The sequence below is a fragment of the Tursiops truncatus genome, chromosome 15 (genome assembly GCF_011762595.2).
Source record: "Tursiops truncatus isolate mTurTru1 chromosome 15, mTurTru1.mat.Y, whole genome shotgun sequence".
Lineage (NCBI taxonomy): Eukaryota > Metazoa > Chordata > Mammalia > Artiodactyla > Delphinidae > Tursiops > Tursiops truncatus.
This window is the reverse complement of record NC_047048.1, coordinates 58773385-58837207: the sequence shown is the minus strand read 5'-3', so window position 1 is coordinate 58837207 and position 63823 is coordinate 58773385. Positions and strand designations below refer to the sequence as shown.

At 50.5% G+C, this 63823-nt stretch overlaps 1 protein-coding gene across 1 annotated transcript; it reads right to left on the bottom strand.

Annotated features, from left to right (window-relative positions):
* Nucleotides 1-23516: 23516 nt before the first annotated feature.
* RSPO4 (R-spondin 4) lies at nt 23517-63025 on the bottom strand. Its single transcript, XM_033840996.1, has 5 exons — nt 62947-63025; nt 30617-30805; nt 29775-29915; nt 26983-27168; nt 23517-23620 (listed from the first exon to the last, which is right to left on the bottom strand). Exons 1-5 carry the CDS (start codon nt 63023-63025, stop codon nt 23517-23519), a joined length of 699 nt encoding a protein of 232 aa, XP_033696887.1.
* Between the last annotated feature and the right edge of the window lie 798 nt (nt 63026-63823).

Genomic DNA, 63823 nt, shown 5'->3' with positions numbered 1-63823 from the left:
AAGTCCTAACCCCAGTACCTCAAAATGTGACCTTATTTGGAAAAAGGGGCATTGCAGAGGTAATTAGTTAAGATGAGGTCATACTGGAGTAGGGTGGGCCCTTAATCCAATATGCCTGGTGTCCTCATAAGAAGATGATGTGAAGATACTGTTACCAAATGGAATTCAGGTCCGCTAGCCCCTGGGCAGCAAAGTCAATCTATTGACACTGGGTTGTGGTGAAGGAAAGTACAGTGTTTACTGCAGGGCGCAAAGCAAGGAGAATGGGCAGTGCATGCTCAAAAGATCCGAACTCCCCACTGGCTTTTAGGGAAGGGTTTTTAAAGGCAACATTTGGGGTGAGGGTTGCAGGAATCTGAATCATCAACCTTCTGTTTCCAACCAGTCTGGGGTCAGCATGTAGTCACCATCTTCCACCTGGGTGGGGGTCTTCAGATTGTTATGTACATCCCTTGAGGAGGAACTAGGACTCTGTTTTATCACTGAACCATTGTTTGAGCTATCATCACTTTTCTTGCTTGCCTTGTTTGTTTCTGCACTCCCTCTCTTCCCTAATTATTAACCGAATGTGTCTGCTCTTTGGAACTCAGGGAAGGCCTAGGAGACTAAAGCCTTTTTTCCACAAATAAGAAACGGGGAACACAGAGGGGCTTTTGTACTTGCAAAGGCCCCACACAGGGTCCTTCTCAGCTTCAATACCAGGGCAGAACACCACGTGGAGGTGGAGACAGAGATTGTAGTGAGGCAGATGCCAGCCAAGGAATGCCAAGGATTGATGGCCATCACTGGAAACCAGAGGCTAGGAAGGATCTACCCAGAGTCTCTGAGGAAACATGGCCCTGCTGATACCTTGATTTCTAGCTTCCAGAGCTGTGAGAAAATCCATTTCTGTTGTTTGAAGCCACCAGGTTTGCTGTCCTTTGTTATGGCAGCCCCAGGAAATGAATTCACCAACTTACACTATCTAATACAACAGTCAATGAAGGTTCCCTCTTGCAGTCATCACAGTGTCTGTTTAGTGAGATTTTCTGTACACCAGGCACATTGCTCAGTGCTCCACATATTATTTATTTTCCTATTTATTTTATTTACCACATGCTTACTGTATGCCCAGCACTTCTCTCTAGGCAACAAGGAAGGACTGTGAACAAAACGGCCCCTCCTCACAGAGCTGGCTGACTAGGGGGATGTGTGTGTGGCTTTTCCAAGGAGATGGCATTGTAGAGACGGGAAGGAGGCTCCACAGGTCCAGCTTTGGGGTTTAGAGGCCCTCTGCCTGGACTCCTCTTCCAGAAGGGGAATAAGAAACTGTAGCAAGTTCGTGGGCTGAAAAACCAAGGAGCTATTAAAAGTGAGGTTGTTGGAAAGATCCATGATATATTAAGTTACAAAAACAACTTCAGCCAAGATTTCTAAGGACGCCAAAAGCATGAATCATAAGAGAATAGATTGATAAATTGACAAAACAGTGTGGTATTGGCACAAAAACAGACATATAGATAAGAGACTGATAAATTGAACATCATTAAAGTTAATTGCTTTTATTCCTCTAAGACACGATTAAAATAATGAAAAGGCAAGTCACAGATGAGGAGAAAATATTTGCAAAACAAATATCTGACAAAGGATTTATATCCAGGGTATATAAAGAAATCTCAAAACTCAAGAATAAAAAAACAAACAACCCCCCAAATATATGGGCTAAAGTTTTGAACAAAAACCCTCAATGAAGAAAGAGATACAAATGGCAAATAAGCACATGAAAAGTCATTAGGGAAACGCAAATTAAAGCCACAGTGAGATGCCACTACACAGTCACCAAACGACTACAATCAAAACGACTGACAACAGGTGCTGGTGAAGGTGCAGAGCAATTGGAACTCCCATTCATTGCTGGTGGGAATGCAAACTTTGGAAGACAAGCCGGCAGTTTCTCATAAAGTTAAACATATACTTACCATGCAACTCAGCAATTCTCTGCTTAGGTGTTTATCCAAAGGAAATGAAAACATATGCCTACACATATGTATTCAAATATTCCTATGAATAACATTATTCGTAATTAAAAATTACCCCCAAATGAAAACAACCGAATGTCACAATTTGTGAATGGATAAACAAATTGTAGTACATGCAAACAGTGGAGTACTACTTAGCAACGAAAAGGAATGAATTACGTAGAACAACACAGATGAATCTCAGAAGCATTATTCCAAGTGAAAGAAGTCAAAACCACAAAAGAATTCATAGTGAGTCCATTCATATGGAGCTCTAGCAAAGACAAATCTAACCTATAGCTACAGAAGGCAGATGAGTGGTTGCCTGGGCTGGGGCCTGAAAGGTAGAGATTGACTGGGAAGGAACGTCACAAAGGAACATTTTAGGGTGATGGAGGTGCTCTATTCTGGATCGGAGTGGTAGCTACCCAGGTGTACAAATTTGTTAAAACACAACAAACTATAAACATAGATGCGTGAATTTTATTGTATGCAAATTATACCTTAATGAAGCTGATTAAAATGATAACAGGTCGTGTCAGTAGGAAGACGCTTGACTCTTAGTGATCACCAAGGTGCTGGAACACTGCCTGCCTCTGAAACAAAGTGCAAGGCACTGTACCTCATCAGTAAATGGGAATCACCACCTGCCTCATTGTGTGATCCCTCGTGAGGATTGGAAATGATGCAGGAAAAGAGCCCCAAAGACCATAGTAAGTGATGGTGAAGATTGTTACCTCTAATAAACATAAGGATGGGTGAGTTTCCTTAAGGAGCTTAAGCATCCTCCCCCCATCTACTAAGAATTCAGCCATCCATGCCTCCACCCATGCCTCCATCTGTCCATTCATCCATCCATGCCTCCACCCATGCCCCCATCTGTCCATTCATCCATCCATGCCTCCACCCATGCCCCCATCTGTCCATTCATCCATCCATCCACTCGTCCATCTAATACATATCTATTGAGCACTTGCTACCTGCCTAGAACTACGCTTGGCCCTGTGGATTCAGGAACAAACAAGGAGAAATGCTATCGTTGTTGGTTTATATTTTAGTGCAAGAAAGTGATGCCAAGCCAAAAATAGACAGAAAATGAATCCTTTTGTGACGAACGCTGGGAAGGAGGCTCCAGGGAACCCCGGGCCAGTGTAACAGGGTCTCAACCTAGTCAGGGTCGGGAAATGCAGCCTTGCAAAGGCACAGTTGAGTCGGGCTAGAGGGTGGTGAAGAGTTGCTCAGGCATGGGGTCGGGAGGCTCCTTCCGGCAGAAGGCACGGCAGGGGCAAAGGTCTGACACAGGGAAGAAGGCGTGAAGAAGGGAGACCTCCCTCGTATGTGTGTCAGGAAGATCTGGGCTCCAAATGAGAATGGAATGGCCCCTCGGTCACTTCATCCCCCTGCAGGGCTGGGATCTGGCCGGGCGGGCAGGGTGGCTGCTCTCCATCTTTCTGTCCAGTAACCTCCCCACCCCACCCCCACCTACCACAGGAGCAGGGGGAGTCAGAGCCAGGAAGGTGCTGGGGACCTCAGGGAGGCCCGATAGGGCTACGGGTTGGGCTCAAATCTGGACCAGGTACATAGGCTGGCACGGGAATGGGAGAGCTGGTGGCAGGACCCCGCCAGGCCTGGGATGCCCCGGGTAGGGAGGAAGTGTGTCTGCAGGAGAGGAGGGAGTGTGGCATGATGCCATGGTTTTGAGCTCAGCTTTACAGACAGAGCTGGGTTCGAGTTCCATCTCTTCCACTATAATTATGAGACAGTGCGAAAGTCATTTCATGTCTCTGAGCCTCCAATTCCTCCTCTGAAGAAGAGAATAATAGAAAAACAGAGAAGTTAGTAATACTATCTCCTTGGCCAGCACAGAGAGGCAGCAGAGCATAGGCCTGTGATCTCATCACATCTGCCTTGCTGACCAGCTGTGTGACCTTAGCCAAGATCCTTCACCTCTCTGTGCCTCTGTAAGATAAAGTTAGAGACCAGGAGTTGTTCCCAACATCTATATCCCTCTTCTTCATCAATTATACAAACTGTGAATTTTAGCTGGGCTAAAGATGGAATTTCCCAGCCTCCCTTGTGATTAAATTCTGGCCAATGAGATCTAAGCCAAGGTTTGTATAACGTCTGGGGTAGGGATGGGGCTCTTTTCTTCTCCTGCCCTTTTTCTCCTTCTTGCTGTCTAGAATGCAGATGTGATGGCTGGAGCTGCAGCACCCATCCTGGACCATGAGCTGAACGTGGGAATTGAGGCCACATATGGCAGAGCAGCAGATAGAAGGAGCCTGGGTTCCAGACCTGACTGTCTTCCCCTGGCTGGTAACTGAGATAGAAACAAACTTCTCTGTTGATTAAGCCAAACCACTCCAAGTGCTGTAGTTTCTACCTCATGGAGGTCTTGAGAAGACGAAATGAATGAATACACATGAAACAGTCAGGACAGAGGTTGGCACAGCATACGCTCCAGAAAGTGCTGTGTTACAGATATCACCTCTCAGCAATGCAGGGAAGAGTGAAGGAGCTAGTGAGAGCCACGTGCCTGGCACATCCCATCAGTGAGCCTCTGCATGAACGATAGCTGGTATTGTTGTTGTTGACGTTATTTCATTATCATTGCCCAAGATACAACGCTGGGGCATGCATAGCCAGCAGTGCATCAGAGAGGAGGGTGACAGCAAGGCCTGGGCCCTGACGGAGCAGACTCTGAGCCCCTGAGCGTGGGGGGCTGTCTCAGTCCACAGTGCTGCACACACCGGCCTCAGGTGGGCACCGGTCTCACTGGCTTCTGGCCTGGGACATTTTGGGCTCATCCCTCCTTCTCACTGAGTGATCCTGGGCGAGCCACGTGACCTTCTTGAACTGGGGGGGTGGGCGCAGGGTGGGGGGTCTGCCTGTGGAAGGTGAGATAATTTTCCTTACCTCACAGGGGTTGTGGGAGGATTACGTGAGTGAGTGGATGTGAAGGCTGAGCCCAAGACCTGGAAATCCTGGAGGACAAGCATATTCCCTCACAGATATCACCTCCTCGGCAGAAATGATTCTCTGAAAGTTGGCAGCCTAGATGAACTTCCATCAGTGACAGACATTCTCAAACTGGCCTCTTTTCTTAAGTGCATCATTTTTCATTCCACATTGGGGTGAGAGGAGTATTTGGCCTGGGGGTGTGCTGTACGTAGGTTCATTCATTCATTTAGACATTTCCTACGTGTGGGTCACCTAGGACCAACCGGGGCATCTTTGTGTTTGCTGTTCCCTCTGCCTGGATCACTGTTCGCCCAGTGGATATCTTATCATTCTAGCTAGGTTCCAGTATCTGCCCTCGAAGAGGTCGTCCCTGGGCACCCAATCAAACAAACTCTTTATCCCTTTCCCCTCTGTGGTTTCTTCATGGCGCTCTTACTATCTGACATCGGGTTTTATTTATCTATTTTCTGTCTGTCTCCTTCATTAGATTGTGAGGCCCCCAGAGCATGGACTATGTCTAAGGCATTTACTTTCGTCTCCCCATTGGGTACCTGGCACACAGTAGGTGCTCAGTAAATATTTGTTAAGTGGATAAGTGAAGCGTTGTAGTCTCCAATTCAAACGTTTCCTGAGTATCATTGAAAGCCTATGGGCTGTGGATACGAAAATAAATCAGACATAGTCCTTGGCCTCAAGGAGCACTTGGTCTAAAGGAAAAAGAGGAAGTTGGACAGATGCCATAGCAAAACATAGCTGGGAAATTCATCTCCAGTTTCTGCAAACTGAATGGAAGGAGGGAGGAAGGCAGTTACTGTGTGCTGAGGCGCACCTGGGAGAGGACCTCTCACACACCACATTTGGGTCAATTCACACGATAGCCTCCTTCACAGAGTAAGCATTGGGAATTCAGAAAGGTGAAATGACTTGGCGAAAATTAGACTCAAGGCAGAGCCACAATTGGAAACTGGGTGGCCTGATTCTAAACTCTGAGTACTGTTTCTTCTACCATGAGGCCTTTCTTATGGAAGAGAATAAAGTTAAGTCCAGCCTAAGGGGGCAGGCAAAAAACAATATATATACTGTTTTATATAAGATAAATTATAGGGCTTCCCTGGTGGCGCAGTGGTTGAGAGTCCGCCTGCTGATGCAGGGGACACGGGTTCGTGCCCCGGTCTGGGAAGATCCCACATGCCGCGGAGCGGCTGGGCCCGTGAGCCATGGCCGCTGAGCCTGCGCGTCCGGAGCCTGCGCGTCCGGAGCCTGTGCTCCGCAACGGGAGAGGCCACAACAGTGAGAGGCATGCATATTGCAAAAAATAAAATAAAATACTTTATAAGATATATTTTTATATTTTAAATTTTAATAAAATTTAAAAAATAAATATAATATTTCATTGTTATTATTAATTTTTGCTCATGTAATAAATATATCCATGAGGGGTAGCCTTCAGGCATGGCTGGATCTAAGGTCTCAAACAACACCATCAAAATTGGCTCCATTCTCAGATGGCCTCTCATGTCATAGTAGCAAGATGGCTGCCTGCAATGCCAGCCCTCCCATTCCTTCCTCCCCTCCCCAAAGAACCAAGTGTTGAGGGAAGAAGAATGTCTAATCGCAGTCCTTGGGCTTGGCTAATCAAGTGCCCATTCCCATCGGCTTCCTTCCACTACAGAGGCTGTGTAGCCAAATATCCCCCTGTTCAGTCTCTTCTACAGCTGTGGGGACACATGACATACTGCTGGTCAATATGACATAAGCCAAAGCCAGCTGGCAGGAAGAGAGTTTTTGCTACTCTAATAACAAGGGCAGCAGTGGCTGGAGCTGCCTTTCCTCACTTTGTCTTGCATTGTACATATAAAAAAATTAATTAACAGAAACCTCGATTAAAGGGAGTCGAGAGACCAGAACGGGGAGCCCTCACAGCCTGTGATGGCAGCAGAGCAACAGGAAGAAGAAAGACTCCTCTTCTCTCCTGGCAAGGACTCAGCCAATGAAAAACCACGGACATTTTGTTGACTACAGCCCTCCCAATTCCTTCTCCTCTCTATAAAAGTGTCTTCCTTTCCTTGCCGTGCAGGGAGCTGCATGTGGCTCACCGTGGTTGCCGACCCCAAATTGCAATTCTCTGCCGATTCTGAATAAACCCATCTTTGCGGGAGAAATATCTAGCTGTCTGTTTACTTCAGGTCAATGAAAACAAGCCTGATGCTTGGAGCCTGGACCATCTTGCAACCTCGAGGGAAAGGCCAAAAAAATTATCATGACATTAGCTCTGACATTGTTGATCAGCTGAATTCCTACCTTCAGACTTCTTCCTAAAGAGAAAGATAAGCCCTCTATGGTTTAAGCCACTGCATTAAATTCCCCGTTACTTGCAGCAGAAAGCATTCCTGACTGCTGCACCTCTCTGTCAAGTCCCCATAAAATCTCTGGGAAGGCATCACATTGGCTCCAATGGGGTCCTGTTCCTACTGCTGGACCAACCGTGGTGGCCGCAGGGATGGGATACGCCAGCTAACCACCCTGGAGGCCACCTTCACCACACAGGCTGAGAGTGGGCAGCAATGGCTCCCCCGTGGGTGGGTGGGGGGCTGTCAGCAGAGGATGGAAATGGTGGCTGCTCTCCCTACACCCCAGGATCCAGGGAGACAACAGACCCCTTGTTCTTGGTCTGAGTTTCCGTCCATCATTTCCTGGGACAATGAGGGAGATAACAGCTCGTTTACCCTGCAGATGTTTTATTGGGGAGGTGGAGGGAGGATAACGCAGGGGAACTGTCCAGATAGGGCATCTTCCTGGGAGTAAAGGACAAGCCGTAAAGCGGGTACAGGACCAGGCTGTGACCTTCCTGAGTTCATCCTCTCACATGGCAATCCTTGCGACCCTGAAAGCAGAGGAAGACAGTCCTTTCCCTCCTCAGTCCTCTCCGCTTTCCCTGTAAGACTTCTGAGCCAGTCAGGCCCTGGGCCTCACCTCAAAGCACCTGCATCTCCAGCATGGGGGACAGAATGGCCATCCGGTGGAGGACGGCATGAGAGACAGCGGCTGGCCCCAGTGGCCCTGTGCCAGCAGCAACAGCCAGGGTGCTTTCTCTGCAAAGCCTTCCCCAACAACCCTAGAACCCCAGGTAGAAAATCTGCTCCCACCAGAGGCAGGAACCCCCCGGCGGTAAGCAAACCCAGTCAGGTGGTGAGGCCATATTCCCCAGCCTCCTTTGCAGGTAGCAGTGGGCGTGTCACTGAGTTCCGCTCTACCACACGCCTTCCCCTTCCGTGGGCTTGATGCACGCAGGTCTGGAGACCTCGTGGTGGAAATGGTGGCTCACGAGATGGAAGGAGCTTGGGTCCTGGAATCATTGCTGGTGAGAGCCGCTCACTCGTTGGGAGCACCCACGGTGGACTTTGGGTGAGTGAGAAATAAACCTCTATGGTGTTGGTGCGTTCTGTCTCTTGGGCTTACTAGTGTTGCCCTCACTCATCCACTGCCCGGGGGTCCTGTAAAGTCTTGTGGGGTAGGAGATGGACGGCCAGCCATGGAAGGAACACCATGTGGGCACCAGCAAAGTCGGTGGGGCAGGTGAGGAGGCCCAAGGAGCCAGCGGTGACCACATGGTTTGTGCTGAGACCAGAATCTCCTTGGGTCCTCCTCCCTTGACTGCCAGACAGCAGCCCATGACGTCAAGCCTGGAGTCGGGGTGAGAGACTAATAACCACAATAATGAGAGTTGCTGCCAGTGTTCAAGAGCGTCTGCCGCTTGCCAGGCGCTGGACTCATTGCTTCATAAGCCTGATCTCATTTCATCCTCATGATGATGGCCCAGCAAGGAAGGCACTGCCCCATTTTACAGATGAGAAAATGGAAGCTCACTGGACTTTCCAGGACACTTTGCAAAGGGCAGCATCTTTGGAGTGCAGCATCTTTCTGAGACAAACTTCCTTCCCACAGCACGGCCTTTCCTTGGAGCTTGTGCCTTCACTCATTATATGAGAGGCAATATTTATGGAGCTGAGGACACAGCAGTCAACAAAATAGGGGGAAATCCCAGACCCCATGGAGCCGGTACCCTAATGGGGAAAACAAGCAATAAACACGTAGGCAAATAGATAAATGATGAGTTCAGATAAGGATGAGTGACAGGAAGACGGTAAGTCAGGAAGATGTGGGTGGGTGAGGGGAGGAGGTAGTGCCCTGAATTTCAATGTCAGTGGAAGCCTTCCTGACGTTGAGCTGAGAGCGAAAGGAGTGAGCCCCCTGAAGACCTGGGAAGGGTGTCCTGGCAGAGGGAACAGCACATGCAAAATGCAAGTGCAAAGGCCCTGAGGCTGGAATGAGCTTGTCACCTTCAGGGAACAGAAAGAAAGGCAGTGCAGCTGGAGTGGAGTCAGCAGGAGAGGGAGGGGTTGATGAGGTTGTGGAGGGGGCTGGGATGGGACAAAGGATGGGTTTGGGTGGGCAGTGGTGGGGTAGGGTAGAGGACTCCCGTGGAAGGGCTCATCTGGGTGTCAGCTCTGGGGTTGCAGGGAGGGGGTATCCAAAGGAAGAGAGAAGACAGGATCTCAGCCCAAATTTATCTCTTCTGCTCCACTTGACTTCTCTCTCTTGCTCTCTTTTTCTTGTCACATGTGGAGGCTGGATCCCTTGGGAAAACGAGGCCCGGGCTTGAATCTACAGGCCCTTGGAATGACAGGGCCTCCCTCCTGCCCTCCTGGAGATCTTGACACAGAGCAGAGGACAGGGACAGACAGCCCTGCGAGTCAAGCCCTCATAGCCTCTGCCCTGCCTCTAGCTTGCTGTGTGACCTGGGGCTTGTCTCTGCCTGTCTCTGGGCCTCCCTTTTCTCCTCTGTTTGAGGAGGGGGCTGGTCTGGCTCCACACTTTTCCAGCAGTCTGTCCTTGGGCAAGCTATTTAACGCCCTGTGCCTCAGTCTCCTCATCTGTGCAATGCGGACGGCCCAGTCCCCAGGGTTATGATGAGGATTAAATGTGCACGACTGGTGCTCCGTAACTGCTAGGAACAACTATTATTACTACATTTTACCATTCTATTGTTATTGTTACTGTTGCATTAATACCAATGCAGATCCTTTCTGAGGCCCCTTCCAGCTTTCAGACTGACCTGGTTGTTGCCTATACCTCCACACCTCAGTCAGTATCAAGGGGCAGTGTTCACCTACCTCACTGATGCTCTGGGGAATGGGGCTTGACCTCCTCTCCACGAGAGGGACCCAGTCCCTCCCTTCCTTCTCCAGCCTTGCCACTCTCCTTGCCCAACTCCCTTCTGCGGGGACCTAAGATTGTTTCCACCACGAGGAGCAGTCAGGACCAAAAATCATCCCTGAGGCCTGAAGGACTATTCAGGCCAATTTCTTGAGAGCCTGGAGGGAGCAGCGGGGGGAAGTGAAGATGAGCCCCAAGCCCAGCTTTGCCTCTGGGAGGTCCTAGTCAGGGCCCAGGGGACCAGGTTCCCCACATTCTCTGAGCTTCCCTACCCCACCCTGGCTGCAGTCCCGTCCTCCCATCCTTCCCTCCCCTTTCCTGAAGGGATGCTCCTTCTCTCCCCTGGGTCTTGCCTCAGCCCCACTGGAGAGCAGAAACTCGGGCTGGTCTCTCGATGTCCCGCTTGATTAAAATGCAGAAGGCACCTCTGTCTAAAAATGAGACTAGACCCTAATGGCTTCCAGTCTTCTTGGCTGACTGGCCACCGGCTTCTGGCTGCCCTCACCCAGCTCTGGAAGGGGCTTACCGACAAGGGAGCAGAGGCCTGAGTTGATCACAGCCAGGCTTCAGACTCCTGGCTCAGTGCTCAGGCTGGGTGGGAATGGAGGCTGTGAATGGAGGGCTGTGAGCAGAGGGTGTGAGTGGAGGGTGAGGTGGGCAGCCCATGGGTCACTCCCGGGCTTCAGTTTCTCCATCTGCAGAATGGGGATGATAATGTAAGATTTCATGCTTAGAACCTTACCTGACCCACTGCCAGCGTCGGTGAATCCTCCATAAGGCTTCAGCCCTCAGACTCCTGCTGTCCCCTCATCTTGGCCATTTCGCCACCTCCATAGACCCAGCTCTCAATCAGGCACTTGGGGCCACAGCGCAGGGAGGGGCTGCCGAGGGCCGGCCCTCTTCCCAGCTCTCCCAGCTCACAGCCGCCAGGGGATCAGAACGCCTCCGCCCGGTTCAGTTGAGCCCCCTCTGTGTATTAGGCACAGTGCTGCCTGCTCTCTCTTTCTCTTATTCTGAGAAAACAATGACTGATTCAGTGAAGGAAGTTCTAGAAGGGTGTAAAGCAGAGTTAAAATCCTGTCAGTCGGTCCGCTCACGGCCCCCTTCCCGCCCCCACCAACTCTGCGCGCACAGACCCCACCCCTCCGCTGTCCCCGGCGCACGCTGCCCCGAAGCCCCTTTGACCAGCGCACAGCAGGGCTGGGACGGAGTCCCGGCAGCGCAGGACCCCTGTGTCAGGCTTTTCCACCACGGTGTCGTTTGCCGCAGTGTGGTTGGGCCGCGGTCAGTGGGGCCAGTGCCCCTGGTGGACCTCTGGGCTGCAGCCCAGATCCTTACACTTGTGAAAGGGCTGCGGGGTCAGCCCTCATTCGTGCCTCTTTATCCACACGGCGCCGTTTCTCTAAGGCAGATCCCTGGACGCCAGGCTGACGTGCTCTTAACGCGTGCGGGTACCGTCAAATCCCACCTCCCCAGCAGGCTGCTCTAGACTAGCACGCTCACTCGCCCAGCCTGTGTGTGAGGGTGACTGTCGCCCCCGCCCCTCCACCCCGGAAGGCCCCAGCCTCCCTGCCTCTCTGGCTTTCTCCTTCTCCTTCAAGGTGACTGGAGGTCCAGCAACCTCTCTTGGCTGTGCTGTCGATGCTCGTCTCTCAGTCAGCCATCATGGGCTGAGATCAGTGTTCATCTCCATCTCAGGTGACACTGTCACAGGCACCCACAGGGATCAGAGATCAGTGGAGAAGAGGTTTGGGTCCATAGAAGTGGTGCAGGGAGCGCTTTGGAGTGGGGATTCTGGAGCCCGGTGGCCTGGGGTTCAAATCCTGGCTATGCCCATCGCTGGCTGTGTGACTTTGGGCAAGTTATTCAACATCTCTGAGCTTCAGCGGGGTCATCAGAAAAGCCAAGTTAGTAGGAGCATCTAGCTCTGATGGTTGTTGTGAAGAGTTAGTACATACACGGTGCTCACAACAGTGCTGGGCACGTTAGCTGTTGATATTTGAGCACCTACAGTACAGGAATGAAACGTGGAGGGGTATCAGGAGACAAGGACAGTTACTGTTTATTGAACGCTGATGTGCCGAGTGCTCTGTATGAACTGGCTTACGGCGACAGGAACCCAAAGCTCTGAGAGGTAATGGGACATGCAACCTGGAGCTGGAAACCCATCTCCTGCAGCTCTCAGGACCCTTGTTCAGGTCCTGGTGGGGAGGGTGGCTGGTGTGAGGGTGGCCTGGCCTGGCTGGAAAATGGGATTTCCAGGGCTGGAGCCCAGTCCAGAGCTTGAGCCTTGATGAGGAACAGATGCACACAGAGTCCGGGCCCCGCCCACACTCCGCTGCAGCCCGGGGTGGGCGGTGGTAATGGCTTCCAGATGGGCTCCGCTCCGAGCAGTACCTTAAGTGACTCGGTCTGGGTCCCTGCGGGGCAAGACTGCCATCCTCCTCCCTGGCTCTTAGCCCCTCTGGTCCTGGTAGATACCTGACAGTGTACCTTGGTTTGGACCAGGTGACCTCAGGAATGTTGGCCCTGGTCAGAGCCTCAGTTTCTCCTTCTGAGAAGCAGGCATTCTCCCTCAGCAATCATTCTCCATCACGCCGGCCTGGCAGGGATGTCCTGTGCTGGGAAACCTGAGGAGGAGTATGAGAGCGTTTCCTAAACTGTGAAGGGCTGTGCACCTGGGGCAGAATCTTCCAGACCGAGCACCCCTGGAAAAGTAAGGACTTTGAGTTTGGCTTTTATTTTCTATTCATACTTATTTTCTGAATGTATAATTCGTATCCATAGTACAAAATCTCAAAGGTACAAAAGGAAGGGGACATAGTGGAAAGTGAATCTCTCTCCCACTCCCGTCCTCCAGACACCCAGGCTCTCCTTCCCCAAGGCAACCTTGTCACCTATTTCTTGTGAATCTGCCCAGAGATATTTTATGCATTTGTAAGGAAATACACGGGGTTCTTTTTTTTTACCCAGTGATGGCAGACTTCACACACTACTCTGCACTGTCCTTTTGTTATCTAAAGCTCCCTCTAGAGGTCTTTCTACACGCTTCATGAAGAGGCCCCCCTTCCTTTTGACGCCTGACCAAGGTGATAGTCAAAGTATCATACAACTATTTAGCATGGACATTGACAAATCGGAATGGAGTCCAGCAGCGCACAGCCCCTACACCTGTACGGTGTTGGTGGCTAGTGCCAGCTCTGAGTCTGCTAGTGTTTTCATTGCATGAGTGTGTCAACACGTACTCAACCAGTCTTCAAGCGATGGGCACTTAGGCTGTTTCCAATATTTTACTTTTCCAATCAAGGTTGCAATTGCATTGAATATCCATTTTATACATTTGCATTCTGCATCCATATGTAAAAAAAATTATTTTAACCTATACCTCACACCATACGCAAGAATTAACTTGAAATGGGCCATAGATCTAAATGTCAAACTTAAACCCATAAAATATCCAGACAAAAAGTAGGAGAAAATCTTTGTGGACTTGGGTTAGACAAGGATTTTTTAGACAAGACACAAAAAGCACGAATCCGGGAAAAAAAAAAAAAGTTTGACTTAATCAAAATCAAAAACTTCTCTTCTAATGGCACTGTTAAGAAAATGAAAATACAAGCCACGGATTGGGAGAAAATATTTGCAAAAGTAATATCGGATAAAAGACTTGTATCCAGAATATATATAAAGAGCGTGCACAACTGGATAATGAGAAAACAAATAATCCAGTAAAAATGAGCAAAAGATTTAAGAAGATACTTCACCAAAATATAGATATTGGTGGCAAATAAGCCCATGAAAAGACACTCAATATCATCAGTCATTGGTGAAATGCAAACGAAAGTCACAGTGAGATACCACTACACACCTGTTAGCGCGGCTAAAATTAAAGATACCACCAAAGCCAAGGGCTGATGAGGGTACACAGCAACTGGAACTTGGGAAAACAATGTGGCAGTTCCTTATAAAATTAAACCTACAATTACCATAGGACCCAGCAGTACTACCCAAACTTGATATCTACCCAAGAGAAATTAAAGTTGTGAAAAAGTCATACACAAATAGTTATAGCAGCTTTTCTCATAATCACCCCAAACTGGAAACAATGGTCCTCCAACCGGTGAATGGATAAAAAAATGGAATACTACTTGGCAAGAAAAATGAACCGTTGATACAAGCAAAAATACAGAGGAGTCTCAAAGGCAAGATGTGGGGTGAAAGAAACCAGACTTAAAAAGCTATGGACTGCATGATTTCACTTCCATGACCTTCTGGAAAAGGCAAACCAAATGGCCAGAGAACAGTCCAATTAGTGTTTGCCCGGGGTGGGTGGGGGAGGGGGGAGGAGATCAACTGAAAAGGGGCAGGAAAGAACTTTATGGGGTGATGAAACAGTTCTAGATCCTGATGTGGTGGTTACATGACTATCTGCTTGTTAAAACGCAATAAACTTTACATCTCAAAGGGATGAGTTTTATTTACTGGAATAAGTTATATTCCAACAAAACAGTAATAAATTCAATATTGAATATTTTAGTATTGAAAAATATTTAAGGAGACCATACATGTGTTTGTAAACTTAATAAATACTTCCAAATGCCCCACAGAGATAGAGGTCGTACTGGTTTGCTTACCCTCCCAGTGTGAGTGAGGGCAGGGCTCTAAAGGGCAGTAGGGGTTGGGAAGCGGGGGTTCACTGACCGGATGAGGCTGTGTTCTGGGGCTTTAGGGCCGTGGCTGGACGCTGATCTGCTGATCTGCTGCAACCCATGGATGGCACAGGCAGTGGCTGCTGACTCAGAGCTGAGTCAGACCCAGGCCTTACCCTCAGGGGGCTCCCAGTCTAGGGGCGAGACAGACACATAGAGCAAAGAACCTCACAGGGAAGTCGGAGCAGAGCTGACGGGAGAGGCACCTGGCCTGCCTGGGGGGCTCTCAGGAAGGCTTCCAGGAGGAGGCAGAGTCAGAGCTGAAACCTCTAGGATGATGGCTTTAGCTAGGTGAAGAGGAGGGGGAAGGGGGCTGCGGGCAGAGAGCACAGCTGTGTGAAGGAGGTGAGGGGTAAGATCGGGGTGGGGCCTTTCAGGGCCTGGTTGGAAAGTTCTGCAGCCACCGGCTGCCTGCTCTCCCTTGCGGTCAGGTTCCTCATTTGGAGAATGGGGCCGTTACCCAGCCTCCGAAAGTGGGCAAGATGATTCAAGAGAATATGTGTAAAGTGACTGATGTACACTTAGGTCTGCAACAGTGATGGGCGCCTGGAGGAGGGGGAGAAGGGGGAAGTCTGGTGGCAGCCTTTTGAAACTGGGTCAGAATCCAGGTGAGGGGGAAGATGTAAAGAGGTCGAGAATTAGATAAACAAGATCCTTTAAATCACCATAAAGGTTATGAAGAAAAATTTCAAAGGTACTAAGTAGAGAATGACTTGTGGGGAGGGGCATGGTATTTAGACAAGATTATCAGGGAAGGCCTCTTTGAAGAGGTGCCTTTTGAACTGAGAGACTTAGAGGAAGAGAAGGAGCCAGCCACGTGGAGATCTAGAGAGCATTCCAGGCAGAGAGGTTAGCAAGTGCAAAGTCCCTGAGGCCAGAATGAGATTGGTGTGTTTAAGGAACAAAGGAAGCCAGTGTGGTTTAAGTGGGCAAGCACAAGAGGGTAGGAGACAAGGTCAGAGGGGCCACGGGGGCCGATAGGTTGGGCCTTGCGGCCACCGTGAGCTTGTTTGTACCAGCCCTGACATAGCGCAAGGGGCCCTCCGGATCCTTGTTCCTGGTTGGCTCCTGGTCTCTTGCCTCCTCCTCTGTTCTTGTCAACGTCAATGGACACGTTGGCCGTCCCCAGATCCCTCCGGTGCCCCTCCACCCGCCCCGCTCATCCAGCAATGAGGCCCACCCTCCCCGAACCCCCTTTTCATAGGCTCCTCGATCCTCTTGCCTGTTGTTGAGTTTACACAGCCATCACCCCTGACCACAGTACCCCAAGATCATCAAGGAACCACCAAACATTCATTGACTGAGTGGGCGATGAATGCATTGTTGCCATTGTTAGAGAGGTGGCCCAAGGGAGGGCTCCACTTTCTACTTCCTGGGCGCCTGAGCCTCAATTGTATGACCTGTAAAATGGGGGAGAATGTAGCAAACAAGTGTGTGAATAAATGCTTGTAAATCTCAGTAGTAATCACAGAAATGCAGGTTAAATGGTAAAGAGGCACATCCCCTCTGCCTGTACCTACCCGACTGGCAAAAATTAGGAAGTCAGGAACTCCCAAGTTAGTGAGGGTGTGGGAGATGGGAGTTTCATGTTCTGCTGGCATTTGGACTGGCGCAGTACCTAGGGACAGTAAGCAGGAGGGACCCAGCCACCCGTCTCCTGCGTGTAAAGCCCAAAGAGATTCTCCCGCAGGCCTAGGAGGGGACACTAAGAGGCGATGGGTCTCTCTCCTGTGCTGAGCCGTGAGGAAGGGGGCAGTCAACGATAACCTACGTCTGATGGCAGGGTAAGTGAGGTGCAGGGATGCAGCTACGAAACACCAGGTGGATGAGGGGGAGAAAAGAAGATAGAAATCTGTAGCACGAGGCCATTTCTGTAAATGAAAAACCACAAAACACCCCCATGTGGTTCACAAGGATTCGTGAGTATTCAAGGACACAGACCGGACTCATGAGAGCGGGTGCCTGTGTGGGAGGGGAAGAGGAAGGGCAGGAGCGGCAAGAGGGAAATTAAAAAGAAAGAGAGGGGTTTGCAGGAATGGAGAACGATCAATGCAACTTCCTTGGCACCCACACTGTAAAAAACAATGAAAAACAAGATAAAGTGGGCATGATGGAAGGATGGCCATAGCAACACCTTCCTGCAACGAGATAAAGCGGGCAGGGTACTCAGCGCGGTGCTGGCACAGTCAAGCTTCATAGGTGTGAGCTTTCCAGCCACTGGCCCTAGTCGTCGGGGCCTTGCTCCTCTGTCTTCCTGGGCAGTGCTGCCCTCTCGTGGCCAAAACAGTTATAGGACTCAGGCCACTCCCAGGGTATCAGACAGACAAAGGGTGTGGAAAGAGCGAAGGAGGAGGGCGTCACAAGAGGCAGGGGACTTCCAATTGGGGAAGGATGGATCAAGTGAGGCTTCCTGGAGGAGGAGCATGTATGCTGAAGGAGAGATACTATTTGGAGTCTGGGATATTGATGAGCAAATGAAAGATTGTATGGAGTTATATTATCAAAAGCTACCATCACTAAGCCCTTCTGTGTGTCAGGACTTTACACACCTGGTATCATTTTATCCTCTACCACCCTGGCAGTGGGTGTTACTGCTTTTGGCTTCATTTGCAGCTGTGGAAAGGGAGACTCAGGGGGCAACGTGACACACCCAGGGTCCTGCAGCCTGCTGGGCACAGAGCTGGGATCCACACCCAGGTCTGTGTAACTTGCTGGTATGTTCAATTATCCCCACTTTGGGGTGGATCAGAGAACTCAGTGAGCCCAGGCATAATTCACTCCTGAATCTTGGTATCTGAAAAACTCCTTAGCAGACTTTCACACCAGGTTTGCACAAGTAATGGAAATGGAACCCTCAGAGACAGGGGGAAGCTCGTTGTGGGCTGGTGTGCAGGGGTTCGCCCCGGAAGCTGGCTCTCGCTCTTTGGCAGGCAGCTGGGGCGCCCACACTTGTGGATGAAAGGTGGGGCCTCACTCTCTGAACTCAACGACGTGTCTCCAAGACACCGTCTGAAAAATGCTTCATTTCAGAATTTATGTCAAAGCCATTTGAATTTTTATTAGGAGTACTTAATGACCAGTTTGCAAAATGTCTCCAAAGTATTTCATTTTTATTTTTTGGACTTGATAATATATTCCCATATCTTAAAAGTCAAAAGGAACAAAAGAGAAAAGCAAGTCTCCTTTCCATGCCCTTCAACCCCAGCCCTTGCACACTGCACCCTGTTGTGCAACTGGCCTTTCCTGGGTGACAATGTATCTTGGGATTGCTCCAGGCCAGCACACCACCCGCTTCCTCAGGCTTCTCGGCTGCGTGGCATTCCATCACAAACTCTGCGATTATATGGTAAACAGATCTCCTAGAGGTGTTCAGGATGTTTTCAGATTTTTGTGATCACACACAGGCTGCAGGGAACAGCCGTGTACCATGTACACTTGTCACTTTGCATGTGAACGAGGCTGATTAGAGGATAAATCACTAGAAGTGGATTGCTGGGTTGTAATTTTGATAGAGGTCGTCAACTCTCTTCTGCAGAGGCTGGGCCATGTCCTCCCCTGAGGAAGGTAGGAGAGATCTCCAGAGGCTTGCCCACAGCCTGGCTGAGGCCCTGTGGTTTGAAATTCTAGCTCTTGACCAATCAGGTGAAAAATAGTAGCTCTGTGTAATTTTATTGTCATTTAATTTGAGTGAGGTAGACCGTCTTTTCCAGTGTGTAGGTAAGAGCCATTTGGAATTCCTATTCTGGATGAATGTTTTTGCCGTAAGGGAGCAATGATGAGTGGGCCATGCCTCCGTGGGTGTCTGTGCATGAATGAAGTGGCCTCCTGGTGGAGGGCAAAAGTTTCCCATTCCACTACTTACTTTCTGAGCCTCAGATTCCTTGTCTGTAAAGAATAGGAATAATAATAAAATCTACTTCAGAGGGCTCTAGGAACCTAGGATGAATTTAAGTTTTTAATGTTAAGTGCCTGGCACAGTTCCTGGCTCAGACTTAGTGCATAAGAAATGTTAGTTGAGTGAATAAACAAAATATATGTCATAAGAAAAAATTTATTGAGTACTTACTATGTATATAAACCCTTGCTCATATATTAACTTATTTAAACCTCACAGTGACAACAGGAGGGATACTCTTATTTTCCCCTTTTACAGATGAGGAAACTGAGGCACAGAGAGTACAGGGTCTTGCCTGAAGGCTCATAACTTGCCTGAAGGTCAGAGATGGAGATGGGATTTGTGGCCTTGCCATCTGCCCCTCCACCCTAGGAGAAAGGTCCCACTGTCAACCCCTGCTCCTGTTGTCTATTGCTACAAAACCTCCCAACTTTAGAGGCGGAAAGCAACAACCATTTTATTGTGCTCATGAGTTCTGAGGATCAGAGTCCAGACAGGGCAGAGCGGGCCCGGCTTATCTCTGCTGGGGCCTTGGCTAGGAGGATTCTACAGCTGGGGCTCGAAAGGCCAGGGCTGGCAGACCCGCTCCGGAGATGGCTTCTTTACCGGCAGGTCTGGCTGGATGATCTATTCTGCCTTGTGGGTGGCAGGTTGAATGAAAAAGCACTTCTACAGGTGAGGCTGGGAGTCATGGACTGCAGGGTAGGGAGCCAGCAGACCCCAAGGCTGTGTCCCCGTATTCCAGGGTCTGACAGCCTAAGAGGCTTAGAAAGTCTAGGCCCCTCTGCACCTGCTGTTTCCTCAAGCTGGGACCCTCCCCACCCATCTCATTCACACTCGCTCATTCTTCAGTTCCCAGCTTGGCTCTCTGGTGCTGGGGGTGGAGCTCCCTGATCCCCATAGGCTGTAGGCAGATTTGCTGTCCCTCCTCCTAGATCCCGTTCCCTGTGCGGGGCCTTATCACACCATTGTATGGACTTGTCCACAGAGTGACAGCTCCAGGGACAAGGTCTGGGTCCTTATCACCAGCACCCAGCACAGTCCCAGGCACTTTATACATATTTATTGAGTGGATGAAGAGATGAGATCAATGACTTTCGAATGACTTTAACTGGAGCCTCAATTTCCTCTTCTATAAGCTGGCTTTCAGGGATGCTGTGAGGGTGGCAGGAAATAAAGGATGTGAAAATGTATGTGCATAGGCAGCAGTCAGAGAAGTGGGCGTTAGTATACTGCGGAGAGAAAAGCGAGGAAAATGAGGTACTGTCCCTAAAGCACTTAGCAGTGTCTGGCATTATTAGTCACCATTATCATTATTACTATTATTTTTGTTATTATAAGAATGCACATCTCCTGAGCCAGAAGGACCACATAGGATGGTTTTCATATACGTGGAAATGGAGATACATGAAGCTCCACGAGTTGGGGGCGGGGGCGCCGTGTGTCTTGGCAGGAGGCCCATAATTGCCGCCATCATGGAGACTGGCTATGGGATGCTGGGCGGGGGTTCTCCGCTGAGTCGGTTTCCCCTCTGTGCAAGAAATGGCCTGGGCCCTGGACCTCTGAAGTCTGACCCTCTCCGCGCTGCTGCGAACGCCAGTCATCCGAAGCCACCATCGCAAGCGGTGTTGCTCGGTTATGAGCCTGTTCCCGGTTGGGTGACGCCCTCTAGTGACAGAAAGTGGGTAGGACGGGCACCGTGGTGCCCCGACAGGCAGGTGCGGAGTGAGCCCAGGCGGATGCAGAGCCGGGGCGAGAGGGCCGTAGCGGGCTTAGCTGGAGTGGGCCGCCGGAGGGGTCAGGCGGGAGCTCCTAAACCTGGGCTAAGCTGTTAATTCTCTGCCACTGGGGTAGCATCCGGAGGGGCCAGAAGCCGGAACCTCCCCCGTACTCTGCCTGACAGTCCTCTCTTGCTGGGTGGCCCCATCAGTTTCCGAGCTTCTCTCTGAGTTTGGCCTCTAAGACGTGGTTACCTGGTAGGTTTGGCCTCTAAGACGTGGTTCCCAGTAAGGGGCCTAAATCCCCGGGAGAATGTGGGAGAGGCTGGGATTGGTGAGGGTTAGGAGCTGGGGGGCAGGGAAACATCTGCGATCCAAAGGTTAGAGGAGGGGCTTAGGCCCTGAAGAAACTTTATCTCCTAATTTGAAAACGTTTAGAAAAAATCTTGTCCACAGCCCCCAGTTGGGGCAGAGGACCAGGCCCCCTGAGGGAAAGCACATGGCCAGGGGATTGCAGGACTGGAATTTTCTCATCCTATCTTTGTGTCTCAGAATTGTGGAATTTAGAACATTCAGCATCCTAGAATTTGAATCTTACCAGAAAACTCCATGTAGAATATAAACTTTGTAGAATCAGATTAGTGAGCCTCGAGGTCAGAATCAAAAGTGCAGCCCCCTCAAATTTAGACCCAGTGATCTGGGACTGGAAGTCATCTGAGAGCTGCCCTCTCCCCCGATCTCGTCTTGGAATGAACGTTTGCGCTCACTGTCTGTTCCGAAATTTGTTCACAATTAGTAAGTCTGGGCGGGGCCCTGAAATCTGAATTTTTAGGAAGCACCCAGAGGATGCTGTTGGGCCACCCAGGCTGCGCAATGGATTTAATCCAGTTATGCCTCGTCTTCCTCCATCAAACGGGGGCACCGAGGCCCAGAAGGAGGAAATGATTTGGCCTTGGCCCCACAGATGGCCGATGACAGGCTGGGACTTGGACCTGTGCCTCCCAGTGCTGAGGCCCCTCTCACCAGCAGCCCAGGAAGTTTAGGTGGCTCTGTGCAATTGTCACACCTCCTAGGTGTCCCTGACCCCTCAGACATGTCATATAGCACACAGATAGGTTCCTGGGGTCTCTCCTGTAATCTTGGGGCTGAAAGGCACAGGGTTGCTCTCTTCTGCCTCCGGCCGAGCCCCCTTCTTACAGGAGGCCTGGAGGGGCTGAGGGCCCAATTCTCCTCTCCCCCCACGCCCCCCACCCAGTCCCTGGCACACCCTGGCCCTCTTGGCCCCGGGCATTCCAGAGAAAACCACCCCACATCATTTAGATTCCGCTACTCCAAACTCATCAGCGTCATGATTTCATAACACCTGCTTGATGCCCAAGAAGCATTTGCGAGTTTCTTTCTTTTCCCTTTATTAAAAAAAAAAAAAAAAAAATAGTGGGGTATTGAAACAACAACAACAACAGAGCATTTCAGAGGCACAAACTTTTGCAGAAGAGAAGCTGGTGGCCTGGCCAGGCAAGGGGCTCTTGCTGACCTCAGGGAGGTGAGAGGGGGACTGAGGCCTGGGAAGGGGCAGTTCCTCCGAATCTGTTGGAGGCAGTGCTAGGGGATCCCCATGCACCAGGTGGAGGGAGGCCTGGGGGTGGGCGCTGTCTCGGGTGGGGATGTGCCACTTCATCACCTTTGGCCTCTCCTCCAGCCAGCTGACAGCCCCAATTCCCAGGCCACCCTGGGCCCCTGGGGTCTCACGCTCTCCCTGCTCTTGGCTGCTGGAAATGCCAATGTGAATTGGGAGCACTGCTTCCTGGGGAGTCAGGGGAGCAAAGGAAGAAGGAGGCACTTGACGGCGGGACAACAGGCAGTAAGGAGATGCCTCCTGCTCTTCCGGCTGGTGTGCGGGGGTCGCAGGCTGGGGTGTCGGGGTGCTGTGGGTGAGTGGGGGAATCTTCCCCTGATCCAACAACTTCTTTCCTCACCTCCCCAAGGGCTCCCGAAGTTCCCTCTCAGCCGTGGGTGTGCTGAGCAGGGCAACCAACAGGTGGAAGGCACAGCCCCTGGGTTCCCTGTGTGACCTTGGGAAAGTCCCTTCTCAGGCCTGTTTCCCCAGCGGTACAACAGGCAGGAGGACCCGGGGGGACAGAGTGGCCTGGATGATCTCAACGTTCCTTTCAGCCTCCATGGCCTCTTCTAGGATGGGCTGGTGGTTCCTCCAGGGGTGACAGCCCCACCTGATGCAGGACATGGGTGTACCATGGGCTCAGGACGCAGGGGCCAGGGAACCGCGAGAGGAAGGGTGCTGAGGGAGCACTGATGAGTGCAGCAGGCAGCTCCCAGGAGGGTGATTGCGACACAGGAGGGCACGGGCTGGTTGACCAGCCAGAGGCCCCGTCGTGGTTCCTCCGTGGCCAGCTGGGGCAGCAAGAAGCCCTGAGACTCTTCCAGGGGGTTCCCAGGGGAGCTGGTGGCTGAGGGCTGTGGAAATGCCTCCAGGGATTGGCCAGAGCTGGAGGCACCCACAGCTCCGGGTTCTGGGGTCTCCTCTGGAGCAGAAGCGGGTCTCTCAGGACTCAGGAAGCCTGCCTGGGCTGTGGCCTGGGCCCTGCCCTTAGAAACACCTTCTCTGCAAAGGGGTCAGGGACAGTCCGGGAAAGGCCTAGAAAAAGATGTTTGCTTTCTTTAAGGAGGAGACAGAGAGCGAGGGGGTGAGGGATGGAGTGCACAGGAGCTGGTGTCTGTCTTAGTGTGTGTGTGTCGGGGGGCGGGTGGTGGGGGACGCAGTGAAGAACAGAAGAAAAACAGGAGGAAAGAAAAAGATAAAAGGAAAGAGAGAAAGAAGAGAAAGGAGGGGAGGGAGAAGGGGAAAACAGAAGGGTTAGAAATGCAGGAAATAAAAGAGAAAAAAGAGAGGAGAGGTAGGTGAGAAAGAGAAGAGAGAAGGAAGAGAAAGCAGCGGCAAGAAAGCGAGGAGCGCGCGAGAGAAAGCTTGGAGCTGCCGGCGGCCTGGCTGCGGGGGGCGTGCCTAGGCGGGCGCTGGGCGGGGCCTCCCTTCCCCCCTGCCGTCCAGCTTCCGGTCCTTGCGCGGGCGCCGATCTTTCCCGCTCTTCTTCTGGTTGGGGTTACTTTCTGCAACGAGATCGCGGGGCGTTGTTGCTGAGGCCATCCTGACAGACGAGGGTGCCCCCCACTCCCCGTAGCAGGGTCGGAATGACATGGGGGTGCTGACCTGACAATCACTCCTTTTTGGAGTTGGGACGGCAGCATCACTTACCCCAAACCGGACACTCCCCTCAGTTCCTCGGCGGGGGGTGGGGAGGGCGCTGACCTGCTGAGCACCACCCATGCTGGGCATCTGCCCCGCCAGGCCTGGAGGTCCACTGTTGGGACCCCAGTTGGGACTTAGGGTGGCCTCGAGGGGGCGCCCATGGCACTCCCACGTGCACTCACTGTGAGGTTTACGGGGCTCTTCCCTGGAGACTCAACACCTTTCACCTCGGTCCCGGCACCAACCTTCCCACTCAGCTTGGGCCCAGCTCTGCCCTCAAAACGACAACAGTAACGTCAGCACTTAGCTGAGGCTCCCACTGAGTATGCCACCCTCACAACAGCTGGGAAGCAGGCGCAGGCCCACTGCCCCATCTGACGCCGTCACCGGGGTCTGTGCCTCACCCACTTCCCACCGTGGGGAGTGGATGCAAACCCCAGACCTGCCTCGGGATCCTGACCCCATTGTGCCCCACTCCCCATGCCCCGTGGAGCTGGGGTGAGTTTCTAACACAAACATCTTATCAAGTCCCATTTCTCAGGTGAGGTGACTGAGGCCCAGGTGGGGCCTCACTTAACTCAGTGGCACAGCCTGGGCTGGAGTTCTGGGCATCACTTTCAAGTGACTCCTCACTCACTTGGAGGAAAAGATCATGTTGTCTCCGTGGCCTCCCCGCCCCCGCCCCAGCCCCCTTGCTCACACCGTCCTGGCCGCTGGCAGGTTCATGCCACCTCCACACCTTTGCAGTGGCTTTGCCCTCCGCCTGGAATGCTCTTCCCATTGTTTTTTGTCATTATTATTATCAACAGGTGAGAAGACTGAGGCATGGCTGGGAGCAGGGCCAGCCCTAAATTTCTGTTTTAAAAGTGTCTCCACATCCAGGCCGTTTTCACCCATCGTTGGCCCCATCCCCTTCTCCCACAGGAGCTGTGTGCCCCCTCGAACATGAAGGAACCGAGGCTCAGGGAACCACTTCCCAAGGTCACAGGTCAGGCACTTAGAGAGCTGGGAGTGGCAAGGGGAGGGCAATTTTATTACCTGAGTATCAGCTGTGTGCCCGCCTCCTCTGGAGTCAGGGCTCCTCCCTTCTCAGGGTCATCCCCTGAGACCTAGCTGCCCGCTTCTGGGGCCCCCTACACCCACTCCTGGGCCCTTCAGGGGTGCTGAAGCCAGGTGCCCCTCTAAGCCCCCGCTGACTGTGTCAGCCCTCAGGGAAGGACAGCATCTGGGGGATGGGGTGGGGGGCTGCCTGAGGGGCCCTTGCCAGCTGTGAAGGTGGGAAATGGGGTGAGAGGCTTTGGGTCCCCACCTCTTCCCTAGGCCTACCTACCCACCCACACCTGCCATCCACAAGTGTTGACTGAGCACCTACTATGTGCCAGGCCCTGTTCTAGGTGCTAGAGAGGGAGCTGGAAATAAAGCAAAGAGCTTGCTTTCACTGGAGGTCCCACTCTATCGAGGAAGACAGACATTAAACAAGCAAAGAATGTGCATGATCATTTCAGGAAGATTTAAGAGCTTGCGACGTGATATGATGGAAAGTGACTCTTGGTTGGGGGACGCTCATGGAAGGCTCTCTGAGGAGGGACATTTGAGCAGATGCCGCAGGGAGCCCACAGCAGGGCTGTTGTGAGGATCAAAGGCATCATATTTACAAAGCACTTAGCACAGTGCCGGCATGTGGTCAGCGCTTCTGGATGTTCGCTGCTGTTGCTATTGTTGTTATTATTCTCATTGTTATTACCTGGGGGGACAGCTCTCCTCTCTCAATCCCTCCACAGCCAATCAGCCACTAGCTCTCAGATGCCATCAGAGATGTGGCCATAGAGCTACGGACACCTGTCCGTCTGTGTGGGTGCTTCCTCAGGTCTGGGGTCTCTTAGTTTCTCTGGTCCCATCTCAAACTCATCCTCTGTCCCCAACTGCCCACTATGGCCCTGAGGTGCCTCCATGTCTGTTACCTGCACTCCCAACCCAGACACCACAAGCCCTTCTGAAACCAGGGGTGCCCCTGGGTTTAAGTCCTGACTCCACCCCGACCCAGTGAGCCCCAGGTCACCTAGCTCCAGGGCCCTCACCCTTACCATGGCTGTAGATTCTTCTTTGCACACAGACCTATGTTTGAATTCCAGGTCCACCTTTCCCTAGCTGTGTGACCGTTGAGCAAGTGGCTTAACCTCTCTGGTCCTTAATCTCCTCATCGGTAAAACTAGAATAACAATACCCACCTCATAGTGTCATTGTGCAGATTAAATGACTTAATGAATGTAGAGGATTATCACAGTGCCCTGTGCATAGTAGGTGCACAGTTAACATTAGCTAATGCCACATTCTTACTACTCGCTGTTTACATCTTACCCACACGCTCTGCGGCCTCTCTTCTATTTAAATCAGTGGTTCTTCATAGCCAGTGGGATATTCTGGAACTCCGTGGTGATCTCGGTTGTTACAATGAAGGGGTTCCCTGGGCCATTCAGTGGAAGGGATGGGGGTTGCTGCGTGGGACAGTCCCCCAGGAAGAAGACCCCATCCCAGCCAGTTCTCTAACGGCTGCTCCAGCCTCACGTAGGGAGCTGAGAGTTGAACTCTGTCTCTTGTGTGAATGCCAAGTGTTTGGGAACACTTGTCCATTACTGAATATTCTAGGGCTGCCAGCGTGGTGTCAATCGAGAAGTCAGACAGTTTTGTTGGACTTTACTAAGAGCTGGTCGCCATTTGGGAATTTGCATCTCTGACGGCAACACAGCCGTGCATAAGGCCCTGACCGTGGACGGCTACCACTTTCACTGTGATTTGACTTCGGTCAGTACTCTCTGGTGCCTGGGACCCAAGCGCTGCCATTGAAATTTCTTTTATTTCTCTTTTATAGTTAAGCACTATACTGAATCTTTTAAAAAATGACCAGTGCCAGTGGGTCACATTATCCATGACTTTGTTTCAGAGTGTAAAGAGGGCGTCCCAAGTCCTTTGACAGGAGGTGTCAGTCTGAAAGGGTCACAAACTCCCGCTGGAAAGGGCAAGCTTGATCTTCCCAAGGGGTCTGGGACTGACCCCAGTAGGAGGACACCAGAGGGGGCAATGCTCAAGACACAGAAAGGTGTGGCTAGAGGGGGGCTTTCAGGCAGCCTTACAGGGACTCGTTGTGGGGGCTGTGTCCCAAGGCCACTCAGAGCCACCCTGGGCCCTGCCTGCTGCTGCCCCCCGTGCCCGGCCTGGTGCTCACCTCCCGGGCAGGGCCTCCGAATGGGACATTGCCTTGACTCAGATAGCACCTGGCAGGTGGCTGCCTCCTCCCGCCCGGCCCGGCCGGCCTCCCGCACGCGGGTCTCCAGGCCCCAGGCTGAGCCGCAGGTCTTCCCGTTGTGTGTGCAGGGGCTCCAGCTGCCCCAGGGGCCCAGCTCACACTCCTCTGTGAGGTGGAGAGACAGACAGACAGATGGGGTCAGCCGGCAGCGAGTGTTCCTCAGCTCAAGGGCAGGGTCTGAGCGGTTCAGTTCCCTGAAGACACCATCTCCTCATGCAAAGGAGTCACAGGCTATTACAAGCAGCAGAGGGGGACGTTTAAACAGCTATTTGTAAGAGCCTGGGATGAGAGCTGTACTAGAGCAAGCACAGGCTGCTGCGGGCCAGACGCCTGAGGGACCCGTTGTGTGGCTTTAAAGGGGAAGGCTTCCCTGAGGAGGTGACAAAGGAGCTAAAGGGAGAGAGGACTTCTTCATCAGGTGGTGATGGAAGGAAGTGCATGCGGGGCAGCTGTGTACAGCCTGGGGGACTGGCCACGCTGTGTCAGGGACAAGGAAGCTACAGTGGGGGTGGAGTGAAGGTTCAAGGTCAGCTGGGAGGCCCTCGGGGCCAGGACCTGGATTTTGAACTTGATCGTGTGCCTTTGATCAGCTGTAGGAGGTGGGAGCTACACTGGGCTGTTGTGAGGAAAAATGAAGTCACGGACATGAAAGGTCTTAGTAGGGAGAAATTTTCAAAATATATGACCATATATAGTATTCTTTCACATTTGATTCTTTTAAGAGTCCCTGAAAGGTAGGCAGAGAATCGGGCAGCTATTAATACCCCATTTTTCAGATTAGGACACTGAGGTCTAGAGCAGGTGAGGGGCTTGCTAAGGGAACAGAGAAGGAGCTCACAAAACAGAACTGCAAGTGTTTAAGATCCAGTTGGGCCCAGACTCCAGCTCTCCAAACCTTTGAATGATGGTCCTTCACAGATGCATTCATTTGGGAAGCAAAAACTGAGCACCTACTGTGTGCCACCTGCCGTGCTGGGTGCCGAGGTGCAGCAGGAACAAGACAGACCCTGCCGGTCTGTCTGCTGGTCTTGGGTCTGCCTCCCAGAGTTCACTGTCTAGAGCGGTCAGGCTGGAAGGCAGGGTGCTCTGACAGTGATGGGGAAAAACAGGCAGCTGTGGGAGACCAGAGGGTCCCAGCCTGGGTGACCTGGAAGGCTTCCTGGAGGAGGAGACTCCTGATCTGTGTCTTGAAGTAGGGCTGGGGAGGTCAGCCAGGCTCAGGGAGGGGCAGGAAGGAGAAGTGCTCCAGGTGAAAGGAATAACCCTAGCAAAATCCCCAGGATGACTCTGCCCTCATGGGGAAGTTGGAGCACGGACTCAAATGGGGAAGGAAAAAAATGATAGGGGTGGAGAGGTGGCAGATGGGGACCAGACTGCCCATAGCCTGGGGGCTCTACCTGAGGACAATGGGAGCCACTGAAGGGCCTTGAGCAGAAGAGAAGCCTGATCAGATTGTCATTTTGAAATAATCACTCTTGCTTCTGAAATGAGCCAGCTGGGCTAGAGGCAGTGAGACCAGAGGCAGGCAGGTAGGCAAGAGGCTGCGGCCAAGGTCCCAGCAATGGGCAGAGGGTGGGGAGAAAGGGATGTGTGGGGATGGGGTGGGGAAAAGGGGGAAGGAGGGGTGCGGCAGGTTTGGGAGCTTTATTCTGCTTCATTTCCCCCAGAGTTCTTTTTACCACCTAACATCTGTATTTATTTTTGTGTGTCTTCCGTCTCCCCACTAAAATGTCACGTCTATAAGGGCAGAAGCTTTGTCTGTTTTGTTCACTGATGTGTCCCCAGCAACTTTGAAAGTGCCTGGAGCGTAGAAGATGCTCTAGTAAATATTTCCTGAGTGAAAGAACGAGATTGGATTGGATGTAGGATGAGAGAGAAGAGCCCACAGTGATGCCCGGAGCTGGTTATTGATGGAGGAAGCCCAGAGGAAGCCCCAGGCTGGGGATGGGGAGGGAGGGAAGGAGGCATCCATAGGGCAGGTGAGGATGTGAGTCTGCTGCCCATGGAGAAATGCAGTTGAGGACAGTGAGTTAGGAGCCATCAGCTTTTGGAATGACGGTGAACATGTGCCCAGAGAGAATGTATAGGCAGAGATATGTGATTTAGGTGAGAACACTGGAGAATACCCTTGTGTAAGGACAGATCACAGAGGAGGGGCTCACACAGGAGTCTGAAAAGGAGTGATGGGAAAACAGAACAGTAATGACAGCTAATATGATGTGTAATAATAATGACATGCATTGAGCATTTGCTGTGTTAGTTACTGTATTAAGTACTTTAAATTGTATTAATTTACCCCTTACGACAACCCCCCCCCATGAAGTAGGTTCTATGTTCTACTGTAATTTTTTTAACATTTGGAGAAACTGAGGGACAGAGAGCTTAACTGACTTGCTCAAGGTCACTGATGGTGAATTTTAGAGCTAGCATTTGAACCCAGGCCTTATTCCAAAATCAATGCTCTTCTTCTGTGCTCTGTGGCCTCTCTTGGCAATCATACTGATGTAGATGTTGGTAGTAATAGTAATCATAATGGTGCTTATGATGGGTCTAGTGTATTGAAGGGTTCATAGGTGTACCTGACACGGTGTTGGGCTTCCCATCACCACGTGACATACTCCTATGATTTCTTCCAGGTCTCCTGACACCCCTCACCAGCCCCTGCTCCAGGGAGGGAGGGGACAGGGCAGGGTGGGGATGCCCCCACTCACCCTGGCACTCCCGTGTGCTCTGCTGGGCTGCGGTGCCCGGCGGGCAGGTGGGCAGACACTTTCCCTTGTGCAGGTAAAACCGCCTCTTGCACTGGATGCAGAAGTCCTGGCTGAAGCAGCTCTCACATGTGGCCCCACATTCTGTAATACAGCAGGGCCACCCTTGGTGAGGGTGGCTGCCCAGGGAGGGGACCCTCTGGGACTGCCTGGGACTGGGGAGGGCCTCTGAGTAGCCCAAGCTCTGTAGCACTGGGGTCTGGATTCAGTGTGTCCTCTGAAGCCCAGACTTGTCCAGGGTCAAACTGAGCCGCATTCAAGAACTCTTGTTCTCATTTGAATTGAGGCTCAGTGGGGGCAGGTGACATGTCCAAGGTAACATGGTTATTTTGATTTCCTTTCTCATTTTAGCTGAGGCTCAGAGAGGGCAAGTAAGTTGCCTCAAGTCACACAGTAAATCTGGACTGGGAGTGAGGACTCCCTACTCCATTTCCATCAAATCTCAGAGATGGTCATGATTTGTCCAGGTCACAGTGAAAATTAGAGTTAGGAGTTAGGGCTCCTTTTCCCATTGAGCTAGGCCCAGAGAGAGTGAGTAGCCTGCCAAAGGCCACAAAGCCAAACTAGGGTAGAAGCGAAGGTCCCCTGTCCCATTAGTGTTGAGCCCAGAGAGGGCACTGACTTGCTAAGGGCTTCACAGCCAGCCTGAAAGCCAGCAAGTATCTCAGAGTCCGGGCTCAGGCGTATAGTACTTCCCCGGGGGCTGCGTTGGGCTGGAGGCAGGATGTGGGCCAGGGATGCTCAGGGGGACAGCGCTAGCACAGGACAAGGGAGGGGCCACGTACTTCTGCACCTGTTGACCTCCTGGCCGCGGACGCCGAAGTAGCCGGGGGGACAGTCATGCACACACTTGCCGTACTGGCGGATACCTTCCCGGCGGATGAACAGGAAGAGCCTCTGCTGGCAGGTGGAGCAGCCATTCTCCTCTGAGCAGATGACACAGCCTGTGCAGTTGCCCCCCAGACCAGTGCCCACTGCCAGCCAGACCAGGGTGGAGGGTGGGGAAAGGAAGAGAGAGATAGTCAAACCATATGCGTGAGCAGCTCAGACTGTCTCACTGGTATAGCAATTGAGCACGTGGCCACCCAGATGACTACATTGCCCACGCAACTAGATGTGGTCAGCGACCAAAATCTAGTGTGTTATAAGGTAAAGCAGTGTGTGCAACTTCTAGAGAGCTTAGAGGGCAGGGGCATACCCTTTGTCATCCCCTCATCCTTCCTGGTGGGTGGAATGTGAACACGATGGCTGGAGCATGAGCATCTATTTTGGATCATGAGACAGAGACCATGTGTTAAGGATACTGGAGAAATAAGATAAAAAGATCCTGGGTCCTCGAGGAAGGTAGACATGCTGCATCAGCCCTCTTCTGCCTGTGCAGACTGTTACATGAGAGAAAAATCAGTATCTATTTTGTTCATACCACCGTTATTTGGAGTCCTCTGTCACTCACAGACAAACTTGATCTTCACTAACATAGTGTGTATGTTTGACTGGGTGTGGGGTGCACATGCCTGTGGAGGAGCCCCTCACCCTCCTGCTGCCTTTCTGAACAATACCCCATTCCTCACTGCCACCATTATCAAAGGCTCCCCAAATCATCAAGTATAGCAAGTGGAGGAAAGGAACTTTTTGTTGTTCCAGAATTGGCAACCAGGGCTCAAAACTGCGAAGAAAGAGGCGGAAAATACCCTGGAAAGAGAGCTTCTCCAAGGCTTATAGGGAGTCTCTGCTGTCTGACCACCACCTGATCAAGCTGACCCCCTAGAGAGGGGGACTCAGGGGACTTAGGAGCTGTCAGCCTGGGGAAGGGGGAACGCTGTGGCTTTCCCGCTGTTCCCAACCCCCAAACCAAGAGGGAGGAGAGGCAAGGGTACCCCTCACAGAGACGGATGCCTGCAAAAAGGGGTGACCAGCACCTCATGCCTTGGTTGGACATGAACCTGTGTGGCAGCCCTGCAGGTCTGCCCCGTCCAACATCTCTTTGAGCAGAGAAAAGAGACCAGGAGAGAGAAGGGCCAAGTTGGGAGGGGGAGGCAGCAGAAGAACCTGCACATCCTTCATGGCAAGCAAGGGGGTTCTCAGCAGCGAGGGCCCCCTAGGAGTAGCCAGGCTCAAGTGCCGCTGCTGCTGCCTCCCCAAGAAGGCTGGTTGCTGGCGGGTGCCCCAGCAGGAGGCAGCAGGGCAGACCATCGGGGGAAGATGGTATTTGGGGAGAGTCAGAAAGTGACCAGGTGTCATTAAGGGACAGAAGAGGACCAGGCAGCTTCTTAGACACAGCGATTAGGGAAACATGAAGCTGTTTCATGTATGTTAATACTCCATCAAGGTCAGCCTGTTTAATAAACTACTTATACACTTTGGCCCACCCGAGCCCATGGCCACCTAGCAGGGGACATTCTTGACTCTCCAGCCTCACCCCCACCCCCTTCCTATTGGTGCCCCATCTTCCTTTCAGAGGAATTCCCTGTTGTGAGGGGCCCTGGAGAAGGGCAAATCCTGGTGCCTGCCCCCAGAAACAGAATCCATAGAGGCCTGGCCCTTCAAGTCGACAGTGAGTGGGCATTGACCAAAACCTGACCAATCAGATATGCCTGGTAGTAGGGCTGAAGCCCACAGAAGCGACTGTAATAGCAACGCAGATGGTGACAAAGCAAAACTCTTACTAACCACTGTCTCTTGGAAGAGCTTAGGGGTCACTCAGCACAACCCATGCCACATCACTGGGGACGCTGAAGCCAGAGGAGGTGCAGGCTTCCCCAAGGTCAGGTAGCCAAACAGCAAAGCAATTCCAATTAGAGCTACAGCACTATCTGTAGAGTGATATTTCAACATGCTGCAGAAAAAAGAACCCAACAAGGACCCTCCCCTGACCTCAGAGGGTGCGGGGTGTGTGAGTGTGTGAGTGTGTGTGTGTGTGTGTGTGTGTGTGTGTGTGTGTGCGCACGCGCACAGGTGATGAGTCTCAACTAGCATCATTCATCACCGGGGTATTGTAGAGAGTTGTCTCTGCCTCCTGCTGCATCCTTGGTCCCGGCAGTTGGTAGGGTGCCCTCTAGTGCCTCTATGTTGTAATGGCACCTCTGACTTTTTGATTCTAATGGCCTCACTCAGGCTTGTCATCATATCTCTAACTCACTAGAAAGAGCAGTACTGTTCCTCCCACTTCCCCAAGATCACGGGTATAGAGACCTGAATGCTAATTTTTATGAATAATAAGTGACGACAACTAGAGTTTGTACAATGCTGCTTTAGAAAGAGCCAAACTTGATGGTTCTTAAACTTGACTGTGCATAAGAATCCCCAGGGAGGTTGTAAAGTATATAGGCCCAGGGATGTGCATTTAAACAAGACCAAAATAGATGTAATTGGCATTGTGGAAGTGTCTTCCCTGCTCACAATCTCCTTTCCCTGAGAACGAGACGTGGCAAATATTCTTGTACTGCATGACCCTGTCCCCTGGCCAGTGGTGGACAGGCTGTACCAGGGCCTGACAGTTCATCCAGGCTGGGACAATTAGACCATCTCTCTTGAGAATTTTGACTGTGGGCCAACAGACAATGGTCTAGGATGGCCTCTTGACCTAAGGACGTTTGTAGGAGGGCAAGGTGGCCTGTGCGAGAAGCTCTGGTGAGCACTGGCATCTGTGGCCCCTTTCTTTGCTAACAGAGGCCCCGTCTTTGACTTTCAGGTTCATGTGGAACCATCTCTGTCCAGATGCATTTAACCTGGGATTCGGCAACCAGAGAACCAGGTCCCCTTGACTGCAGTGATTGGTTCAGACACAGGCACATGTTTCAACTAGAGCTAGTCTTAGGATTGCGTGTATGTGTGTGTGTGTGTGTGTGTGTGTGTGTGTTTGCACTCTGTTTGGATTTGAGAAGATGTAGGCCAGAGCTGGTGGGCAACGCATGAGGGGTGAGTGTCCCGAGAATGGAGGCCACACAAGAGATTGTCTGTGCACCTGGATCCACCCCTAGGAGGGTCCATAAAGTCTCTTCTTTTCTAAAGCCATTTTGAGTAGGGTTTTCTGTCACGTGCAGCCAAAGACTCCTGACCACACAGAAGCAGAGAGAGAGAGAGAGAGAAAATAAATCAGATGCAGGGAGAGAAAAAAAAGCAACCAGAAACTTCATGGGCCCTAGATGGTCAGACAGAGTTTCTGACCATCTTCCAAGCCCAGGTTCCAGTCCCCCAAGGCTTGGCTAACCCCATAGCTCCAAAGAAAGTCACTAGTTCACTTGAGCTAGCTCTCCTCCTGTCAAATTGCAATCAAAATGATGTATCTCGGGCTTCCCTGGTGGCGCAGCGGTTGAGAGTCCGCCTGCCGATGCAGGGGACACGGGTTCGTGACCCAGTCTGGGAAGATCCCGCATGCCGCGGAGCGGCTGGGCCCGTGAGCCATGGCCCCTGAACCTGCGCGTCCGGAGCCTGTGCTCCGCAACGGGAGAGGTCACAACAGTGAGAGGCCCACATACCGCAAAAAAAAAAAAAAAAAAAAAAAAGATGTATCTCACCAGATAGGTGGAGCCCAACAGATCATGGTGGAGCAGCTCTGCTTCAAGGCCAAGGGACCTGAAGCACTGCCCGCCCAGCCTGACCATGGCACGCCAAGGGACCCTGGGATTGTAGGGAGCACAGTTTGAAAACCCCTGGCTCCTTCTACACCTCAACTGCATGCTGGCCTTCTTTGCTGCCCTCTAGCAGCTCTGATACACGTTTCTAAATGAAGTATTTGAGCTCTGATCTGCAAGTTCCCCGAGCTTTCTTGGGGCATCAGAGGGGAAGGCACCCCCTGTGATTTCCCTTAATCAGTATCTCCCATAATCAAGACCATCCTCCCCTGGTCAAAGTGTCAGTTGTACCAAAAAGGATGGCCTTGTGCTGCTCCAGCAGCTGGAGGGGCTTGGAATGACATCTGAGTCCTACTGTCCTTCCCCAAGCACCCAGGGGACAAGCTGAGACTTGGATGTCCATGTTATGGAGAATGACAGTGGGGTTGGCAATTTACAAAGGGATGCAGGCTTATAACAACTCTGTACGTGCATTAGCCCAAGGCTGAGTGATCCATCCATCCATTCATTCAACAGTTACTGAGCCCCTGCTTTCTGTGAGGTCCAGTGCTGGGGGCTCAATGGTTATGAAATGTGGCAGCAGCTGTGTGATCACGGGCAAAGTACTTTTAACTCTCTGGGCCTCAGTTATTCTAGCTGTAAAAGGGGGGATAATGCTTAACTTGCAGTGCTGTTGTGATGAAAGGAGATGGTACATGGAAAACTCTTAACTTAAGGCCTGGCAGCAGACTTCTGATAAATTGGATATCTTGTTATTATATTGTTTTCTGCCTTCAAATACCTAAGGACATGTAGTATGGTCCAGGTGCCCAGGTTCAAATCCTGGCTCCACCACCCGCTGACTGACCTTGGATAAGTACCTTCATCAATGTGGGCCTCAGTTTCTCCACCTGAAAAACTGTGGCAACAACCCCTACTCCCACACATTTTGTTATGAGGTGTGTGCAAGCAGCAAGTACCTGGCATGTCGTAGGTCCTTCTCCATAAATATAAATTCCTTTCCTGTTCCCTCACTGACACGATACATGGTGGGATTGTCAGCCCACATTTGGACCCTCCTCCCCTTTCACTGGTGAGAGAACGGAGGCCAGAGGCATTGGTGGAGGACAGCCACCAACCACCATCTCCAGGGAGATGGTCTTTCATCCTCAGGATGGTGAAGGGCTCAGGGAAGAGACAGAGGAGGCAGATTTGGTCTTGGGTGAAGGGCAGGTTTTTCTTTCTGTTGGGATCAGGGAATGACCTGTGCTGTTTGAAACAAGGGTTCCCAACCTCAGAGTCATCCACATCCTGAGAATGAGCCCAAGCCCCTTGTTGCTTTTGTTTGTTTGCGGTACGCGGGCCTCTCACTGCTGTGGCCTCTCCCGTTGCGGAGCACAGGCTCCGGACGCGCAGGCTCAGCGGCCATGGCTCACGGGCCCAGCCGCTCCACGGCATGTGGGATCTTCCCGGACCGGGGCACGAACCTGCGTCCCCTGCATCGGCAGGCGGACTCTCAACCACTGCGCCACCAGGGAAGCCCTCCAAGCCCCTTGTTTTGATAGGAGTCAATGGTTCAGTGTTTGCAAGTGATCTCTATATGTTTTCATTTAGGGATTTGAGTGGATTCAGGGTCATCTCTGCATTATCATGCCTCCCCCCCACCTTCACTCTGCAGTGCTTTCCTTGAGGGGGTCAAAAGGCACAGGGAGACATCTTGGACCCTGAAAATTACCTGTTTTCCCCAGACAGGCTCATCTCCTCAGCAGCCCACAGTGAGTCTGTCAATGAAAAATCCTCAATACCCAAAAGCCAAGAACTCCAGCCACACACTTAAAAAAAACCAAAAAAATTTGCCAACATTTAAAAAAATCAGATTTCACATAAGAAGCTGGAATTTGGACTTCTCTGGAAAAGGTATGAATACCTGCTAACACTGGGCCTGCATTCCTGCAGGGCAACGTTTAGTTGGAGTTCCATAGATGGGGCATGTGCTCTCCAGTTTGTCAGTCCCCGCCCCCCCATTGCTACCCCTGACACTGAGGGCAAAGGTCAGCTGCCACGTGTTATCCCCCTCGAGCTGCTGTTTATCTTGTACCTGCTTCATTCGTTCACATTAGAAGGCAATGTAGAACAGGGGGTCCCAACTTGGGCACGCATCACATTCACCTAGAGGGCTTGTTAAAAACACAGATTGCTGGGCCTTCCCCCAGAGCTGCTGATCCAGTAAGTCTGGGGTTGGGCGGGGGGGAGGCTGAGAATCTGCACTGCTAACAGGTTCCCACTTTAAAGTGGAGTTGGGTTAAGAGACAGACTGCTCGAGTTCAAATCCCAGCTCTACCCTTTATCCTTGCCATGTGACCCTGAACTAGTGCCTTAATCTCTCTGTGCTTCAGTTTTCCCATCTGTAAAATAGAAATCACACCGGCCAACCTTACAGAACCTTGAGGACCTGAGCAGGCTTGACACTTAATGAGGGTCTCAGTAATGTTACTGTCGCCACCTGCCACACCTCCATTGGTGTTTGTGATCTTGGACTTGCTTTGGCAATCAGTGCAGAACTTTTAATTTGATGTCAGCATTTTTGGGGTAGAGTTTCTTCATAATTGGGATGTGCCCAGGGAAGTGTGTGTTGCATGAGAACATTGTGTGTCATGGTGGACTAAAGGATTTGACACAGCTGTCCCGAAGGACTCCCTGTGGGTGAGGAAGATGGGGAAGAAGAAAAAGAGACCGCTCCTCCCTGCCCCAAGGCAGTGCAACCTGAGGAGGGCCAGGCCCTGCCCTGGGCCCTGCTATGTCCTTGAGAAGGATCCAGAACCATGTAGGGAGGCCCCATGCAGAGAGTGATGGGCAGTGCCTTCTCGGATCCCTGCCTGGCAGTGTGGGATGCATGTCGCCGATAACCAGAGGAAATAAACAACATCTGGGCTCCCGTCCGCCTGCTCAGACCGCCGCATATGGGAGGCACTCACTGCCACTGGAGGCTGGCTCAGAGGGCCCCAGGCGCATTCCTGCATCGGGGGCAGATTGCACCATCCTCAGCAAGGCACGGGCCCTAGAGATGACTCCAGGTTTGGAGACTCCTGCAGGTGTGGGGACATTGAGATGATCTCAGCTCTGCAGCATGACAAAACACCATTTTCTGGCTGGGTGATCTTAGGGAAGTGGCTTCACTATTCTAAACCTCAGTCTCCTCTTCTGCAAAATGGGGACAATGGTAGTAGCAATCACCTCCCAGGCACTTGTGAGCTCATCCAGCTCAGCTCATGGCTGATGAATGAGCATTATTTTATTCCTTGCTTCATGGGAGATACATGAGAGGCACCCTGAGGTGCTCACTTGAGGGCTGGGGCCCAGCCTGGCTCATTCTCCTTCAGATTTCCACAGTCTTGCACATTGTAGGTGCCCACTATTTCTTAAAAGAAAGAATAATGCATGAATGAATGAATGATGGCTTAATAAAAGTTCTCAAAAGCTGTTCTCAGGGAGGCTGCAGTCTAGTTGGGAGAACTAGGATCATACATTGCAAAGAAAGCTGGTGATGTCTGCCCAGCAGAGCTCAGAGCCAGGGGCTGGGCACAGACTGCAGTCATCAGGGATGGTTTTCTGGAGAGGCAGATGTGGGGACGAGAGCAGGGCTAGTCTGTGTGGGAGAAAGAAAGGTTTTTAAGAGAGGTGAGTACATGACAGTATATAAGTTGGTGGCAGGGAGGGAGCTCGGGCAAGGAGCAGACAGTGAATCCCTGCTACGATGTCTGTGCCTGACACCAAGGGGTTAATGCGTAGGACCCTCAGCATATAGTAACAATAGGCACACATCCAAAATGGAAACTTGTAATCCTTTCCCCTCCTTCCCCGCAAACCTGCCTCTCCTGTCCATCTGGGTGAATGGCTACTCCACTCATGGTCAGAACTCTTGGAGTCCCCCTGCCTCTTTTCTTTCCTTCCTGTCCCACATGGAATCTATCAGAAATTGGTCTGCACCAACACGTTTTCCCCCCTCCCTCCCAATCATCGCTTGCCCTGCTCCAGTCATGCTGGCCTCATCCTTGCCGTTCCTCAAATATGCCAAGACCACTCCCTCCTCAGGGCCTTTGCACTTGCCCCTCCCTTTGCCTGGAATGCCCTCCCCACATACATCCTCAGGGCTTACTCCACTTCAGGTCTCTGCTGGAACGTCCCCTCCTCCGTGAGACCTCCCTGACCACCTCGCCTGAAGTAGCACCCATCCCTGCATCCTTGTCTCACCCTGCTTTGTTTTTCTTTGGCATTTATCCCCACCTGATGTGTGATGTGTTCGTTTGAATTTTTGGTGTCTCTTTCCCACCACTGAAAGGTGAGCTCCAGGAGGGCAGGGGTAAACCACAGCACACTCCACAGACTCTTTAGCACCATGCTTTGCTCACTTAAATTATCCTGGCGAATGTTGCACATCACTGACTCATGCTTTTTTATAGCTGCTTACCATTCCATATAGAGATGCTGCAAAATTAATTTAGGTATACTTATTATATCTATTTCAGAGAGGAGGAAACTGAGGCCCAGGGCAGGGCTGCTGCTTGCCTGAGGTCACTTAGTAAGAAGACCCAAGCAGTGTGGCTGCAGAACCTGAAGGCTTCATCTCGAGGCCACACGGCCTCCCAGCTGCCAGTGTATCCCAGCACCTCCTTTAATCCTCCACGCAGAATAACAGGTCCCCTTGCTAAGGCCTTGCTAGGTTCCCAGTGCTGTGCTAAGGCTACTGCCTCCTTCAATGTCCATTTGACCTTGACTGAGACAGGAAATTAGCCAAACAGTGGCAGTACACGTGTTCGCAGGACAGACCCTGCCTCTTCTGCATCTCTCATTCATTTTCCCCTCATCCCGTACTCATCTCCCCTCATTTCCATGATGTGGGGCAGATCAGTACCTGCGTGTTCAATCAGGGGTGACATGCCTATTTCCCCGTCCTTCAGGTCCCCTCTAAGCTCTCTACAAGTGATTCTCTTGCCACCCACCTAGGCCTGGGGAGGTGGGGAAGTGCCCTGCCCCAGCCCCTGCTTGAGGTCCACATAGAATCACTTTCAGACATCGGCTTCCATGGGCTGGGGAGGTGGGGAGATGGAGGCTGGAAGTGGAGCCAGGGCTCATACCCACATCTGCTGTTTCCCAGCCAGTGGTGATCCTGAGATTTAAATCCACATCAGAATCACTTGGGGCTGCTTATTAAAAGCAGAGACACCTCCATCCCTCGATATATGCTGTTGGTTTAACGTGTACACTGGTGTGCCTGGGGTCATATATGTATGAACTCGCGTGATTTTCAGAAACCACTTTGTGAGGTCAGCCAGGGCGTCCCAAACTCTAAGGAGCACACAGAGTGCCCAGGGACCTTGGGTTCAAGTGTAGATTTTGATGCTAAAGGTCTGGGCTGGGGCCTGAGATTCTGCTTTTGTACGATGCTCCTGGGGGATGCTGATCGTGCTGGTCTCCAGACCTCATTTTAAGAAGCAAGACGGGGCTTCCCTGGTGGCGCAGTGGTTGAGAGTCCACCTGCGGATGCAGGGGATACGGGTTCGTGCCTCGGTCCGGGAAGATCCCACATGCTGTGAGACATGGCCGCTGAGCCTGCGTGTCCGGAGCCTGTGCTCCGCAACAGGAGGGGCCACAGCAGTGAGAGGCCCGCGTACCGCCCACCCCCCCCACAAAAAAAAGAAGCAAGACGGCAGGTGCTGTTATTACTTCTTACTTTACTGAGGAGCAAACTAAGGCTCAAAGGCCAACAACTATAAGTCACAGAGTTAGACCGAGCCCCCAGACTCTACTGTGTCACAGTGCCTGTCCCTGCTGGCGTGACGATGGATGAGAGGTTGGGCTGATATTTGGAAGGGGCAACTTGGCCCCTCTTACCACTCATAGGAGGGGCATTTTCCCAAGTGGCCCAAGTTGAGGACAGTCCCTGCCAAGCCCAGCATGGCAAGAAGAAGAGGGGCTGGGTTCGTGTGCCCTGAGCATGTGTGTGTCTCTGAGACAGTGGCAGGTGTGTGCGGACAGATGAGACCCATGCCAAAAGGATTCTAGTGCCTGGAGGTTGAAGCATGGAGAAGGCCTTGGCTGTGCTACCGCTGCCCAGCCCTCCTGCTAGGCGGGGGAGGGTGGACAGTCCAGAGCGGGCTGCTTGTGCCTGGAATACCTCCCCGCATCAACCCAAATATCTGCTTCCTTAACCCTTAACGACCCACCCTGGATCCACAAGATATGGTCTGCCTTCATTAGCTATTCATTAAGGGAGGTCACGCTTGTGTTCCTGATGGGAGCACTGGGGGCCCTGAGCAGCCCAGAGCAGCTGCCAGAGACCTTCAGAAAATCACCGCTGCTTAAAAAAAAGAATTGTTGGCAGACAGCAGAAGCAAGAAGAACTACAATCCTGCAGCCTGTGGAACAAAAACCACATTCACAGAAAGACAGACAAGATGAAAAGGCAGAGGGCTACGTACCAGATGAAGGAACAAGATAAAGCCCCAGAAAAACAACTAAATGAAGTGGAAATAGGCAACCTTCCAGAAAAAGAATTCAGAATAATGATAGTGAAGATGATCCAGGACCTCGGAAAAAGAATGGAGGCAAAGATCGAGAAGATGCAAGAAATGTTTAACAAAGACCTAGAAGAATTAAAGAACAAACAGAGATGAACAATACAATAACTGAAATGAAAACTACACTGGAAGGAATCAATAGTAGAATAACTGAGGCAGAAGAACGGATAAGTGACCTGGAAGACAGAATGGTGGAATTCACTGCTGCAGAACAAAATAAAGAAAAAAGAATGTAAAGAAATGAAGACAGCCTAAGAGACCTCTGGGAAAACATTAAATGCAACACATTCACATTATAGGGGTCCCAGAAGGAGAAGAGAGAGAGAAAGGACCAGAGAAAATGTTTGAAGAGATTATAGTCGAAAACTTCCCTAACATGGGAAAGGAAATAGCCACCCAAGTCCAGGAAGCGCAGCGAGTCCCATACAGGATAAACCCAAGGAGAAACACACCGAGACACATAGTAATCAAATTGGCAAAATTAAAGAAGAAGAAAAATTATTGGAAGCAGCAAGGGAAAAACGACAAATAACATACAAGGGAACTCCCATAAGGTTAACAGCTGATTTCTCAGCAGAGACTCTACAAGCCAGAAGGGAGTGGCACGATATACTTAAAGTGATGAAAGGGAAGAACCTACAACCAAGATTATTCTACCCAGCAAGGATCTCATTCAGATTTGATGGAGAAATCAAAAGCTTTACAGACAAGCAAAACCTAAGAGAATTCAGCACCACCAAACCAGCTCTACACAAATGCTAAAGGAACTTCTCTAAGTGGGAAACTCAACAGAAGAAAAGGACCTACAAAAACAAACCCAAAACAATTAAGAAAATGGTCATAGGAACATACATATCGATAATTACCTTAAACATGAATGGAGTAAATGCTCCAACCAAAAGACACAGGCTAGCTGAATGGATGCAAAAACAAGACCCATATATATGCTGTCTACAAGAGACCCACTTCAGACCTAGGGACACATACAGACTGAAAGTGAGGGAATGGAAAAAGATATTCCATGTAAATGGAAATCAAAAGAAAGCTAGAGTAGCAATACTCATATCAGATAAAATAGACTTTAAATTAAAGAATGTTACAAGAAACAAGGAAGGACACTATATAATGATCAAAGGATCAATCCAAGAAGAAGATATAACAATTAAAATATATACGCACCCAACATAGGAGCACCTCAATACATAAGGCAACTGCTAACAGCTGTAAAAGAGGAAATCAACAGTAACACAACAATAGTGGGGGACTTTTAACACCTCACTTACACCAATGGACATATCATCCAAAATGAAAATAAATAAGGAAACAGAGCTTTAAATGACACAATAGACCAGATAGATTTAATTGATATTTATAGGACATTCCATCCAAAAACAGCAGATTACACTTTCTTCTCAAGTGCGCAGGGAACATTCTCCAGGATAGATCACATCTTGGGTCACAAATCAAGCCTCAGTAAATTTAAGAAAATTGAAATCATATCAAGCATCTTTTCTGACCACAACACTATGAGATTAGAAATGAATTTCAGGGGAAAAAATGTAAAAAACAGAAACACATGGAGGCTAAACACTACGTTAGTAAATAACCAAGAGATCACTGAAGAAATCAAAGAGGAAATCAAAAAATACCTAGAGAAAAATGACAATGAAAACACGACAATCCAAAACCTATGGGACGCAGCAAAAGCAGTTCTAAGAGGGAAGTTTATAGCTATACAAGCCTACATCAAGAAACAAGAAAAATCCCAAATAAACAATCTCACCTTACACCTAAAGGAACTAGAGGAAGAAGAACAAACAAAACCCAAAGTTAGCAGAAGGAAAGAAATCATAAAGATCAGAGCAGAAATAAATGAAATAGAAAAAGAGAAAATATCAAAGATCAATAAAACTAAAAGCTGGTTCTTTGAGAAGATACACAAAATCGATAAACCATTAGCAAGACTCATCAAGAAAAAGAGGGAGAGGACTCAAATCAATAAAATTAGAAATGAAAAAGGAGAAGGTAAAACAGACACCGCAGAAATACAAAGCATCCTAAGAGACTACTACCAGCAACTCTATGCCAATAAAACGGACAACCTGGAAGAAATGGACAAATTCTTAGAAAGGTATAACCTTCCAAAACTGAACCAAGAAGAAATAGAAAATATGAACATACCAATCACAAGTAATGAAATTGAAACTGTGAATAAAAATCTTCCAACAAACAAAAGTCCAGGACCAGATGGCTTCACAGGTAAATTCTATAAAACATTTAGAGAAGAGCTAACACCCATCCTTCTCAAACTCTTCCAAAAAATTGTGGAGGAAGGAACACTCCCAAACTCATTCTATGAGGTCACCATCACCCTGATACCAAAACCAGACTAAGATACTACAAAAAAAGAAAATTACAGACCAATATCACTGATGAATATAGATGCAAAAATCCTCAACAAAATACTAGCACACAGAATCCAACAACACATGAAAAGGATCATACACCATGATCAAGTGGGATTTATCCCAGGGATGCAAGGATTCTTCAATGTACGCAAATCAATCAATGTGATACACCATATTAACAAATTGAAGAATAAAAACCATGTGATCATCTCAATAGATGCAGAAAAAGCTTTTGACAAAATTCAACACCCATTTATGATAAAAACTCTGCAGAAAGTGGGCACAGAGGGAACCTACCTCAACATAACAAAGGCCATATATGACAAACCCACAGAAAACATCATTCTCAATTGTGAAAAGCTGAAGAAAGCATTTCCTCTAAGATCAGGAGCAAGACAAGGATATCCACTCTCACTGCTATTATTCAACATAGTTTTGGAAGTCCTAGCCACAGCAATCAGAGAAGAAAAAGAAATAAAAGGAATACAAGTTGGAAAAGAACAAGTAAAACTGTCACTGTTTGCAGATTACATGATACTATACATAGAGAATCCTAAAGATGCCACCAGAAAACTACTGGAGCTAATCAATGAATTTGGTAAAGTTGCAGGATACAAAGTTAATGCACAGAAATCTCTGGCATTCCTATACACTAATGATGAAAAATCTGAAAGAGAAATTAAAGAAACACTCCCATTTACCATTGCAACAAAAAGAATAAACTACCTAGGAATAAATCTAACTAGGGAGACGAAAGACCTGTTTGCAGAAAACTATAAGACACTGACGAAAGAAATTAAAGATGATACCAACAGATAGAGAGATATACCATGTTCTTGGATTGGAAGAATCAATATTGTGAGAATGACTATAGTACCCAAAGCAATCTACAGATTCAATGCAACCCCTATCAAATTACCAATGGCAGTTTTTAAAGAACTAGAACAAATCATCTTAAAATTTGTATGGAGACACAAAAGATCCTGAAAAGCCAAAGCAGTCTTGAGCAAAAAAATCGGAGCTGGAGGAATCAGACTCCCTGACTTCAGACTACACTACAAAGCTACAGTAATCAAGGCAATATGGTACTAGCACAAAAACAGAAATATAGATCAATGGAACAAGATAGAAAGCCCAGAGGTAAACCCACGCACCTATGGTCAACTAATCTATGACAAAGGAGGCAAAGATATACAATGGAGAAAAGACAGTCTCTTCAACAAGTGGTGCTGGGAAAACTGGACAGGTACATGTAAAAGAATGAAATTAGAACACTCCCTAACACCATGCACAAAAATAAGCTCAAAATGGATTCGAGACCTAAATGTAAGACCGGACACTATAAAACTCTTAGAGGAAAACATAGGAAGAACACTCTTTGACATAAATCACAGCAAGATCTTTTTTGATCCACCTCCTAGAGTAATGGAAATAAAAACAAAAATAAACAAATGGGACCTAATGAAACTTCAAAGCTTTTGCATAGCAAAGGAAACCATAAACAAGACGAAAAGACAACCCTCAGAATGGGAGAAAATATTTGCAAACGAATCAACAGACAAAGGATTAATCTCCAAAATATAAACAGCTCATGCAGCTCAATATTAAAAAAACAAACAACCCAATCCAAAAATGGGCAGAAGACCTAAGTAGACATTTCTCCAAAGAAGACATACAGATGGCTAAGAAGCACATGAAAAGCTGCTCAACAACACTAATTAGTAGAAAAATGCAAATCAAAACTACAATGAGGTACCACATCACACCAGTTAGAATGGGCTTCATCAGAAAATCTACAAACAACAAACGCTGGAGAGGGTGTGGAGAAAAGGGAGCCCTCTTGCACTGTTGGTGAGAATGTAAACTGATACAGCCACTATGGAGAACAGTATGGAGGTTCCTTAAAAAACTAAAAGTAGAACTACCATATGACCTAGCAATCCCACTACTGGGCATATACCCAGAGAAAACCACAATTCAAAAAGACACATGCACCCCAATGTTCATTGCAGCACCATTTACAATAGCCACGTCATGGAAGCAACCTAAATGCCCATCAACAGACGAATGGATAAAGAAGATGTGGTACATATATAGAGTGGAATATTACTCAGCCATAAAAAGGAACGAAATTGGGTCATTTGTTGAGATGTGGATGGATCTAGAGACTGCCATACAGAGTGAAGTAAGTCAGAAAGAGAAAAACAAGTACCGTATATTAACGCATGTATGTGGAACCTATAAAAATGGTACAGATGAACCGGTTTGCAGAGCAGAAATTGAGACACGGATGTAGAGAACAAACGTATGAATACCAAGGGGGGAAAGCCGCGGGGGGTTGGTGGTGGTGGTGTGATGAACTGGGCGATTGGGAGTGACATGTATACACTGATGTGTATAAAATTGGTGACTAATAAAAACCTGCTGTATAAAAAAATAAATAAAATAAAATTCAAAAAAAAAAAAAAGAACTGTTACTGGATTCCTCATCATTCGGCAAGCTCCATGGTGGGTGAAGGGGCGGGTAGGAGCAGCGGCTGAGACCAGGACCAGGGGAGGCAGTCACACCCCCCAGCTGGCTTCCCCGGCATCCACGCCCCCAGAGCTCGGCACGCCATTATCCATGAACAGAATTGTCACGAATCTGCCCGGAGTGCGAACCTGTCGCAAAATCCATCTGTCTGTGGAATTGTCACAAAACTCTCTTGCGTGTGAAAGTGTCAGGTATGTGAAATTGCATAAGGAATTGTCTTGCAATTGTCCTACATGTAAAACTGTCATGAAGTGTTGGGTACGTGCAGTTGCTATTCTTCTGAAAAAATACGGAGAGGACAGTTCCTTTTCTTTTTGTGTTAGAAGAATAGGTTTGCTGTGTGAGTGACCTTGAACAAGTTGCAGAAATACTCTGTGCCTCAGTTTCTTCTTCTAGTGACTTTTACAGGGCTATTTTGCAGAAAAAATGCATTATGCTCAAAACAGTGCCTGGCACACAGTAGGTGCTCAAGAGACCCTGCTACACCACACACACACACACACACACACACACACACACACACGAAATCTCTCTGAGGCAGGTGTTTCTGACTTGTTCATGTCTGTAGCACTGGTACCTGGTACACAGTGGGTGCTCAGTGAGAACTTGTGGGCTGGGGAGTGGACTCAGACAGGTTTTGGCTTTGCCTATGGTGGGGCTGTCTGGCCGTGTGGCGTTGGACAGGTCTCTTGCTTCTCTGATTCTCTCTGAACCTGCCTTGGGTGCTGTAAAGTGCCCCAAGAGCTGTGTATAAAGCACCTGGCAGTACTGGGGACAGGAAACACTAGCTGCTAATTCCCTTTCCCTCTGTGGGGAGTTCACGGTTCCCGGGCGCTTTGTGGCTGTGGAGGCCTCCTGTGGCTCTTTGGGAGGCTGTGAAAGCTTCAGCTTCGGCTGCGTGGGAGGATGCTGCAGCAGTCAGGACCTGGTGGGACATGTCCAGCCAATCTGGAGACCTGATGCCACAGGCCGGGGGTAGGGGGGATGGTGCCCACTAATCCAGTCCAGGAGCCCCCCACGAGCCGTGGGGAGGATGAGTGCCAGGATTCCAGGGAAGGTGGGGGAACTTCCTAAGAGGAACTGAGAGCACATGATTCCTAACATGCACGCGACTGAGAGGTACCAGGTCTCGCAGTTTGCTCCACAAATGACCCCCTCACCCCACCATGCTGAAGACCCGCAATGAACAGAGCTCGGGGCTAGGAGCCAGGACTGTGCTTCCTGTCTCAGCTGGGACCCAGGCTCACTGTGTGACCTTGGCAGCCTCAGTTTCCCCAGCAGAAAAACAAGGGATTGGTCTTGACAGAGGACTTTCCAACTTTTTTCAGCCAAGGAAGCTTTCTTTTTCCCAAGATAGGATGTGATCTGGGAGCTCGATTAATAGGGCAGCTAAGAGTTGAGCTGCTTTGGCTGAGGCTTGCATAGGGTGAGGGGGAGGATCTCAAGCCAGTCCTCTTGGTTTCGTCTGCTCACTTCAGGGGGCATCCCCTAAGGGCATGGATAATCTCTAAAGACTTTCAGACCCCGAAGTCCCTCAGCACCAATGGCAGGAGAGGCAGTACAGCATGGTGTAGCAGTTAAGTCAGCCTCTGCAAGCAGACAGCCTGGGTCTAAATCACAAAGTAAGCCTCAGTTTTCCCATCTGTAAAATGGGCATAATCATTGTCCTCATGCATTGCTGAGAAGGTTCAGTATGTTGGTGTGTCTGACATGCTCAGAACAGGGTTTGGCAGATGGTAGGTGCACGACAATGGGGTGGCTGTGAGCAGTGTGGAGCTCTTACAAGGCCAGACTCTGTTGCAACAACCCTACGAGGTATTATTATCTCCTCTTACAGACAAGGAAGTTAAGGCACAGAGAAGGTAAGTAATTTGCTAAGGATCACATAGTGGCAAGCTGGGATTTAAAGCCAGGGAGTCTTAGTAACTGGTAGATATTATTAAGTACTGCGGAGAACCTAGCCCCTAGAATATGTCCCATGAAAACACCCTCATTGCCTCTTACAATTAAGCCCTAAGGAAGCTTTGGATATACCATCAGCTCCCAGTGCAGAGAAAACCTGGGGCTCTGCCGCCAGTGAGTATCAGGGAATGGGGCTGGGCCTCAGCACTGGACCCTCTCGGTGTTCCAGGGACAGCCCCAGCCCCTGTCATCCAGCACCCGGGGTAACTGGAGGTTCCGAGCGGTGACAAAGAGTTGGGAATCCAGTTTGGACCTCCAGACATGGGGTGAACATCTTTAGGGACCCTATTCTGGGTCTGGTCTCTCCCCACAGGCTCCCTCCCCCTCTCAAAACCTTGTAGAAGGGAGAGAGCACAAGATATGGACTCTTATCCCAGTTCTGTGGGTCCTTAGCCAAGTCCCTCCCTGTCTTTGGGCCTCAGTTTCTCCATCTGTCAAGTGGATGGTTAAACTCAGCGTTTCTAAGGGCCCAATAGCCATCCATCCACCCATCCATCCATCCATTCAGTAGGTGTTTCTTGAATGCCTACAATATACCAGGCCCTTGTCTAGACTCCAGTGAAAACAAGAAACAAAAACTTTTTTCTTTTATTTGATTTATTGGACAAAGTTAAAAGACAAATCACAGACCTGTGGAAACTTTTTAGAAAGATGAGCAAAACGATACTAGATCAGGAAGGGAAATTTCCCAGGCACCTTGTCTCGTTCACCCACGCCTCCCAGTGCCATGCACAGTGCCGGGGTACACTGGGTGCTCTGTAAATGTCCATTGGGTGAACGAAGGAACAAGATGTATCTTGCTGCTCCAAAACCTGTGACTAAGGGTGGAAACAAAGTCTGAGTCCTCCCCTCCCCTTACCACTGTGTTCTAAAGAAAGCTGCCTCGTGAGTATGGAATTGGAGACAGACACCCCCTTCAGAACTTAGCAAGGGGGAGGCCAGATATCTCTGCACCCTCCATCCTCTCCCCCTCCACTGCCTACCAGCTGGTGTAAACCGATGTCTGAAGAGGATCCAGGAAGGATTGTCTAGCAGGGGCTGCGGCGGGGCACGGCATTTCCCCAATTCCCTAAACCCAGGTGGGGTGGCAAGAGAAGCACTCACAGTTTGGAGGGAACCCGATAAGACATGGAAATGGGCATTTCATCCCCTGACTGAACACACACTTGCTGATCCTTCCCACGTCTATTGGGGGAGGGGGGAGAGTGAATGAGAGATGCAGAAGGGGAGGGGTCAGTCTCTCAGAAGCCTGCGCTGCCACCATTTGGCCAATTCTCTGTCCAGATCACGTGGACACTGAAGGAGGCTGTTGAACTTGATCCAAAATTTCTAACCCAAAGGTGCTGTAGGGGTACCATGGGGTAGTGAGGGAGCTGGGAATATGCGAAGAGGTCGAGGCCATGCTCCTCCCCTAATAAGTCACAGCCGTGCCACAGGTAGGGCACCTGCCACACACGGAGGGTGTGGAGGGAGGCGGCATAGGAACCTTTAGACACAACCGCTTCCTTGTGCTCACTGGTGATGCGGCCCTGAGTTTTCTCACTGCTGGGACTTGTGAGGCCACAGCAGCACCAGAGAAGTAAGACACAGCTGTCCCTGTCCCCATCCCTCTTCTGCTCCCCAGCACACAGGGGAAGAACGGAGGGAGGACGACACATCTCCCCACAGGGCAGATCAGTGGAGTCAGGAGCCAAGTCACTGATGGGGAAGGAGACAGCGTTGAATTAGACCTGTGTTTTTAAAAATTTAGCACCAAACTGAGCTTTTTAATACCAGAAACTCTGAGATCTACCCAAAGTTATTAAGGATTGGGTTTTAGAGATATAACAGAATTAGAGAGAGAGAGAAAAAAAGCAAATGTCATGTTTGTGATCCTCTGTTACATGTCCACTCTGATCATTATGCCTCACAAAAGAAGGCCAAGGATTACCATCCTTAATATACAAAGAGCTCTTAGAAATCAAGAAGAAGAAAAACAGCAACAACACAAGGTTGTGAAATGGGCAAAAATATTACAAGTAATTCAAAAAAGAAAGACAAATGGACCAGTAACCTCAGGAAGAGCTATTATATTGCACTAATAATTTTCAAAATGATGTTTAGAATAAGAACAAAATATTACTTGTGACCTACCAGAAAGGCAAACTAAAAGACTGACAACATCCAGTGCTCACTTTCATAAAGGATTTGGGCAGTGTCTATTAAAGTTTGAACTCTGTAGTATACGGATAGTAGTAGTATTTTACAAATGGTGCCCTGAGGCTCAGAGAGGGGCAGGCACTTGTTCAGAGCCACACAGTGCGTCACTGGAAGGCAGGGCTGGAACCCCGGTCTCTGGATGGGTGCCTTTGGCTTTTTATCTCCAGCCAGCTGGCTCTCCCTGTCTGGCCTTGTGAACAGCCTGGTCCCTGGCCTCTGACTGGGGTGGCCAGGCCTGCTATACCCACTGCTGCACCTGCTTTGGGACTGAGGATGGCTGGGCTCTTGCTGTTCCAGGTGACACATTATCATCACCCCTTCCCCACAACAGATGAGGCTCCCAGTCAGTCTTGCTCAGCAGTGAGGCATAAAGAGTGGAGGTGGGAACCTAAGGCTTGGGATCAGACAACCCCACCTTCAAATCCCAGCTCCGCACTTCACTCCCTGGGCCCGTTATTGAACCTCGGTTTGCTCATATGTAAGATAGAGGCAATCATCCACTCACTGGAAAGCTTGTTCCTTTCACAAATGTGCTCGAGGGCCTACTATGTGCCAAGAACTGTTGTAGGCATTGGGGATACATCAGTGGACAAGACAGCCCTTCCCCTCAGGGAGTTTGCATCCTAAAGGAGAGAGAGAGGTCATTTGAGATAGTGACAGTGAGTGAATGACAGTAAACAGAGTGAGGAGAGGAGAGGAGGGTCCCGGCCACAAGACAGGACTCGCTGAGACATATGAGGAAAGCGTTCTCGGCAGAGGGACCAGCAGGTACAAAGGTCCAGGGGTTTAGCATGCAAGAGAGCAGTGAGGCCAGAGCACAGGGACTGGTCGGAAAGGCAGATCAGCCCAGACCTGGGTGGTAGGCTCAGAAGGAGTGTGGACGGCGCTGGGTTTTCCTGGAAGCAAGATGGGAAGGCCCTGCGTGGTGCAGGCCAAGGAGTGTCTGCCATCTTGAAAGCTCCCTCTGGGGCTGAGCACAATGAACAGTAGGGGGCAGGAGCTGGGAGCCCAGGGCAGAGGCCTGTGACCACCTAGGGGGTCTGGACCAGGCTGCTGGCTGTGAGCAGCAGATGGACAAGTCTTGCTTGTGGGATATTATGAGAATTAAAAGGTAAGTGGCCTAGCCCATGGTGCAGCAGGTAGCTGGTGTGAGCAGACCTCAGCTACCCGTCCTCAGCAATCAGGGGACCTAACCCAAGAATCCCATGACTGTGTCTGCCCCGCAGCTCCTCCAGAGATGCCTGAATCACTTCTGCTCCTCCCTGCCACTGGCTCGGGTTGTGCCTCTTTGACCTGCTGTGGCCTCTCGACTTTCGCAGGCCACCAGAACAAGGTCTCATTCAAGGTTCCCTCTGGTTGCTTTAAGCCGCCTTGCTGTTCAGTGGCTCCCTAAACCAGCTGTATACCGCCGCCCCCAAGCTGGACTGAAACCCGAGGCCCTGTCTGGATGGTTCCCTAAGTCATTCTCGAAGGTGAGAATAAGTGGTGAGTCACAGTGGCATCTGCCCGGGCCAGGTCCCCAGACCAACTGCCCAGGAAATGGGAGATGGGAGGGAGGCAGTGCTGCGCAGGCGGGAGTCCAGGTCACACACATTTGGGTATGAATCCCAGCTCTGCCACCTTGACTCTGGGAAGTCCCTTTCACCTCTCTGAGCCTCACACTTCAGCTGCAAAATGAGAGTGATGCTATCGAAGGGGTGCCCGGAGGATAAAGGGAGGTAATAACCTGCAGAGCCCCTGGCTCTGTGCCCAGCTCATATGCCAAGGACATCAAATGGGAGCCAACTTTGTCCTTATGCTCTGCCCTGGGTTCTGCTCACCAATTCCCAGCACAGTGAAAAACAGCTCTGATTTCGGAGCCCCAGCTTGGCTTCCAACCCAGACTGGATGGGGGCTGTGGAAACCTGGGCAAGTGGCTTCACCTACCTGGATTCTACTTTCCTCTTCTGTAAAACGGGTCCTATCTTCGAAGGTTGTGGGTAACTAATGCACACAAAAATCACCCGGCACATAGTAGGTGCTCCAGAAATGGTGTGATGCCAGTAGGGAGGAGCTGAATGGAAGAAGGGGACACAGGCACAGTATGTGGTGGGGTTCTACCTTGGAAACCTCTCGTGGTCCTGGGGCACTGTCTCCACCACACCGAAACCCAGCCAGCTGGAGGGACCTAGGCTTGCAGGGCCTGGAAATTCTACAACCACTGTCAGTGGATCCCAGTTTCCTCTTGTGCAAAATGGGAACCATAATCCTTCTTGCCAGTTAAACCAGGATTAAGGGCTGGAACCAAGGTGAGCAGCCACAGCCAGAGGTGCTGGTCTCTGTGAGCTCCTGTAGATCCTCTGAGGGACCAGGTCTGCAGATGGGCAGAGCCAGGCTGATGCCGTCTGCAGCATGCAGGATCCTGAGCTACCAGGTCCTGTGTTAAATCACTGCAAACCCATCGCAGCCCTGAAAAGCTGGGCTACATTTGCACATTTTCATGGATGAGAAAACTAAGGCTCAGAGATGTTAAGGTTAGGGTTAGTGGTTGACCCAGGAACCCACAGTGAAGAGTCAGGCGGGATGCAAACCAGAGTCCTAGCTCCTAACTGCTGGGAGCCATGCCTCCCTGATGGCCTCTCAGCCGCTCCCTGCTGCCTAATGCCCAGTGGCTCTCCAAAGGCAGAGAGGTGCCACTGAAAGTCATACGTCTCCAGGGCCAAAGAGGGGCCCCGAGCTGTGCGCAGGATCAGACAGGAGAAGAGGGGAGGCTGCAGGAACAACCCAGTGGTCTTAAGTCTGAAACCATGGAGCCCTTAGCAGCATCCCCAGACCTTTAATAAAGTCTGTTACCCAGAAATGTCCTGAGTGCTCTGTTTTTTCTTTTTCTTTTAATGGGGGAGGTGGTTGGAGGGAGGGTTATTGATGCAGGGGAATAAGATGGTCTACAAACTGAAGCTATTCAGCCAAAGCAGCCCTGGGAGAACGGCAGCCACTGCGAGGATGCTCTGCTCTCAGGGAGGACGTCAAGCCAACGTCCCCTGTCCCAGGGGCGGGGGTCTCCAGCTGACACCTCTGCTATTCACTCTATTGGGACTGCCACCTTCATCAGTCTGGGGCTCCCAAGGACAGGGGCCAGCTGACAGCAAGTGTTCAGCAGACATGTGCTGGCTGAAATGCGATGACTCAGGGGACATCCAGGAATGAGGGTGGACAGAGAAGCGTCACTTGAATTTGAGTTCCAGGAATGTACTCAGGAAGGGCTGAGGGCTACTGCATCAGGACTGTCAACACTTGTCAGGGAAGAATCACTTGCGGGAAGGGTGATCCGCTCAGGGATACAGAATCGGGGGCTCACACCCTTCTCATGAGACCATCTTATGAGGATTTTCTGTAAAATCAAAAAGCTCAGAACATACGGCAGAAACAATGCCCTCCTACCTAAAAAACCTTCAAGGGATTGATCACATGAACAGTATTATAAGTAACAATTTCTGTTCTCCAAAGGACATACAAAGTTAGCAGCTGGGTATCAGATTGAAGAAACGTATCTTCCATGTCAAAACCAACAGCGGACTAATATGTAGGTAATACAAAGAAGTCCTATAAACTGACAAGAAAAATCCAGGAAACCCAATTAAAAAAGTGGGCACATAAAAATACAATAAAAATTTTAAAATAAAAAAAACCCAAAAAGTAAAATTAAAAGATTTAAAATAAAAAATAACTGAAATTGGGCTTCCCTGGTGGCGCAGTGGTTGAGAGTCCGCCTGTCGATGCAGGGGACACGGGTTCGTGCCCCGGTCCGGGAAGATCCCACATGCCGCGGAGCGGCTGGGCCCGTGAGCCATGGCCGCTGAGCCTGCGCGTCCGGGGCCTGTGCTCCGCAACGGAAGAGGCCACAACAGTGAGAGGCCCGCGTACCGCAAACAAACAAGCAAAACTAAAATTAATAAAAAATTTAAAATAAAATGGCGTATTAAAACTAAATGATAAAATAAAAAACTTAGAAAAATAAAATGTAAGAATAAAATAAAAATACATTTTAAAGTAAATTTAAATAAACTACATTAAAATTAATAAAAATTAAAACTTTAAAAATAAAATTAAAATGTTTAAATAAAATAAAAATGAAAAAATTTTAAATAAGTGAAATAAATTTTGAGTAAAATTAAAAATTGTCAATGTGTAACCATTTAAAAAATAAGGAAAGAGAAATAAAATAATACAAGAGTACTATCAGCTCGGCTAATGCTGATAATGTGCTATGAATTAAGTCTGATTGACTCAGATGCCTGTCAGAAGCGGGGCAAGAGGGGAGGAGGAAGGAAAACCGGGTCTGAAAGACAGCATTTGACCGGGTTTTTCCAGCCTGCCATATGCGCAGAGGGCAGGATGTCAGGCCCCATCATGGCCTCATCCGCAAACAGCCATCACATCATTTATACATTTATAATGTGCCAGCAACACACGCACACACACACATCCTTCCATCTTCACTGCTGTTCTCTGAGGTTCCCTTTCACAGAGGAGTGAACAGAGGCTCAGAGAGGGTGAGTCACTGTGCCATAGACACAGAGCACCTAGGACCTCCCTATCCTCTGAATCCGGGCTCCCCAAAATAACCTTCTTTTGGAGAGTTAGGTCTACAGAGGACTTTCAGACACAGGCGGGGGCATGTCTGACATCAGGCTGGAATGTCCTGGATGCTAGAAGGAGCCAACCTTCCCATGACGCATTACTGTGATCACCATTCATTAGCATCTACTGTCTCCCAGGTGGGTTATACGCACAATTTTGACCTTCAAGGCAATCCTATGATGTAGATGCTATTATCGTCCCCATTGTATTGATAGACAACAATGAGATTCAGGAGGGAAATATTTTCACCCAATCACGGCAGTAGCAGAGCTGGGAGCTGAGCCCAGGCTTGTCACAGCCCAAATCCCACACCCACTGCCTGGCACTGGACACTCTTCATAGTCACTAACTGAGCACTCACTATGTGCTAGGGATGCGTTTCATGCCCCATTTTGCAAATTAGCCAACTGAGGCCCAGAGGGGAGAGGTGACCTGCTCAAGGTCACTCAGCTGGTGAGCAGTAGAGGCCGTGGCCTTCGTGACAGCCAGCCAGCCTCCCACTGCTCATCTGGCACTTGCTAGAGACAGCTGTGCCTGCCTGCCAACACCAGAGCAGGCTGCAGAAGGGCAGTTGTGACATTCCTTTCTGGGTGTCTCCACCCCTGCGGATGTGGGTACTGCAGTCAGGCTGCAGGGAAAGGGAGTGGTTTCCCTATGTAGTCTGGGTCCCCCGGGCTTGAGAATGCCTTTCTTCTGAGCTGCTGAAACAGAACCCCCCACCCACAGCAGCACAGAGGAGTCCCCACCACGGGACACAGAGCAGGGGCTCTATGAGTCACACGGCATTACAAGAAACCATCCCAGGGGCAGGCAGTAGTGGCCTAGCCTGAGGCAGCAGTGCTCAAGATGAGTGAGCTTCACCCAGGCAATGGGAACAAGCCATTCCCTTCGGGATCCTGGAGGAATCCCCAGGGGTGGGGCTGAGGGCTCATGTGTCCCGAGTGCCGCTGACTACTGCACAGGGCTGAGAAAAGGAGGTTCTGGCTATGGAGACCTGGGGGGCACATTCCAACCTCTCCCCATCCTGGCTGTGTGACCCTGGCAAGTCGATTGCCCTCTCTATGCTTGGAGGGCCTCTGGAGAATAAAAGGATCAAATCACCTCGTGGGCTATCACCTGGATGAATTGGGAGGAGGCCAGGCAGGACGGCTATGCACCCAACCTTTGGAATCAATTGTCTGGGTTTAAATCCTGGCTTTGCCAAACTTACTTGCCAAGCTATTGGGAACATATGAAATCGCTAATATCTGGCTGTTTTCAACCTACAGAAATGGCAGTTTCACATACTTCAACTAATGCTCCTCTCTTCTTAATTCAGTTTCCTCTTCTGTAAAATGTGGATAATAACAGTCCCTTCGCAAGTTGACGTGAGGACTAAATAAGGGTGGGAGGCAACTGAGCTCAGTAGTTGGAGCTTGGCTCTGGGACTAGGAAGGATTTGAACTTGGCTGTGTGTCCTGGGGAAAGTCACTTAACCCCTCTGTGCCTCGGTTTTCTCATATGTAAAACAGGGATGATAATAGTACCCACATCACAGGTTTATTAGGAGAATTTAGTCAGTTTATATGCATAGTACCTGACATTGACAAATAAAATAAAACAACACAGGTAACATCTGGCATAGAGTAAATGCTCAACCATAAAACCAAATCAGAAAGAGACTTTTCTAAACCTTTGGTGCCAGTGAAAATTAAGTACTTTAAAAAAAACAAATAAATGTTTTTAGGAACATATATGCGTGTGGATATATATGTGAGGCGTGTGCTCCTGGGTGTCCACAGGGTCTGGGGCTGATCTACGTCCTGACAGTGTCCACAGCCTGAGGCTCTGATGGAAGGACTGCCCTCCAGGCCATGGTGATTCTGTGTGGGGCCCAGGCCTCCACCAGGTCCCTCTTATGGAACCACACAGGCAGGCCACAGACCCCATGTGGCACTCAGGTAACTCTGGAGGCCCTTACGAGGCTCCTGGACCACAGGCTGGCCTCTGGTTATTAAGAAACCTCTGCAGACAGCCTTCAAGCTGTGAAAGCCCTCTTGGTCCATCCTCTCATCTAGCATTTCTTCTAGGCCTGGGAGAAAGGCAAAGCAGACTGAGTATGGCCAAGTCACACAGGGGAAACCGAGGCTCTGAGAAGCTCTAAACCAGATTCCAGGCCCCGGAGTAAGCTGCCTTCCTCTGCCTATCCAAGGCCACCCTCACCTCCCCCGTTCGCTTTCCTGCATCCTCACCTCCACTCCTGGCTGGGGGATGCTGGGTGAGGTACCTCCTCACTTGCGGCTCCATTTTTACAAGCGTGGGTCTCAAAGGTCTCAACTGGCCTTTTCAGTCCTAACATTCCATTATTCTACCTTCTCCAGAACTCCAGAGAGAAAATGAAAGTTGAACTGCTCTGCAAACAATAAAGTGCTATATAAATGACCGGGTGGTGAATGGCAGCATTAGGTGGACTTTCTGGAGCAGTCTATAGTAGGCGGGATTTGCTCCTGTGGTTCTGGAATCAGGAACACTGGCTATGTGACCTTGGACAAGCCTGCTTCTTCTGTAAAGGAAGAGGGGCAACCACATCCACCTGGCAGTGTTGGGGGAGGGTCGATGAGAAAGGAACATGCAATGTCCGGCGCTCACTGGCTGCTTGAGGGTGTCTAATGCAGGAGGGATATTTAGGCCCCCAATGGGTCCTAGGGCTAAAATCTACCTTGGGAAAAGAAAACACCTTGGGAAGGATGTGGCTGCCAGGTCCTGGGCCGTTAGAAACAAGCATAAGAAACAGAGGTTTGCAAAATGTGTCGAGGGCAGTTGCCACTTATAAAGGCAATTCGGTGTCCTGTTTGGGGCTCCAGAGCCAGACTCTCTGGGTTCACACGCCTATGGCTGTGTGACCCATGGGGCCTTCGTCTCCCCATCTGCAATACTGGGATCCCCTAGAACCCGCCTCTCGGAGCTGTCAGGAGCACTGCATTGGGCTCGGCAAAAGTTCCGCACTTTTGGGGGAATGGTAAAAATTACATTTTTACATCAGTTCACACACAGTACACAGAGTACACACACACTCATTCACACACTCACACACACCCACATCCATATGCACACACATGCATCCACTCATACATTCACATACATATGTAAGCCGAAACCCATTTCTCAAAATGATAATTAATCTTAACACTTGCAATGCACTCTGATATCTTCTAAAAAGGGGGCTGGCAAACCATGGTCCATGGGCTAACTTTGGGCTATGGCCTCTTTTTGTATGGCCTGTAGGTTAAGAATGGTTTAATATTTTTAAAGGCTTGTGAAAAAACAAAACAAAACAGGAAGAATATGTCCCATGAAGTCTAGAAGAGTAACTATCTGGCCTCTTGCAAAAACAGTTTGCCGACCCCACTCTATTTTATTCTACTCTATACCATTCTGTTCTGTTTTATCCATTCTACTCCATTTCGGCATTCTAAACGCTAGCTGCACTTACTAAATTCATCTCCCTCATCTGCTGATGGAAAAACTCTGCATCGACGTGAGCTTCAGTTTTTTCACTAGATGAAAGGATGGAAAGATGGCTGAAGAGACAGTGGACTGACAGATGGACTAGAGGAGGCAGGGGAACAAAGGGAAGAAGGTCCCCTTATCCTGTGACACCTCAGCCAGTAACGTCCCACCTCTGAGTGTCAGATTCCTCAGCTGAGCCCAGGACTGCCGCCGACCAGCCTCTCTGGGCTGCACTGAGGGATCCTGTCCATGTCAGTTTTTCTGATGGATCCATTCCCGACATCCCTAGGAGATGCTGGGCTCTGGCCTGTCTGCCATCGGACCTCCACCCCCTCTGCCACACAGCCCCTTCGGCCCTTCCCATCCGGCCAGACCCTCCCCTCCTCCTGCCAGAGTCCCCAGCTCCTATGCTGCTGCCACCTCTGCAGCCCTCTGATAGGCTCTTCTCAGATGCCTCCTCCTTGCAGCCGCTGGCAAGTCTCTAGCAGAATTCATTTATTTTTCTATGCACAGGCTTTGGAGCCTCCAAAACTCTGGGTCCACGTACCAGCTCGGCTTCTGGGAGTTCCTGGGCAGGTCCCTGCCCCTTTTGGGGCCTCAGACCCCTTGTCTAGGAAACAGGTGTAACACAGGTAGCGCCATAGTCAGTCAGATGTCGAAACCCACATGCAGAGCTCCCGGCACGTGGCTGGCCCCAAGTGGCCTCAAGGGTCTCCTCTGGTGGCTGGGCAGGGGTGGGGTGGTCTGTGGGATACACCTTGTTCTGGGCCCAGCCATGGCCCTGACCTGGAGACTAGAAACCTGGGTCGTCCCCGATCGCCACCCCTGCCTCAGGTACTTGCTTGCTGTGTCTCAGCTTCTCTGTCTGTGTACAGGGGACGGTGCTGCTGGCCTGGCCATCCGCATAGGGCTTTTCAGTTTACAGAGAATTATTATATTCAGTCCCCCTAACAGGACTCTGGAGTGGGCGCTGCCACAGTCCTTTTACAGATAAAGAAAAAGAGGCTCAGAGAGGGGAGAAGGGCAGAGGTGAGATTCAACCTGCATGAAACTCCCCTCCCCCAGCCCAGGGAGCATCCGGCTCTGCTGTAAAATGGGAGGGGGAAGTGGCTGAGTCCTCAGGAAGCACCTACTCTATGCCTTTGGACACCTTCCCTCCGGGACTGTGGTGAATCGTCCCAAACACCAAAGAGGTAGGTACAACTGTTCCCATTTCACAGACGTGGAACCAATGCAGAAGGTACGTGGACTGCCCCAAATCACACATCCGGGGAAGGAGAGGGCCCTGAATTTCAGAGCTCCTCCCTCTGCCCTTTGCTGCCTCAGGTCTAGAAGGATCTAAAGGCACCATGTGAATGTGGGTGACAGTTGCTTCCACCAAGCCCCCTCCCCAGAAGGCCCTGGACGCTGGGAAAGTCAGTCACGGCCTGTCCTCTCCTCATTGCCTAAATGAAGCTCCGTATTGAGGTAGGAGTACAGACCAGGGCCCCCTCACCCTGCCCGACTGTCCTATTGCGGGGACACCCCAGCATGTTTCAAGAGAAACGTACTCATCTGGTTCTGATTCATTTATACTTAATTAATCAACATGTTGTTTTGTAAGAGTCACTTGAGATCCAAGAACCGTTCTCAAGCCTTTTCTTTTAGTCTTTCTTGTCTTGGAAACAGAAAAATTAGGTTTCATCAAAAAACAGTGATGCTGGAACTTGAGGAAGCATGGGTCTGTGGGAACCAGGCCCCGAGGGTGACAGCTCAGCCTGGGTGGCTGCTGGGCCCAGCGAGTGTTCCTCTTGACCTTGCAGAGTAGGCCAAAGGCTGGGCCAAGAACTCGGGCACGCAGGGGAGGTAGGAGAGGGCCAAGGAAGGGCATCCCTCCACACTGGCAGCTCCTCAAGGACAGGCCCCAGGTCTGTTCACCTTGGCACTCCCAAAGTTCCCAGCACAGAGCCTGGCGCACGGTCTGCCCTGTAATGCTTGTTGAATGAACAAGGGGAAGAGAGGGAGAGAAAGGAAGGGAGGAAGGAAGGAAGGAAGGAAGGAAGGAAGGAAGGAAGGGGGAAGGGAGGGAGAAAAAAGAAAAGAAAAGGAAAGGAAAGGAAAGAAAAGACACTGCCAATACCTAGGTGCCTTCAGAACACATTCTCCTGCCAAAGTTAGACCAGAATGTCAAATCTGGTAAGACCCTCAGGGATCTCATGTGCAATTTTCCAAGCAGCTGTCTTACGAAAAATGGTCTCTAATCTGTAACTGGTTTGGGAAAGGTCCCACTCTCTATCCTCAGCCTCTTCACTATGAATCCTCTGATAAGTCCCACAGTTAAGAAATCTGCTAAAGCCAGCATCTCTCATACCTATTTGGCCAGGACTCCTATGACCACCTTGCAGAAGATGCTACAGGAAGCCTTCTGCTACCCCTCCACCTCCACCCCAGTGCCAATGGGGAAACCAAGGCTGTGGGCAGCGGGCAGGTGGTGGTGCGGAATCCACTTACCCAAAGGGGTTGGCGGTTGGACTGAAATCCAAGGCTATCTCCATTGCACCTGACTGATAAATGGAGCCACAAGCCTCTTTCTGAAGACGCTGCGCTGGACATGCATGTGTCCCAGATGCAAGAGATCACCTACCGTGGGAAGGGGTGCCAATAGCCCCCTCACCAAATGGTGGCTATGTAAGGCGCAGCCATGCCCGACCTCACTGAGCAACTGGGGATGGGGGGAGGGACTGAAAGTTTTCTTTTTCTTTATTCTTTGTGTGTGTGTGTCTTTCAGAACTGACTGAGAAGCATCTTAAAGATCTTAAAGATCTTTAGCATCTTTAGATCTTAAAGCATCTTAAAGATCTTCTAAACCGGCTCCTCTTCAGATGGGGAAAGTGAGGCTCTGAGAAGAGAAGACCAACACAGCTCAGGAGATATCTTCTCAGCGTCATGTCAGATGGATTGAGATTCAAGCCTGCTTTGCTACTAACCCTCTGTGCAACGCTGGACAAATCAATTTTCCTCTCTGAATCTCAGTTTCCTTGTCTAGGAAATAAGCATCCCCCCAGCCCCACTAGGCTGTTATGAGAGGCAAAGGACGCAATGGACAGAAAAGGAGAATGACTTGTACTTGGCTACTCGTGTAACATACACACTAACTCATTCAGTCTTACCCACATCTGCCCTGTGAGTTGGATACTGAAGATTATTATTCCTATTTTAAAGAGGAGTCGCTGAGGAGATAGTTTTTATTTAATCTATTTTTTTGGTCTTTTTAAGAACTGAGAAAGATCATAGAGAGCTTCTAAAAGACCGTCAGATGGGTAAACTGAGGCTCAGAGAGGCAAAGTGACTTCCCCAAGGTCACTCAGCTGGTAACTGGGGAAGCAGGGATTTGAACAAGGCAGACTGACTCCAGAGCCCATGACTGGAACTACTATACAAGGGCCATTCACAGAGCAGTGTCCCCATGAGGTCCCAGAAGGCCCCCAGCTCATGTGAAGCCCACCCACCTCTCCTCTCCCTGGATCCCTCCATCCAGTCACACCTGGAGCTGAAGTCCTTCAGGCCACAGTCTCTCTGTCCCACCCGATCCCACCCCCAATTCTCCCACAGCCTCTCTCTGCCTCCTGTTTCACTCCAGGAGTAACTGTGTCTATTTAGGGCTTTTTCACTCAGGTGGACTAGAATCCCCCAGAGGGAAGACTCTCATTCTCTTTCCCATGTAGCCAAGCTCAGACTTCACACCAGAACTGCAAGGAAAGAAGACACAGGGTCTTCATTCACCTGCTGGTCAACTTGGCAAAGTTACTTAGCCTGTCTGAGCCTTGGCACCTGGATTTTAGAATGGGGTAAGCCCTATGTCATGAGGATGTAGTGGGGATTCCCTCCGTGAGCAGAAAACCCTGGGCACAGTGGCTGGCTGTTGATTCTCAGACTGCCATCCGGAGGCCAAAGGGCGGCCGGCTCAGGTATGGAACTTGATCACCTTCCTCGGTCCCCCAGGCTCTGCCAACCCTGGCTCTGCAGGGACAGCCTCAAACCCACCTCCTGAGGATGTTTTGACTCCTTCAGGGAGGGGCTGTGGCACAGGACCCCCGAGGTGAGAGTGCAAGGGGCCCCTGGCTTTGTGCCCCAGGTACATTTATGGTCTGAACCTTGGTACATCCTCCTAGTGGCCCTAGGAGGTCAAGATGGAAAAACTGAGGCTCTTAGAGGGGCTGGACGTCTTCCAGGTCATCCCAGAATAAATGTCTTCAAACTCAGGTCTCTCTGAGCTCATGCAGCTCATGCCCTCACCAGAGGGGAACCCACCAAAGATTACTGGCTTCTTGAAAGTGATGTGGGGGATCAGGGTCTGTAATGGGGCTGAGACGGGGGCATCTGGACTCCCAGCTCAGGGCTCTTTATGTCACTCCTGGCTCAGTATGCATGCTTGGGATGATTTCTGAGCCACTAACTCTGTCCCCTAGGCCCTGCGACCTCTAGCCTGCCACCTGAGGCTTCCTGTCTCTGCAAAAGTCACTCCCCCGCCCCTCGCCCAGCAATGCTGTGATTATAGGGAGCGGGGGCAATGAGAGAGCCCTGGCAGCTCCTTCCCTCCCTGCAGAGCCTCTGGGTCCAGCTTGCCCCACGGGTGCCCTGGGGCCTCAGTTTCCCCATCTGTAAAGTGAGATTGACAGCAGTCTGGAAGAGTTAACAGCCCCGGGCGTCGGGCAGCAGGCAGATGCCCCAAGGGCGACCCCCCTGACTATCCCGCGGCGTCTTCCCGGCCACCCTGCCGGCTGCCCCTCGTACCTTGCTTCTTCCTTCGGTTCAGGGGGAGCATGTCCACGGCGTGGGCGACGAGCAGCAACAGGCAGAGTGGCGCCCGCATCTGGGCAGCCTGGTCTGGGCGGGGGCGCGGGGCTCCCTGGGAGGCCCGACGGCCCAGCGGCTACCGGCGGCGGCGGCACAGAGGGCGCGGGGGCTGCTCGGGGCGCGCCGGGAGCATCCGCGAGTGCGGGGTCGGTCCCGCCGCCAGGGACCTGCAGTCAGCCCAGGGGCCGACCTCCAGGTCTAGAGAGGGCGTCGGCGGGGCTGGGAGGGGCGGGCGGGGAGGAGCCAGCGAGGCGGGGGCGGTGCATTAACCAGCTTGGGGAAGGCGCGCGGTGGGGTTGGAGGGGGTCGCCCGGCCAGGTCGGTCTGTAACGCCGTGCGCGCTCTGGCGTCGTTCCCGCGCCCGGCACTGTCCCGTGGCATACACAGGTACGGCCCTCCACGCCACACACAGAGGTACAGACGCGCGGACGCCAGGTGACCCCCTCCTCTCAGCATCTCCCTCCACCCCACTCTCCGCCTCGGATTTTCTTTTTCCGCTTTCTCTGTTTCCTCTTTCTCCTAAGCCCCGAAGTGACCAGCACCTGATAAATTAGCCAGTGAAGGGGCCCAGGACCTGAACTGTGTTTCCTCCAGCCTTGTCTACAGGATGGGAGCAGCTGGTACAATTTTAACGCTTTCAGAGCCAAATCCCTCCTTCTCCCCAACAAACGGTGCACTCCTGCCTCCGGCCACCTTGCCCACTAAAAACAGTAAGAGTAAGAATAATACTGCCTATCACTTTGAGGCCTACGTGCTTGGTGGTGTTCTAAGCACTTTACACATGATATAATCTTCAAAACAACCCAGCGAGGTT

Bases quoted from the DNA above. Each gene is read 5' to 3' on its own strand.
- RSPO4 (XM_033840996.1), bottom strand. From the start codon at position 63,025: ATGCGGGCGCCACTCTGCCTGTTGCTGCTCGTCGCCCACGCCGTGGAC. The intron at 27,169-29,774 runs GTGAGTGGGGGC...TCCACCTCACAG, and splicing joins GAGCACACGGGAGTGCCAGG to AGGAGTGTGAGCTGGGCCCC. The intron at 23,621-26,982 runs GTGAGCACCAGG...ATCTCGTTGCAG, and splicing joins TCGGAGGCCCTGCCCGGGAG to AAAGTAACCCCAACCAGAAG.